Here is a 58,571-nt window from a genome sequence, read left to right on the forward strand (position 1 = left end):
TCTTGTCTAAGTAGAGAACATTGTGGGTAGGAGAGGAAGGGGAGAAGGCAAATATTGATATATTTCAGGAAGCTTCTGTTCAAATGAAGGAGACAGAGGCTCTGGTTGTAACTGACCCAGACATAAATGAAACAAATACTGCTTCAGATTTTCTTTCATGTGATAGTTAAGTGCCTGCACAAAGCATTTCACATAGATGTAAGAACTTCCTGCCGGTAAGGGCAGGTCAATTAAACATTACAATGAATTACTAGAAATGGTTTGCGGAACCACCTTTCCTCTAGGCTTATCTGTCCAAATTACTTGTGAAATGTGCCTGAGGGTAAGGAGATGAAGCACCTAAACCCTAGAGACCCTTTACAACTCTGAGCATTAGCGTCCCTTTTTTTTTTTTTTAACTTTAATTAGCCTTCTGAAAAGCAACCTAGAAAGGCCAATGTAACAGTTCTCATATTCTTCCTGGTTATTATAAAGAATATAAAATATGAGGGGAAAATTAAACGGAGATAACATACAAGCCCTTCCTTCAATTTCCTTACCTATAAATAGTTACAGTTAAAATCTACTACAATTTCCCCCATTCTTTCCTTGCCATTATTTGTTTGCCTCAACTTAAATAATTGGTTTAATTCAGTGAGTTCTCTTGTATGCTAATGTATGCAAATATAAATGGATTAAATCAGCCAGAGAATAAATTAGGTGAAAATTTGTGTTATCTGCCCCCCTTTCTCCGCTAAACATAACAATTTTTAAAACTGAAAAATCCCAAATGTAGCTTTTTTTACTTTGTTTAAACTAGTAAACTATCTACTCTCCTTTCCTTTGACACCCTAACAAAAGGGAGAGACCCTTCTGTGAGAGCCCCTGGAGTCTCCTACTTTGGTAAATCCATTTTACTAATAAACAAAAATAAAAACTGAAAATCTGGCCATTTGGGACAAACTACATGGACCTTAAGGCCGTTATGCTAAGTGAAATAAGTCAGAAGAAGAAGAATACTGTATGATTTCACTTATATGTGGAATCTAAAAAAGTTGAACTCATAAAATCAAAGTAGGATGGTGGTTACCAAAGGCTAGGGGGTGGGAGAATTAAGCAGATGCTGTTTAAAGGTACAAACGTGAAACTGGTGGATAGATAAGTAAGCCCGGAGAGCTAATGCACAGTGCTGCATTACAGTCAACAATACTGCAGTATCTCCTTCAAAGTTGATAAGAGATTAGATCTTAACGGTCCCCACCACAAAGAAGAAATAATTATGGGACGTAATAGAGATGTTACCTTAAAGATTTGATGGTAATCATACCACAATCTATAAATGTACTAAATTAACACTTTGTACATTTTAAGCTTATACAGTGTTATATGTCAATTACATTTCAATTAAAAAACACATGCAATAAAGATGATCATATGAGAAAAAATCTATTTCAAATTAATTTTCCCTCGCTCTTTCAAGATGTCTTGGTGGCAGGGTCACTTAAGGCTATCTGTGTAACTGAATAGGCAGAATTCACACCTTCACGTGCCTGGGCAAAATTACAGATCCCTTCTAGACTTAGCATTGCCATCAAAATGCAGAACTCATACAATAAGTAGACAGATTATCCTTGCTTATTAATTCAACAAATTCCTAAAAGCTGTTCTCTTGATAAATGTACGACAGCAACCAAAAAGAGAGCCCCAAAAGAAGAGACAAATGCCAGGTTTTAAGAAAGAACGTGAAAAGAATCATTACACTAGGAGGTCACATTCTATTCTGGGTTTCTCACTTTCACTTTCTGAAAGAACTGCTTGTATCTGATCACGTTTGTTTAATGAAGTGTGTGGCTTAAAATGAGTTAATGAACCTTTGTGGAGCAAAGGAAGCAACACTGCTTTTTATGTGAATAGCAAGCTGATTATTGCTTCATTTCTACTTAACTGTAATATAGTCTGAAAGGTTTATGCCACTAACATATTAGAGGTGATTTTGTGTGAATATTAAGAAACTGATCATACAATTTTTAGAATTTCCAGGTCAGTTTTTCTTTTTTTTTTTTTTAAAGAAAATTTTGAAAGCAGATCACATCAAATTTCTCTGAAAGAAAAGAAAGAATCTGAAGTCTCCCCACCAGGCCTCACTCGGGCCCCCAAATCCTTCCCTGCCCCTCACACCTCAGAAATCCCAGAGACCTGTTCTTGGAACATGAGGATTTCCCAAGACACATTTTGAAATGCACTGATCTAGTTAGCTTACTACCTTCTCACATTCCTCTCCTCTCCAGGCTTCAGGGATGTTATGCATCATAATCGCCTTCAACTGAACAGCAATTATAGAATAACATTGGATCCAAATTTTGTAAAAAACACACACAGCAGTTTTAAAATAAAGGAAAAATTATTTGCCTTATCAATTTGCTGTGATTAACTAAATTAAGTTAAATATATATATTTGATTCTATCCCACAGCATCTAATGCAAAAGATGTTAAAGGCATGTGAATTTCCTTCCTTCCCTATTTCTTCCTTCAAGTATTCCCTTTTACAAGTGGAACAAGACCCTAGTGATGCTCCCAATTGCTTTTTTCCTAAAGAAGAAATCTTTATGGTCATTGTTTCTACGGTAAGAATCATTTGGTTGTTTCCCCAACCAGGGGTATAAATTTTCTGTAGAAAATGGTCTTTGAAAGACTTTTCAGGAGCTTGAAGACCTACAACATGTTCATGAGACAGCTCCACTTTCTGGATTGATCTATGTGACCCTGGTGATGCCATGAAATATGAATTCATAATAGCTCCTTTTTATTGATTATTGTCACACTGTAAGTAAAAGACACCATGCATGGAGTCCAGTCAGGTTCCTCATCCAAAATTTTACTCAGTTATAAGGCAGGAACCCCTCACTTTGCTGATGGCACAGTACACAACGTCGCCATGTCTAAGAAGAGACCATTCACATTGTAGACATGGCAGATTTGTATATTGATTACAATTTTTCTGACAGATGAGAATAAAATCCCAGTTCTAACAAAATCACAAAAGGTCTGAAAATGGGAGTTACATGACAGGTATCTTCCTTTTGCCCCTAAAAATCCATTCTCTGCCCATCTCCACTTATCCTTATTCTGTTTTCTGCCCAGAGAAACTGACTTATTTTTTTCTACAAAACAGAACTTTCATGTCTTCTGGCTGCTTGTTAAAGTTTAGCCAGGGAAGAGCCAGGAGATGAGAAGGTCAAGGGTTGGTGAGGTCAGAATTGCTGTCTCCCCATCTCATCCCTTTTCTGGCAACCAATCCCACGTGACTGTCTCCTCCTACGTTCCTACTGTAAGTCACACACTTGACCTTGGGGGCTGACTAGTAAACGGAGGGGTATTCACCTTGGGTCCCCACACCACAAATTTAAAAATAATGTCTTCATAAATAAGATTCTTGATCTAGTTCTATTTTGAAGGTGTCATCTCTTTTCTATTGGTACCCAGACACCCAGGGGTCCCACCTTCAATCACATAGAGGCAGTTCACGTGCTAGCCCTTCCACACGTTCATGTTCTGAAGCCGGGGCCTTAGTCCCACTGATTACACAAGTACATTCTTTTTCCCTCATAGAAGAAAAGGAAACAAAGGGACAATCTGGAATGAAGTATTTATGAGGAACAGGACTCTCCTAGAAAATCTAGCACATATGCTTATGTTTGTATTGAATTTAGAAAGAAATAAAAATTCTGAGACATTCTTTTTTACTGTGAAAAATACCACTCTAAACTATAAGAACAATAAAAATCTTGATTTGATGTTTATTTATAATGGTTAGTGTATAAAACAAACATCAAACCATATAAAAGTTTAAAATAATGAGTTTTACATCCTAACCTCCAATCCTGGTCCCCTTGTCTTTTTAACAATTTAATTTTCCCTCCTTTGGATGCATATCAGAAAATATTCTTAAAATATTTTAAAATATTCAAATATTTAAATATTATAAACATCTGCAAATATTTATAAAATTATTCTGAAATATGTTTATGCTACAATTTCTTGAATTGCCAATTTAAACAGTAGCAATTGATGCCTAACAATACCAAATTAGCTCTTTAATCAAATCACACTTTCTTTCACTGCACATTGTATACATAAAGATAAAATCGTTTTTATGTTCCCAAGGTATCTATAATTTACCTTCTGTTTTTTATCCATAACCATATCCACTGTGTTTTGTCCGTAGGTTGATTATACAAATTGAAGACCAAAAATACCACTTATAATATCAAGGCATATAATAAATACTGCAGAGCCAAGTTGTATGGGGGGAAAATGCACGTTAAGCTACTAAATATGTGTCACTAAAGAAAAATATTCTCAGCATCAAGGTCAAATTAATTCTCTTCAGACACTCAATCAATTGCTTAAAATATTGCCACTTGAGTGTGCTTGTTCTTCCATCATGAACCATACATTCAGTTATATATAATTTAAAATGACAGAGAATTAAAAATAAGCCCTAAATTATACACAAATACAGCATTATTTATGTTAAACTTCCAATGAATTCACTAATCTTAGGAAAAACTGATAATGAGAGAAATCATGGCTTCAGGAAGGTTACCATGGTAACAGTTTGGCTTGGTTTCCATGGTTACAAAGAGTACAGCTGAGAGGCTCAAAGAATCACAATTTCCTTTGATTGGTAGATTCTCAAAAATGATGATTTGGAAAGTGACAGGGGATTAAAAAAGAAAAAGATTTCCCTCATGAGGAACAAGACATTAAGTGTAATAATAGCACATTGATGGTCAGGCACAAGACAGGTCTTTGAAATTTAATGAAACATCCCTTTGCTCCTTCATAAAAAAAATTGGACAGAATATCTCAATTTATAACAGCATGAAACTGTAAATCAAAATCACTGCTCCTAATTAACTGGCCAAAATATGTTAAATTGTTTGTAAAGAACTTCTAAAAATTAGCATAAAAATTACTAGTTGACTTAAATTGTGAATGACCCAAAAGACTGAAATAAATATTTTTGACATCTCTGCATTGCATTGTGGGTTTTAGCAGGAAAAAAAAATATAATAGAAATACAGTTATAAGGGCAGTAAGAAATTTAAAGTCAGAGAATATCTCTGTAACTACTTGTATGTACTCAGTCATAACATTTTATTTTCAACTTGCTTTTCTTCTTGCCAAGTAACTATCAGTTCTTACTATCAAAAATAACACAGAAATTGAAAACTACCTAAGTTACTGGTTGGGAAACCATGATTTTAAGATCGCTTTCTGTGCCTTGAATCCCACGATTTTAAAATATTTTCTCCCAATTTGAAGGGCAAATTGAAGAGCTGCTTAGGCAGGGTAGGAAAAAATGTAAACCAAAGGTCGAGATACATAGCCCCTCCCTACTACATCAGAGTCTCATAAGAAACAAGAAAAATATCTAAGACTCTTCATTTAGATTTCCCCAGCACGAAGGATGTTTAAAGGAAAAATAAAATGAATTCTATTTCCCAGAACTGTGTTCAGCCGGGAGGCAAAGCAGTCAAACACAAAGAATTAAAAAGCAAGGCAGATTGTCTGGGAGAGGGGAATGAAGCCTAGTGACATGGGTGCACCAAAGGCTATGGGTCTAGACACCTTAATTGCAGTCTCTTAATCACCTTTACCATGCAGTGCCCCAATCCCTCAAACTCTAATGCCCACAGGCAGTACACTAGTCATTCTGGAAATCTTGTGAGCAAAAGCAAGTTTCCAACTGTGTTTCTGTCCCAGTGCTTGGGGAGCAAGCATATGGCAATGGCTGCTGGAGGAAGTGCCAAGAGAACTAACCTGCCTAATCGTCTCAGAAGCAAAGGAAGGCTCTAGGATCCCACTTTACTTGAGATAGGTTATCCACCACAGAACAGAAACAGGAAACACAGCAACTTAGAGCATTGAGACTTAATAAAAAATATTCCACAAAAATGGAAAAAGGAACCCAGAGACCAAATCCTCTGAGTAAGATATCACAAAGTCTAGGTTGAATTCTTCTCTTGACTTTCATGGTCATGTGCTACATTAAAGTAATAGATAATAAAATACTGAGATGTTGAACTGAAGCTCTGTGAATTTTATATCAGGTTGGAAAGGAAACTCATGGAGGATTTATCCACACTGCATCAAAGGAAACAGAAGGCCTTGACAGAGGTGGATGAAAGAAAGAAACATGTTAGCGCTGCAAAAGGCTATTGAAAGAGGGGGAAAAAAAGAGTAAAGCGGGGAGAGAAAGAGAGAGAGATGAAAGAAAGGGAGAAAGGAAAGACTACACTAGTGGAAAGAGAGAGAGGGAGAAATGATGGTGTAAGAGAAATGAAATTTCAAAAAATCAACTTTTAAAGAAAAAAAAATTACTAAGAAAAGAAAGAAAAATCTCTAACTGCGTTTGCTAAAGAACTTAAAGAAAACAGAGATCTAAGATATCAATATACTAAGTTTACAATGGTAAAATAGCTTAATGAAATGAAAACACAGAACTAAGGACCAAATTGAGGGAGCAAAAACAGCATTACAGAACCAAGAAATAATTTGAAACTAACAGGTAACTCAGGTAACTAGATTAAAAGAAGTTACATAGCAAAATGAATAATAGGAAAGATAACGGAGGCTTGAGATAATAATGTGAATTCAAAGAAAACAAAGTGTTTAAAACAATTAGAAAGAAGGTAATAGATACAGAGCAGGTGATAATGAAGAAACCTAGGAAAATTCTTGTATCTGAAGTGGAGACCATGACTAATGGAACAGAAAAAAAATATATTTTTAAAAGAAATTTTCCTTACATAAAAGAATATTTGAATGTAAGGATCAAAAGATTACGTACTTCCCAAAGCAGTGTTACAAAACAAACAACCATCTAACATGTGATAGTCAACTTCTTGAACTGTGAAGCTAAAGAAAGAATTCTGCAGTCACTTAGGCAAGGAAAGCAAGGTATATACGAAGCAGGGAATGCCTATTGTCTTCAGACAACCACATAAATATTAAAAAAAACAATAGAAGCAGAGTCTATAAGGTTCTTAGGGGAAATGAAGCATAACTCATGAATGTTATACCCAGCCAATCTGTCAAGCAAGTGTAAAGACAACAGAAAGAAATTTTCAAATATGCATGAATTTATAAAACACAATCCGATGAACCCTTTTTAAAAACACAACATGAGGACACATATAGCCACCCATCATGATATGGTGAAGCTACGGTAAAGGGCTAAGCATTGAAAATTTTATATATAGAACTAAGACCAAATGTTATTAAGAATAACAGCTATAGAAAATATCTTGACACTTTATTATAAACATATGCTCAGTATGTAAAGTTAGCCTTTAAAGAATAGAAAGAGAATCTATAATTTTCAAGCCAAGAAAGGAAAAGAAACTGCTAGGCTTCTGGAGGGTGGTGGTTGTGTAGGAATATTAAATACGGTGATTAGTAGAGACTTTGTTTAAAAAGTGATATTTAGGCACAAATGTAAATGAGATGAGGGTGTTAACTGCAAATATCTTGCAGAAGAATATTCTAGTTAGAGGGAATGCTCTGAGCAAAACTAAAGTAAAAGAAACCCAGGTATGGTCTAGGAATAGCAAGGAAGCCAGTGTGACTAAAATAGAGTGAATAAGGGGAAGAGGATCAGATGTGACAATAGAGATCAGATGGCACAGGGTCTTTCTAGCTCATTCCAAGGTTTGGTATGGTCTAGGAATAGCAAGGAAGCCAGTGTGACTAAAATAGAGTGAATAAGGGGAAGAGGATCAGATGTGACAATAGAGATCAGATGGCACAGGGTCTTTCTAGCTCATTCCAAGGTTTGAGGAGAGGAGTGATCTGATCCTGTATTTTCAAAGGGTCATTCTTGCTGTTGCATTGAGAATTAACTATGAGACTACTGCAATAATCCAATCATAAGATTATCATGGCTGGACTAAGATGGAAGCAGTGTTGGTAAGAATTGGTTGCATTCTTGACATATTTTGAAGAAAGAGTCAAAGGATTTCCTATATGAAACAGAAGGTATGAGATTTAAAGAGAGGAATCAAGAATGACCCACAAGATTTGGCCTAACTAGAGAGGTAAGATTATCATGGACTAGATGAGTAAAGCAGATTAAGAGTTCAGTTTGAACCTGAGTTTGAGATGTTGTTTTACAAGTAGGCAGTTCAGAAGCATAGCCTGAGCTAGAAATATATTTTGGAATAATCAACATATATAAAAGATTTAAAGCCTTGAGATTAGACAAGATCACCAAGGAAGTGAACATATGGGGGGGAAAATGATTAAGGATTCAGATTTGGAGTGCTTCAAAATAGACATTTGAAACAGGAGGTATCACCAGCAAAACAGAACTGAGGAGTGATCGGTTAAAAAAAAAAAAAAAAAAGATAATGCTAAAAGCCTCTTGAGGCAAGTGTGTAAAAGAGGAGAGTATGATCAACTGTGTCAAGCATTGCCAGTAGGTCAAGCAAAAGAAGAAAAGGAAAACCAAAAATTAATGACTGGGTTTAAGAATATAGAAATTATCTTTAACATTAACAAAGGTAGTTATTTGTGGAATGGTTAAGGCAAAAGCCTGAGTGGAGCAGGTTGGGAGAACATAGAAGGTAAGACATCAGAGGCTGCAAATCCAGAAATTTTGGGGGGGAGTTTTGCTATGAAAAGGAGCAAAGAAATGAGCTATGGCTGGTGGAGGAGTGGGTCAAGAAAAGAAAAATTTAATGTGGAAGTCATCGTGGCAGTTTGTACACTAATGTGAAGAATGAAAACTTGATATAAGAGAAAGAAAGGAGGAAATTACTAGTTAAGTGCCCTTGAGCTTGCAAGAGAGGCTGGGATGCATTGCATGCTTGCTTGCAGGAAGCAGCGTGGGTAAATCATGTATGGCTACACGGAGGAAGACACATTATGTGCACGTGTGTGTTGTTAACAGGTAGTAGGAATTTTTGAAAGTCATCTTCTGATCGCTCCCATTTTCTCAGCGAAGTTGGATGCACAATCATAAGCTGAGAATAGGGTAGGATAGAAGGTATTGATGATTGTTTGAGAGAAGGTGTGAAATAGTCATTCAAGAGAGTCAATGAAATGATAATCCGGCAGCATTGAGAGCCACCTGATTTTGAGATCATAAAGATAAAAGTGAAACTTATAAGCACTGTTTTGTGCGCTTTATGTGTTTAGGCACAGGCCTAGAGTAGAAGAGTTGGACTTAATCAGGATTTTTTTTTTTTGAGTAAGTGAGTACTATGAAATAAATGTATATATTCAGGGATGTAATTATAACAATTCTCCATGGAATTTAGGCTGGGTGAACAAGAGAATGAGGACATCAAAGGGAGCCAATGACGGGTAGGAATGAAGGCATTGGTGCATCAAAAGTTTGTTCAGCAGAAGTACCAGAGAGAATGAGCCAGAAATAGAGGATAGGATACATGAATTGATATTATGGAAGAACTGCATTTACTAGTTACAAAAATATCTAAGATATACCTATAGAAATATATCTTTTTTAAAGGTAGATTGAGGTTCGAATAGGAAACAAGATCACTGGAGGAAGGTAAAAGAGCATGGCATTGTTGGTATCATTTATGTGTATATTTTATTTTTCAAGATATAAGATAGAAGTAGTATTGGAAAATGTGACAGAGAGCCAAGGTCTAAAATCAATGAGAAGAGAAAAGCAGTATCAGTAGATCCCAACAACTGAATGAACTTTGTTCTGTTCTTTTTTTTTTTTTTTTTAATAAACACTTTTGCCACTGTCTATGCAGGTTAATGTTGTGTACCTCTAATAAATTCTTTCTAACAGTTGTATGCTATTCCACAGCAGGTATCTATAATATTTTGCTTATCCATTGCCCCAGTTATGGGCACCTGAGTTGCTTTCAACTCTTCACTGTCATGAGTGTCCCTTTACGGACCTGTGGAAGAATTTCACTGAAGTATGTACTTTAGTATATAATCAAATACCACCAGCTTCCTCTCTAGAGTGGCAGCACCAGTCTAAACAGCACACCAGTTAAAAATGAGCATATTGCCAGGACCTAAGGATCCTCTTGTAGGTCTCTGCCTATTCACATATTTTTCTTTTCTCCCTAAAAGTAATTACAAATCTGATATTTGCTGTATTTTTTTAAAGTACAGTTTTAGTATCTATGTATGCCTTTAGTTTAGTCTATTTTAAACTTTATAGAAATGGAATCACCCTATATAAGCATTTTTTTGTGGCTTGTTTCTTTCATTCAATATCACGATTGAAAGAAATATACATATTGCATCCATATAGCTGTAGTTTATTCACTTTATATGTAATATTTAATTATGTAAGTATGCAACTATTTACCAAATATTTTGGTGAATGAACGTTTTCGTTGTGTTAAAGGAGGTCATCGAAAGGATGTAATCTCTGGGTGACCCTCAAGCTAGTCCCTGACAGAAGCTCTTTATCCCTCCCCCATCCTTGGAATGTGCATCCTGCTTGCCTTCCCCACAAGATGCTGCCCCAAGAACACAGCCTTGAGAGAGTAAGGTATTGAGACCATCTGGACGGTATACGTGACTAAACCCAGTTAAGGCCTCTATATACACTTAAGAATCTGGCAGGAAGGTGCAAAGATTTACTTGTCTTGCAGTAGCCCAAGACAAGCCTTGGAAGTAAATTCCATTGCTTATTCAAACTACCACCTACCAATCAGGAGTGGTCTGCCTCTTCCTTTGGTCTCTCCTTGCCTTCTGTGGTAGGGGCCCAGTTTGCCAACCAACTGTTGTTTCCAATTTGGAGTTACAACGATGGATGCTTCTATGAGTATTCTTACATATATCTCATGCTGTAGATAAGCAAGTGTTTCTTTGGGGTATATACCTAAAATGGAATTGCTAGGGCATTGAATCTGTGTTTCTTCAAACTTGCTAAATAATGCCAAACTGTTTTCAACATATTGTAGCAAAACACACTCACTAGCAGCATATAAGAGCTTATATTGCTCCATGTCTGGCAACACTTGGTATTGTCAGTCCTTTTAATTTTTGCCACTCTAAGAAGTGTGTAATAATATCACATTTAATGTTTCTCTGTTTACTATTGAAGCTGAGCACAGTACAGGTCTCTTTGTATAAGATTTCATATGGGTGGAAATTCTAAATACATTGCCATATTCTAAATATAAAAGTATTCCCATATTATAAGCATATTTTTTGAACTGAAAATACATACACAAGAGTTCACACTAATTATTTTGGGGGAACACTCTGGTGTGGGAGAAAAGATAAACTTCTACTTTATAATTTTCAGTATAATTTGAATTTGTTTTTTCCATATCAATGTGCTACTTTTATTTAAAAATATATAAATTAAAAATTGAAGTTCAAAATTATTTTAAAGCACATACATATTTAAACAAACACATAAGATTGATAAACAGCCTTTCATCTATCACCAGCCAAGTCTTTCACTGGATAAAGCCACTAAGAGTCTCATTCATGTCCAATACAGTAGTCACTAGCCACATGTGGATACTGAGCCCTTGGAAATCGGAGAAAGCCACACGTTGAAATTATATGTTTGAAAAAACTGGTTAAATAAAATATATTGTTGAAATTAACTTCCCCTGTTTCTTTGTCTATTTTAATGTAGCTTATAGAAAAGTTTGAATTACATATGTGGCTCAAAATATATTTCTATTGACAAAATATATTTCTATTGCCCTAGAATCTACTTAGTGACCTGAGAAAAACATGACTAAGGAGATTTCAGAAGAAAAAAACAAAACTATGCAAAACATAAATATACTTCACTTTAGGCAAACATGGAGTTATTTCTAGATATGCCCCAAACACAATAGCATACTTGTGTAAATCGTATTCAAATCACAACTGACTATAATTTGACGTTAGGGGCATGATCATAATTCTCATTCATTCTTCACAGTTCGTACATTTGCTTGTCGACAAAATAATGAAAGGAAGATGGTCCAAACAAGTAACAATTCTGTTGGTGACCTCTATCCTACCATTCTTGCAGTTAACATTTCACGGATGCCCACAACGGGTCAGGACCTGCATTAGGCACCACCCACAAAAAGAATGTACACAAATAACAAAAACAGGCCTTCCTTTTCCATTCCCATTCAGTGAAGCAACATTCTCCGTGTCATACAGGACACATCCCACTCTTTTAGCCACCACTTAGCAAAGCATGCATTTAAAGGTGGTAACATTTTCTGGATGATCTAGCCTGTACACAGCCCAGAAGAACACATTACACATGTGCTCTAATCCACACTTTCAATGCTATCCCGATCAAAATACTGAGGACATTTTTCAAAGAACTGGAACAAATAGTCCTTAAATTTGTATGGAACCAGAAAAGGCCCCGAATTGCCAAGGAACTGTTGAAAAGGATAAACAAAGCTGGGGGCATCACAATGCCAGATTTCGAGCTGTACTACAAAGCTGTGATCACAAAGACAGCAGTACTGGCACATAGACCAATGGAACAGAATAGAGAACCCAGAAATGGACCCTCAGCACTTTGGGCAACTAATCTTTGATAAAGCAGAAAAAAACATCCGGTGGGAAAAAGTCTCTTCAATAAATGGTGCTGGGAAAATTGGACAGCCACATGCAAAAGAATGAAACTTGACCACTCTCTCACACCATACACAAAAATAAACTCCAAATGGATGAAAGACCTAGATGTGAGACAGGAATCCATCAAAATCCTAGAGGAGAACATAGGCAGCAACCTCTACGACATCGGCCAAAGCAACCTTTTTCATGACACATCTCCAAAGGCAAGAGAAACAAAAGAAAAAATGAACTTGTGGGACTTCATCAAGATCAAAAGCTTCTGCACAGCCAAGGAAACAGTCAAAAAAACTAAGAGGCAGCCCACGGAATGGGAGAATATATTTGCAAATGATGCTACAGATAAAAGACTGGTATCCAAGATCTACAAAGAACTTCTCAAACTCAATACGCGAGAAACAAATAAACAAATCATAAAATGGGCAGAAGATATGAACAGACACTTTTCCAATGAGGACATACAAATGGCTAACAGACACATGAAAAAATGTTCAAAATCATTAGCCATCAGGGTAATTCAAATCAAAACCACGCTAAGATACCACCTTACGCCAGTTAGAATGGCAAAAATTGACAAGGCAAGAAACAACAATTGCTGGAGAGGATGTGGAGAAAGGGGATCCCTCCTACATTGTTGGTGGGAATGCAAGTTGGCATAGCCACTCTGGAAAACAGTGTGGAGGTCCCTTAAAAAGTTAAAAATTGAGCTACCCTATGACCCAGCCATTGCACTACTGGGTATTTACCCCAAAGATACAGACGTAGTGAAGAGAAGGGCCATATGCACCCCAATGTTCATAGCAGCATTGTCCACAATAGCTAAATCATGGAAGGAACTGAGATGCCCTTCAACAAATAACTAGATTAAGAAGTTGTGGTCCATATATACAATGGAATATTACTCAGCTATCAGAAAGAACGAGTTCTCAACATTTGCTGCAACATGGACGGCACTGGAGGAGATAATGCTAAGTGAAATAAGTCAAGCAGAGAAAGACAATTATCATATGATTTCTCTCATCTATGGAACATAAGAACTAGGAAGATTGGTAGGGGAAGAAAGGGATAAAGAAAGGGGGGTAATCAGAAGGGGGAATGAAGCATGAGAGACTATGGACTCTGAGAAACAAACTGAGGACTTCAGAGGGGAGGGGGGTGGGGGAATGGGATAGACTGGTGATGGGTAATAAGGAGGGCACATATTGCATGGTGCACCGGGTGTTATACGCAACTAATGAATCATCGAACTTTACATCAGAAACCAGGGATGTACTGTATGGTGACTAACATAATATAATAAAAAAACATTTTAAAAAATGTGCTCTGCAGCATACGTTAACTCTAACGTATTTGCCTCTATGTTTCATGTATATTTGTTATAATAATTATCACAGTGTCTTGGGAGCAGTGCTGTTGGGGGATCCAGGCTTGCAGAAGCTTATTTTCACTGCTGGGAATGCAAAGATGTGCGGCAGAGAACAGTTGGTGTGCTCTGGCCGGCACTGAGTTGCAGCCACGCTGGCTGTGCGTGATATGGCTGCTCTCAGTGAAGGCCGTTGTATGCAGAGCACTGCTGCGCTGTCAGCTGCAGCGACCAAAGGGTTTGGTGCAGGATTCTGGTGATGTCTGAGATGCAGGCAGATGTTGGGAGGACAAAGTGACCACAAGGAGCAAGGCACAAGGTAAGCATACGTAATGAAATGGTAACAATCAAGAGATTTTCAAAACGGTAAAGTAGCTCTTGGTGGGGAGCACTGAGGGTTTTAACATTTAAATTCTCATCAATCTACTTAGTAGCTTCAGTTTCTCTCTCTCTCTCTGCCTCTGTCTCTATATCTTCCTCTCTCTCTCTCAGAAACATTCATAAACATACCTCCTGAAGGACATCTAAATAAATAGTTGCTGGTATGCCATATGTTTGTACAAGTTTTATGCTTGTAATTTCCATCTCTTTGTCTAGTAATACACCCTGGGATGAACAAGAACCTCTCAGAATTCCCCCTACTTTTAGAATCTTTAAAGGAAAATACCATTATGAACTATTGAAAGTTTGCATTATGCATAACAGATCAGGCAAATGCCTGAAGACAAAGCACAATAAACACAGAATACTTTGAATAACTCCATTCCACTTAACTTAGTCCCACCTAAAGAAAAATGTATACGGCTGAAAATTTAAGAACTTTTATACACAAACTAAACTTTTGCTTCTGCCTTGGGCTTTACAATCTACTGATTACGGGATGCCATTTGTCCCATGGAGTGTGCACAGGACTCTAAATTAGGAGTCTTTTCCATGTCATCTTGGTGAATGGGGACCCCTCTAGATTTGCTCCAGAACGAGCTTTATCTTAGTTTCACAGATTCTTCTCTGTATCCAGGATTCTTTTCCTTCTTTCCTAATCCTTTGGATCAATATCTTTTTAAGTATGCAGAATGAGAGGGGGTAAGAAATCTATTTTTTATTAACCGCTAAGAGGATGATCCAGTTTACTATCTTTTCATTATTTAAGAAAAAATATCTTAATAGTTATTATTTTCCTTTTTTAAAGGAACAGAGGAAAGGAAAATTAGACATGTGTATGAAACAAGGAATTGCCCTTTTGAATGATGCATTACTGATTCCAATTAGTTTCACTTTTCAGAGAGAGCATGAGTTACACCATTTTATTTTCAGGAGGTTGTAGCTTGCCTTAGTTTTAAAAAGAATATTGCAATCCTATATTGTGACACTCCACTGGAGCACACATTCCGCTAGAGTGGGGGCCATATCATTACATCTGAGTATACTCTATAATGCTACGCACATAGTGAAAAGTTAATACATGTTTATTGAATGAATGAATAAGGCATTGTATCAAAAGGACAGATTCGAATAAGTTAGTAAAGAAGTGCACTTTGATAGAAGGTTCGCAAAGTGTGGATAAATGGCTACTGAAGTAGGAGGCACACATTCCTAGGAAAGGAACATTCCCCAAGTTTACATTAAGGGATTGGATATTTCATACTGAACAGCATAGTTATAAGTCAAATAACTCTGGAAAAACCATTTATAATAATGATATTTCTCCCTATATTTGTTTTATTTCCTTTCTTAATCTATTCGTATACACCTTGCCTTGTTCCACAACAAATTTTAGTGTGGGAACTTATAAACCCAGGGATAAGGTTTATGCGTAGAAACGCGTGCCTTATGTACTGCATGGTTATTAAAAGTGGATTCACATTTTAGCTGATTATGCCATAAAACTCACTGAATGAAAGGAGCTGTTTTATCAATAAATTTTCGACCACTTACAAACAATTATTAACCTATAGCAATTATTTTATAACCAGTTATTCATAAAATTTGCTATTAATTATCTTACATGATACAGTATGAAAGGAACAGCTGAAAACAGATATGAAAGTGGTTACGTTACTTAGTTACAATGTAGTTAAGACTTCTGGACGCTGTTTTCTTATAAATCAATATTTGGCAGTCCCTAGTTAATTCCACACTCGACTGACCATACCAGTGTTGGAAAGGGTATGTGGAAATGGGAATACTTACCCATTACTGTTGGGAATGTAAACTGGTACAAGCACACTGGAGGTCAATTCTCAAATGATCTCCAGTGATTCTTAAGTAATTTCTTAGTATTTGCGAAGCACTTGGTAAATGCTGCAATGATACTTATAAAAATGAGGATCTTCATACTCCATAAGCCGGCATTTTCATTGCTGGATATATACCTTTTTTATGCATAAAAACCATTGCCTTATATCATGGAAACAATCTAAATTCCCATTAAAAGGACAATGGCCAAAAGTATAATAATATAAAATATTAAAAATGTATATCCATTATATCCATAAAATGTAACAACAGGGAGTAACTAAAAGCCAATGTAACTTTATGCATTATAATGAATTTTAGAAAACATAATTTCAAGTGAATAAAATGTGTTTTGGAATTATACTTCAATAATATTTATATAAATTAATAAAAACAATTCCCTCTCATTCCATATATATGTGTATATATATTTGATTATATATTACATATGTATATGTTTATATACGTATATGTTTAATTTTTAGGAACACATACTTTATAGTAAAACCAAAATAACCATGAAATATTCCTAAAGCTAATTATTCTCAGTGCTTGGTCCTTGGTCTTGTCCCAGACCTGCAGGCTTATATCTTACTCCATTCCCCATCCTTCCCCCAGGAGATGCTGTCTGAAGCATAATGCTATTTTTGTCATAACAGGGAGCTTATCTGCAACTAGATAGATTTAAATAATTTGCAGTCTCTCCCTTTGTACTGAGAGACACTATTTTGGTGAGCCTTTTTAGACATGGAAATTTGAGCCAAGAATCTAACCATTAAATAATTAAATAATGCAGAAACTTCTAAACAATGATGTAATATTGAATAAACAGAGCTGTGGGAAGAGCTGTGATATGTCCTGCAGAAAGGCCATGGGTAGTGAAATTATGATGCAGTTCCTTTCCATTTTCTTTTGGCTGGAGCTGAAGTTGGGGTGGATATAGAGGCCCTTCTTTTCGAAGGGACAAGGAAGGCAAGGCAGAACATCCTGAGAAAATTAGCGTGCCCAAGCAGCAGAGCGGCAGAGAGGAGGCTCAGGGGAGGGTTGTGTACTGCGAAAAAGCAGGCCCATTGACTTATGTTTTCTGATATTCATTTTTTTTTAAGATTTTATTTATTTATTTGACAGAGATAGAGACAGCCAGCGAGAGAGGGAACACAAGCAGGGGGAGTGGGAGAGGAAGAAGCAGGCTCATAGGGGAAGAGCCTGATGTGGGGCTCCATCCTATAATGCTGGGATCACGCCCTGAGCCGAAGGCAGACGCTTAACCGCTGTGCCACCCAGGTGCCCCCTGATATTCATTTTTAAGTCTCCTTTTTTGTACGGATCCCACTGTGTTGTCTTCAAGGCCCGGGTTATATCTGTCGGACATGCCCATCTTGTATTGGCTATATTTCGTGGCATCAAGCTTGCAGACCAGAAAGCTGCAGCCTGATGGCAAAGGGAACTGGTATTGATGCTGCTTGAAACAGTCCAGGGCTTCACAGCACACAGAGCAGAGAGGTGGGCATGAAGGAGGTCTGGGTGCTTCCGGGGAGGCAGCAGGTGCCAGGAGAGGGGGAGGGAGATTGAGGGCACCATGCAGCTGGAGTTGAAATAACAGCAGCCACTGCAGCAGGAGAGGAGGCAAAGCCAGCTCTTGGCAAAACACCACCTGGCTGCAGGAGCACTCGGCAATAGGACACTCGAATGTCCCAGAGTACCATCAGGATGGTTTGTGAGCCTCACTTTGAGAAAGCCTGGGAAACAGAAAGGAATGAAGGGAAAGGGAAACCTCAGGTTGGTATCTGCTGGGCCTTTGAAAAGAAAAAGCAATATTGGTGCTGTCTTTGGGAGGACAGAGAGAGAGAAAGTGTGAAGAAAGAAATGGGCAGTTCCTACACTACATCAGGTTAGGTGGCCTGGAAATTCTCCCTTGCAGGTTAAATATTGAAAGATTTCATGAGTCAGCCATATGGCCATATCCACATACATGGATGGCTGGCCTGTGCAGGTCAAAATACATGTTTAATTCACTCAGATTTTCATTTCAAAATTGGTGCTCTGTGGAAAACCAAATCAATTGGTCTATTATGGCCATCACTTAAAATACCAGGTTTGATAGTGTTAAAACAACTTAAGTTTCTTTGGAATAAAGTTTCTTCAAATGCCCATGATAAATGGTAAGAAATCTAGGAAACATATAATTTGATTAAAATACTAATCATATTGGGGCACCTGAGTGGCTCATTCGATTAAGCCTCCAACTCTTGATTTTTGGCTCAGGTCATGATCTCAGGGTCTTGAGACCTAGCCCCTTCTTGGCTACTCAGTGGAGAGACTGCTTGAGAGCACATGCTCTCACTCTCCCTTTCAAACAAATAAATAAATAAATCATGAAAAAATACTAATCATACTTATTCATCTTTTCCGCAAAATGACAAGTCAGGTAATGGCAGTTCTTCAACCCCAAATACTTCAAAACAACAACAACAATAATAAAAAAATCTCTTTGTTAAATAAGAACATAAACTTTTTGCTATCAACAAACTGTGAAGCTGATTTTATAATTTTTCATCATGCTCTATGGCTTATCAGGCTGCTTAAGTATTTTTAGAAGTAGACAGTGTTGCTTATAATGCAGTATATCTTGCAAGTGCAACCTTTGCAAATCATGCCATCCAGCGCAATTGACTTGGGGAGCAAAATCTCCATGGTCACCTGGTCACCTGCATTTAGAAAGATGGGCTGTCCAGTCAAGGTGACAGTGCTTTCTCTTCCCCCTCAGTATGCAATGCAGTTAAATACTACCTGGATGTTTCCACTAACTTTGCAAGGTTACTGAAGGTTTGTATTTTCAAAAGCCTCTGATTCATCAAATTCAATTAAAAATGAAAATACAGATTTTTTAATTGCATAAATAGTAAGGAATAATTCTCTTCTTGTTTCTTTGCTTTTGGGGGAGAGAACATGAAGAAATCCCGAGAGAAAAATAATATTAAATTGCACACCTTTTCAAAATATAAAATATTGTATTTAGAACTGTCAGAAACTTACAGAAGCTAGAATAATGTATCATAGACTCTGGCACAGAAGATTTCTAGAAACTAGAAAAATAGAGTATTTCTGATATAATAGTGAATGCAAGGGTGTATATTCCAAGAAATTAAAAAAAACAATAACTATGTGAAAACAATGCAATACTTAAAATGAGTATTGCATATTTTCCTTTCTTGTTTTCATTATTTTCAAATTGTTCCTTCAGCCACCAAGAGATATGATGGTTTGAGTAGCGTTTACCTTTGGTGATAGCTTCGTCTCCCCCTGTTGTCTGAAGTGATAAAATACATCACTCTGGAAACAGTAAGGTGCTGCCTTCCTCTGTTATTTGTAAGCTGACATGAAGTAGACAGACACCTTCTGAAGTTTTATGCATGCTGTGTTTTCTCTCCTTGCTGCAACAAGAAAAGCCTTTTCTTTTAACCTGGCTGCCTTTGAAGAAGTGACTCAGACATCTTCATGGCCTCTAAAGGTAAGAGTAAACATAGCTAGCTAATAAATTTTTCCTTATTTATGACTAAAAATACTTAGTTGTAGGGATTTTACTATCAGTGAGATTGATACTTTAAAACCTGTCATTCATCACTTTTGAACACTGGAATTTTTAACTTCAAGGAACATGTTCCATTAAATTTAAAAAAACGCTATCTGATTGAATGTAAAAGTTAACATATAAACAATGTTTTAGTTATCATGAAAATAAATATAGTGAATTAATAAGAAAAGCTTCATAGCGGAATCTAGAAGGGCAATATTTAATGCCAAACACAAGGACAGGTTGATATTCTAAGTTTAAAGGGATTTGAAGAAAACTTTTCACGCATAAGTTAAAAAGTGTTAAAGTACAGTTCAGTATTTTTAAATTTCCCATTTGTTGTTTAAAATGTGTGCTACAGCCATTTATTATAAAGAATTCAATATTTGTTATTGGTAAATTCTAATACATTTAGTGGACTAGAAATAAATATTGCTGAATTATGAAGCAAAAATCTTCCAAAATTCTTTGATAGTAAATTATATATAAAAAAGCAGACAGAAAATAACTATTTAAGTAAGCAGATTAATTAGGGACTTTGTTAGGGGGGAGCTAGGAATTTTTCCCTCAAATTCCTAAAACTGCATAAATATCATTAGTACTGTCTTACTTTAAATAACGTCTCAAAAGACAAGAGATATGGTTGTCTTTGAAAGTAATAAGTTTCAATCTCACTAAAAATACTTGTGAAATTATATTAAAAATGAGATTATACTGTGTTTCATTCCATTATCAAACAAACCATTAACCTCTAGCCTATAATAAAAAGTTTTAGCATGAAGAATTATGATTAGTATAATTGGCAGAAACTTTTTTAACCTAATTACAAATAGGATAATAGAGTCCACCAATTTAAAATATCCTAAATTAAATTAATGAAGCATTCAAAGAAGCATGTATGTTTATTTGCTTTCTTTATCAAAACACACTTTGGAATGCTATTTAATATGGAACGCAGGAGGTAATCTTTTCATTTTTCTTCAACATTTAACATAACACCAGTCCCTGAGAATCACAGCGAAATCTCACACAAATTGTAAAATACAGACATGAAACAACAAAATCATGAATGTTAATATATGTGTGCCTCATTTTTATATTTGAAAGCGAACAAAAAAAAGTCTTGACAAGTTTTTTCTTCCATTTAAGACTGACACCAACACTTAATCCAAAACACTTCATCACTTTATAAGAGTTACAGCAACAACCGTAGCCTGTAAGGTAAAGAGTTGCAGAGTATGTGAAATATTTATAAGCTAGTTATACATTTTTAAAAGAGTAGATAGAAATTCAAAGCCAGATAGAAATTCAAAGGAGTTCCTTCTTTATCTGGTGGTCTGAGTCTTTGAAGGAACTTGTGACTGGAAAGCAATAGGAAGATCAAAATATGATTAATCTACCAAAAAAGCAGCGATGTTCAGTAATGATAAAGACTCACCACTTAAACTTGGAGTCAAAACTTCAGGTGGAAAACTAATACTCCTGCAACCTACTCAAATTATTTAGCACATGAAGTGGGTAAAACATCTGTTAGAGACTCTATTCTATTGAAAGGAAATGAAAACGAAACTTCCCTTTGAATCAGAAATCTGACTTGAGAGGGCCAGTCAGATTATCATCATTATTTACCTAAAACATTTTTGTAGACAGTTTTCTTCAAATATGTTGCAGAACATTATTTATAACATCGTGAAAGTCCTCTGGCCCATGAACTGTGTTGGCAGTTACTATTCTTCCAGGGAATACAGGGTAATTGGATATTTCACACATTTTGTGGGCAGTTTAATCAGCACCACTAAACCAAAGGACAGTCTGAATACTGGATGCTATTAGAAATGAAGAAATATTTGTGTGGTCTGAAGTCCCCTGATTTAGCATAAATAAACACAATTTAAGAACAAGTTGGTCCCAAATTTTAAGTTTGAGGCAGACAGAAGTTTCCAGGATGATCTAAACTGAACAGAAGCTATCTTTAAAAGCTGCTCCAATATGAACTGACATCTCAGAAAAGGAAGCAAGTGATGTCACAATGGTGATCCCAAAAGTTTCCACGTGAGACCCTACTCAGACTTTTAACATGATCTGCCCTGGGCCCCGAGTACATTTCTGCTTCTGGACCTGCTTTGAGGTCTAAGGACCCAAAGACCCTGGGTCCTGAACATAGAGCCACTTCCAAGACACTCAATAACCTGCATTTTGTCACAACAAACATAGCTTACAAGATAGAATTGGAATAATTTGCTAATCTAACAATAAAATTGATGACGAGAGAGAATCTAATAATCTTCTGCCAGCTATTTTTAGAAATTTATCCCAATATGTTTTTTTAATTGAAGGATAGCATGTATACAGTAAAGTGCATAAAGAGCACCAAACTTAAGTTCATGATTTTTTTTTAAAGATTTTATTTATTTATTCAACAGAGATAGAGACAGCCAGCAAGAGAGGGAACACAAGCAGGGAGAGTGGGGGAGGAAGAAGCAGGCTTATAGCAGAAGAGCCTGATGTGGGGCTTGATCCCATAACGCCGGGATCACACCCTGAGCTGAAGGCAGACGCTTAACCGCTGTGCCACCCAGGCGCCCCATGATTTTTTTTTTTAAATAAGGATGCACTTGTGTAACCACCAACAAAATTACAATATTGAACATTTCTGGCACCTCATAAAGTTCCCTTTTGGGTCAACAGTCATATACCTTCACACCCAGGATGAACTTCTATCCTAAATTTTATCATTATGAACTGGTTTTCCCTAGATCATAATTTTGCCTCTATTTTTCTCTGAAAGTCAATGACAAGGCTTTTGGCATTAAGCTAAAGAAAGGATTGTTTGTCCCATGTTACTATTTTCAGTTGACCTTGCTGTATTGGTCAACTGCTCCTCTCCCAAATCAGACATGGTGTTACACAGTCTTCCTCCCCAGTTTACTGATGGAGGTTCCATTCAGGCCACCTCCTCCAGAGCAAGAGGAGTACTTGAGCCTCTATGCTTTTTGTCTGTCCACATCCGAGAAGTTCCGGATGGGTCCTGTGGGAAGCAAACTGCTATAATATTCTTGGTATGGAACTCAATCTTATTTATTTATTTAAAAGATTTATGTATTTATTTTAGACAGAGAGCAGGGGGAGGAGCAGAAGAAGAGAGAGACTCCTGAAGCAGACTCCCCGCTGAGCACAGAGTCCCAATGTGGGGCTCGATCCCAAGACACTGAGATCATGATCCAAGCTAGAGCGAAGAGTCAGCAGCTTAACCAACTGAGCCACCCAGGTGCCCCTATATGGAGCTCTATTTTAATGAGGCCAAATGACAAGTTTGTTTCCATATGGTCTTAACACTAAAGCATGTCCAAGTTGTAAATGTCACAGACCAGTACAAACTTAAACACCTATCTTCATCTATTTCTACAACCTGAATGTTAAATAAATAAATGAATCACCTGGCAATTGTTTCTCATTAACACCACATGTATACACAAACTTAATGAATCTATTATTACTGCGAATAGCTTATGTCAGCGTCCAAAGGACCATTCCTTGGATGCCCATGTTCCTTCACCAGTTTGTTTGTGTGTTTAATCCCTCTCATTCAGGCTATGCTTGAATTCTCTTAATAGTGAGGAATTTACTATTTCCAAAGGAAACTCAGTCCTTTCTTCAAATTAACTTTTTAGAGATTTAAAAGATTCTGAAAAATACACCCCCACATAGACAAAATTTCCATGAATTTGGGAGAGGCCAAGAGACCATTCTAATCTACTGTGAATTATATAGATACAATGAGAGTACTTACTCAAATCTGTGTGCCGCTGTTATAAACTTTTCCTTATTGTAAACGATTTTCCTGTCCTTCCCATTCATATGTCTTTAGAATAGTGTTAATTACTTGTTTTCATAAGGGCCCCTCTAATATTTGAAAATACCTACCAAATCTTGATCCATACCTATGCTCAATCTAAAACAGCATAGTGTTGTCAAACTCCAATAATTTATGGATTAATAAAGATGAGGAATAAAAACTCTGATAGTCTGAAAAAAATGGTATCTAATGAAGGAGAAATCTAAATGGCAATCGTGTGAAAAGAAAAAAGAGAAAAATGATAGTAGAAAGGCAATAATTTATATTTTTAAAAGAGAAGATTTTTTCCACACATTATTATGTCTTATGCATGATACTACACAGGTTCCAGACTAATGCAAGATAAATAGCAACTCTCTAAATTTTAATCTAACAGATAATGGGAATAGTAACATTTTTACCTCACAACAATATAGAAAACAGGTGATTCTCAAAAAAAAAAAAAAAAAAAAGCCAAACATTATAGAATTCTGTAATTATTTTATCTTTTGTAATATTGGGATCCCTACAAAGGGATTCACACTGTTAAAAATGTTTGGATGCTTTTATACAAAATACTGAGAAATCAAAGCTTCATTAGATATTATACTGCCCTTAAGCTGATAAATTAGTTTGAATATTCTCACAGTAGGTAGAATTAAACCATTAGTTCTCAGAGCGTATGGTCAGGCAGCAGCATTAGCTCATCTGGGAACTTAATAGAAATGCAAATTCTCAAGCCTCACTCCCAAATCAGAAACTCTGGAGTGGGGCCCAGGAATTTGTGTTTTAACAAGCCCTCCAGGTGAGGTGTAGTCTGGTATAGCCTAAAGAGTTAAGGACCACTGAATTAAACCTAGCCATAGCAGTAGTATTGACAAAAAGAGACAAAACATTCTCAGCAATTACAAGGTACCTTCATAATATTTGAGGAAAGGAGTTTATGCCTCGAAACTCATAATTATGATTCAAAACCGATGTCTAAGTTTATCCTTTTATGAGTAGAGAATATGTAGTTCCTTTTACCATTTCTTTTCCTTTTGGGGTTTATAATTTTTCAGCTCTTTGAACAGTTTAACTTGCTTTCAAAACAATACATTTTTGGAATCATTTATGTTGTCCAAATTATCCAACATTTTCTCACAACACTATTAGCCATCTTCTGCATTTCTTTTTCTCTGGTTTAGGGGTTAAGTGATAGCAACAATGAATAGGGAAAATGCAGGAGATCATTGACCCTCTAAATTCAGAAGTAACAAATACTATGAGAAAAACTCAGTGAAATGGCCTAAATTTAAATATAGGCTGAGCTTTTCATTCTCTTGCAGATGCACAGAACCAAAGAAGGAGAGGTTTGCCTGGCTTTCTTCCTGGAGCTCCAGACCCTGACCACAGCTTTCACGTCTCTCTTCCCAACACAGGGAACCAAGTGTGGCAGCCAGTTCTCCCTCCGCCAGGCAGTCTCCCTCCTGGTCTAGAATATTTAAGCCAGGTGTTTTTATCTCTCTATTTCTACAAACCTTCACCCCTTAAAATGAATACAGACTTGGTTTCTTGCTTTCCAACCATGCTTGAAGAACTTCAACAAATCACTTAGTGAAGTGAGAAAAGCAGTATAAACCATGAAATTATGAAAAAAATTATCTCTGTTATTTGGAAAGAAATTTGTTCTCTTTTATTCCCACTTCTTTTTTCCTTATTTATTTGGCAGAGTGATGACACTAAACATTTTTGATGGAGCTGTTAAGCACATTTATCCTCCTTCTGCTCATTGCTCAAAGTATAAGCAAATGCATCCTCAAGGAATTGTCTGACATGTCTAGTCACCTACAGCTATTTAATTAAAGGATATTTATTGAGTACTTGCTATCATCAAGACATATAAAAAGCATAAAACCTAGTCCCTCTCACCCAAACATTCTGCAACCTAATTGGCATTCAAAAAAGGTTGACAAAAAGTGCAAGGCTATGTACTAAAGCCAGATAAACACACAGTTGTAATGTGTGCAGGTGCGTAGAGGAGAGAAAGGTTGTTAAGGATCTAAGTACTCAGGAGAGACTTCTGTAATGATCTGAGAATTCAGTGTCTTCAGCTGAATCTCGAAAGGTGTCTATAAATCCAAGGCAAAGCAAGTTACCAAGTTACCGTCATTGTCTTTGATACTGTTGCATCTCCAGGCTGATTTGCTTAAAAGATCACATTATTATTAAATATAGTCATTGGAGGGTGAGCAGTGATTCAAGCCTTACAACAAATCAATCAAGAAATACCATCATCTGAATTATGTGACTCATAAGGAGCGATTATATTTATATATATTATTGTTGCTTTTGTATTTTATCCTGCAAAAGATTAGAAATACTCTAATATTGAGATGTCAACACATCTGCTGCTATTTTCAGCTTGTTTGGCATTCTTTCAAACTATAAAGTCTATCTCCTTTATCAAAATCAAATCTCTGTGTTAATTCCCTTAAGGTACAAGAGATTTCTGTTACGCCTGATAGGGTTTAAGCTGCATGCAGCATATGTTCCTGGGAAAATGTTTATAATTGCAGATGCCTTCTCCAGAAACCCACTGGCAGACAAATGCACTTCAGAGACTGGAGAGCTCAGGGAGATATGTAAAAGAGCTGGAAAAGCTAACCTACCATCTTCCATCTGCAGAAAGGATCAGCTGTAATAGCTGACTAGAGTTGATTAACTGCTGCAAGCTGTTTGGGAATGTTGTCAGACAAGGTTTTGCCAAGTATAAAAGTGATATACCAGTGCCAGAGGGCTGAGGTTTGATGATCACATATGGTCATCACATATTCTTCTTCCATCCATGAATGATGACACACCCGGAGCCAGATGCTTGACATGAATACATTTTTTTTTTTTTACATTCCATAAATAGAGATATGAACCCATTGGCTTCAGTTCTAAAATGAAGTCAATTTTCCAGACATATACCTTTGGTATTCTTTTTCAGAAAATAAAAATATGCCACAAATTGGTGAATAGTTTACTTCAAAGGGAAACCTTATACTAAAAGAACACTTGCTTGCTTTAAAGCAGTGTACTTATAACAGGATAAATGAGCATTTTAAATGTTTTATACCACAAGTCTGTAAGATATATATATATATATATATATATATTGAATTTTAGGTGTTAAATTTTATCTAAAAACCATAAGAATTAAATAAAATCATGAACATTTGAAAATAGTACATTCTTCAATAAACAGGAAAATATACAAAATATACAAAATCCTTCTAAATTAAAACAAAGTAAAAATGTAAAAACTCATCTATTCTCCTTTAATCAAGTCCATCCAATGACTAATGAAAATCTTGTTTTCATTAACAATTTGAAATAAATTTTCAGGTATGTATATAAACATATATAAATACATATATACACATGTACCTATATATTTGTGTACATGTGCATATATGTATATGTGTATGCAATATACATATATACGGATGTATATGCGTGTATGTGTGGGTGTGTGTATATTTACGTCATTCACCTAGAGCTAAACCTAAGAATAAACTAGAGATTCTCTCTCTGAATTAACATGTTCATAATAGTCAATATCATTTTATCCTACTAGTGTCAAAGGATAATTCTTATAATTTAGTCACCTAGAGGTGGGAGTAGTGAGTTAAAGTCTACAAAGACACATGTATAGATCCAATTTATTTTGAAGTACAGATATTAAATGGAATCACTGATACCTGTAAACCTGATAAATTATACATGAGAATTTATTCTTAAGCTATATATCCAAGCCTGTCATTTGATTTCCACTCTATAGCTTTCATACTTGAGTGCTTTACTTGCCCTGATACCTGAATATATGATTCAATCTGTCTAAAGTTTCCAACAATTCCTAGCCCTTCAATTAATAGCAAAGGGTGGAAAGGGATCATTTGGACCATGGTTTATAAGTGGCCCAGGACTACTTAAAGGAAACTGCAAGAACAAAACAAGACCCTCAAATCCAAGGGTTTGCCCACAGAGATACATCAAATCAAATATCACAGAGGTTGGGATGTGTATAAGAGTAGAGAAAATAGGAAGGAAAAATACTCAGAAGTTCCACATTATCACTTAAGAATTGTTTATCCTAATTCCTAAGATTAGTTTAGTGATGCCAATACAGCAGAGTAGAAACCACGTCAAAATTGGTGGCAGGCAGTAAGATCTGGGTTTAAATCCCAGCCCAACCATTTACAAGCTCTGCAATCCTGGCCAAACTACTTAATCCCTCTGGGATTGTTTCTTCACAGGTAAAATGTAATGATGTCTACTTCTCTGAGTTTTCATGAGAATTAAATCAAATCCTATGTCGAAATATCTACCACAGTGACTACCTCATGGAAGCCACTAAGTAAACAACTACTAGTATTAGAGAGCAGACGGTACGACTTCCCTTTCCAATGTGGAGTGGATCTCAAATGATAGTCTCTAAATTTCAAGACTACAACTTGATCCATGGCACTAACATTAAAGTTCCTAGACTCAAACTTTAGTCTTGCCCTCATAGTTCTTCCCCATCCCTAAGTTACCTCTAATGGACCCACCGCTAAGGAATTGTGAGTATCCTTCGTGACTTTTCTCTCAACCCTCCATTTTTCTCAAAAGAGGAGAACAGAAGTAACAATGGTACACTACAAAAGACTGATTCTAATATTTAAAAATTGCCATTATTGTTTTTAAAATAGTTTTTAGAATCTCTTAAATCATAAATTGTTTATGGAAAATATTTTTTGTGAACCTTAAAAAAAGAGGCTACATGCACTCTTTTACCAATAATAAAATTTAAATAGAGGATATGGCATTAGTTTTATCTACAGCTCAGGATATACAAGAAGAATGTAGGAAATAATGTAACTTAAAATTTTCTGGGTTTGTGATGCCCAATCAACACCAAATATTACTAATGACTATTTCAGCTTAATGGTGACCAGTGAGTTTATTAATGTGAAGGGAGAATAAAGTGAAGAAATTTAGAGGCAAAATAGAAAATAAAGTGTTGGAGAAGACAATGGTCTTCAGGGTTCATGAATTTACCTTCGTGAAAAATAAAATTCATTCTAAGAACATGTTTTAATATTTACTTTAAATATCTGAATGGTATACTTTCAAAAATGGTCATTTCTTAACGATCTATGCGTACTTTATCTCTGTAAACTAACTTCATTTTTAACTACATAAAGCAAATTTTATTATGTCAGCTGTTACTGGCAAAACTTACTCTGCTTAAATGGGTATTTTGTTGGCATCAGTAGGATTTCTCGTCGTTGATTTTTTTTTCTAGTCCAGAGGAAGGTATGAGTGAGAACAATTTATAGAATGACCTCTCTCAGCTTTAACAAAGACATTTTATTTCTGTGAGGAATGAGTGGAGAGTGAAAGAGAAGTTAGGCAGGGTGGAGAGGGGAGCCCAGGCATTCGGGTCATTGCTTAAAAAAAAAATGAGTTTAAAAAAAATAAGTTTAAAAATTTTTTAGGCATTATTATTCAGAGACTGTTTAAAATCTTCAAGTATTGTTTCCAAGAGTTATTCTTTTATCCCCTTATCACAGAAAGAACACAGAGTTAAACACAGTAACTATTCTTATTCGGGGCAATTCTGCCTTGGAATTCTCAGGATTCTTAAAATTTTTTTAAATTTTTACTTGAATACCAAAGATATTATCTTTTTCATTATAAAATGTGAACTGTTTTCAACCATTTTCTTGGTAGAGAACATGAAAATTACCCAACTTCATGTGGTAAACAGGTTAACAGTAATATCTCCAAAGGTTTTCAAAGTGTGATGTAACTCTTTTTATTTCCTTTATGTCATTCTTCAACAGTTAGACCTGATAATTATACACCAGCAGGTGGAGCTTCTTGGAAGTAAGTATATTATATTCTATAGTTATTAAAACTGTTAAAAATATTTTAGGTTTCAGAAATTTTGTTATATTTAAATATCTCATAAACAATAAAGTCAAATGTTGAAGATAAAATTAAATCAAAAAGATCAGTAGGTCTACTTTTTAAAATAAACATTGAAAGTAAATTGTTAGTCTGATATAGATAAACCTAAAAGCATAAAACTCTCCAAGTCTTTGGTAATATTAATATTAATATCTAACATTATTTTTATCTTAAAATCATAAAAGATATTTGATCTTTTCCACGCTTGTTAATAATTTCTTAAAAATTTCAGAAATGGAAATCAGGGTTTAGACTAAATAACAAAAATCCATTCTACTCCTGAAACAAATATTACACCGCATGTTAACTAACTGGAATTTAAATAAAAACTTGAAACAAAACCAAAAATAAATAAAAAAATAACAGAAACCCATCAAACAAAATTCAATTTTTATCATTGTGTCAGTGATTCATCAAATGGTATGTTATTTAACAATACACAGACTTACAACGATGACTGAATTCAAATTACTTGAGTATTTTTTGTCCTTAATATTCTATAGTATATCTAAAATATGTCAATACTGTAATAAACAGCAGAATAGCAGGCAGCTGTAGATATACTGCCAAATAGATCTTAAACAAAATCATTACTATGCTGTGAGTTGTCCCAGTAAATTCCACAGCAATGATAGATGGATTATTTGAGGATTTGATTCTTTACAGACTTGCTTCTTGAGTTGAAAAGTGGAACTACACGTTCCAAGTAGGTCATATATCTGGAATCAAAATTTAGTCATTGCATAGCTTTGTTCTCAGTTTACTTTGATTTCCATAGCTAAGTCCTCAAATTTTAGAGCACAGAAGTAGATTTGGGTGAGGCAGATACCATATACTTAATAATTAGTCAGTGACTTTGTTTTCTTTTAATAATACTAACCTTTTACTTATTTAAGATTTGATACTAGGCAATAGCATTGGTTCGCTGAATTTTTTTTTTCCTCCCTTAGTGATACTTGGCACTGAGACCTCCAACAAATATGAGATTAAAAACAGCTTGGGACAAAGAATTTACTTTGCAGTGGAGCAAAGCATTTGCTTCAATCGTACTTTCTGTTCCACGCTGAGATCTTGCACTCTGAAGATCACGGATAACTCCGGTAGGGAGGTGATTACAGTAAACAGGCCGTTGAGGTGTAACAGCTGCTGGTGCCCTTGCTACCTGCAAGAGGTTAGTCGTTGGCTGTGCGTGTACTTTTATTTTTCTAGGTTTGAAAATACTAGCAATTATTTAATAAATGGGATTCACCTGGAGCCATAAGGCAATTCACCTTCCAATTGTTCGAATTAGTGGGTTGCTCCTTTAGGATCAGAATAGCTTAAGGATTGGGTGATCCACTAGCTTTTTTTTTTTTTTTTTCTTTCCAACCAAAAACTATAGTGGCTTCTGAGGACGGGTAAAAACAGCTAATGCGTCATGTAAATAGGACACATCCTCTTGAATCTCTGAATTAGGCACATAATTGTAATAGTTATGAGATCTGCCATTAAGCAAATCTACCCTTTGCATTCTCTTAACTGTAGCATATTTCAGAAAGTGGTGAGTAATACTAAAACTTCCAAGATGTTCTCTCGGTTAAGTATTATTTTTAGTACAGAATCTCACATCCCATTCATCCACGTATGACAAACTTCAAACTGTGACAAAGACTGTTATTGTTCTGAAGGGAGTCATTTAATTATTTTAATATATAATAGATTTTCATCGTTATCTAATAGATCTACAATAATGACTTTCAGTGACATAACACAGTTAAGTCGATATGGAACGTTTGCTTACTTTAACGTCTTGGATATCGTAACATCTGTATGAGCTAGAAAGAAAAGGTTTTACTCTCCACATTTAGCAGTTGAGAAAACTGGGGCTTAGGGATTGGAGGTAATTTACACATCCATGAAATATCATGAACGGGGCTTGATCCACTGTCCTTAGTCAAACCCCAGTTTCTCAAAAAAAGAGAAAAAAAAGTTTCTCTGTTGAGGACCTATGTTTAAGTACTCTACTTGGCATGATGAGAAATAAATATTAATATGGATGGGGGTTAATTGAGGAAGTTTCTAGCAATATGTATTGAAGCTAATTCTCCAACTATTGATAGGCAGTTTCCTGGCTAAGTAATAGAACGGCAAAGGTACTCATACATGGCGTCCAAGAATATGCATCCTCCTCCTGAGGATATTTAAGATGTAATATGCTCTAAGATGGTATAGTCAGTATAATACATCTATTTGAAAGTTTCTGATAATTCATGTTTTATTTCATAGTAGCCCAGTGTCACATAAATGAAAAATAAGATGTATCTTGATACCCATTAATAATTTTTAAAAATTTGGTCAAAATCAAACCAGTTATTTTAAAAGTGATCTCGGAACAAATCTATATAATTCCTTCTTTTTAGTGTTTTTTTTTTTAATTTAAGTATAGTAGACACATAATGTTACATTACTTTCAGCTGTACAACTTAGTGATTTGACCAGTCAGATCTACATAGTTCTAAGCACTCTCATTGAAACCACCTCTGTTGATCCAAGAACACTACAGACATACACATAAGACTATGAACTTAATAAATGAAAAAAAAAAGGCAAAAGGTAGACAGATTATAAGGAGTTGGTTTGATTCAAAAGCAAACAATTTTCATTATTTTTACCCACCTCTAGTTTATTTCACAATGGATTTGACTTGACTACATAAATATGTTGAAATACAATATGATGAAAAATAAAGAAATTAAGGGAATGAAGGGAATGGGGTAAAATACTAAAGGAAAGCCTGAAAATGCAATTGCTAGTCTGTAACGCTTTAGAAGAAGTGAAACAGAAATCAAATTGGTATGTAAAACGGTACCTTCACAAGAAGCATTTGTTTTTAATTGAAGACAGAGAAGCTAGAAGTTGACAGCCTGAAGGGAAAACAATCATGAATAGCTAATAATTGGTGTGTGAAGGATAAAAATAGATGTGTGTTGTGGCAACACAGGAGAGGGAGTAGATTGGAAATACCTCATGGGAAACAGCTTCAGTGTTTGACCAACTGCCATACTCAGAACAAAAACAGCAAAGAAGCCAGCGTCCCAGGGTTAGAAGACAATTCTGGGATAAGTTCTCTCAGGGAAGTAAAATTAAAGACATGGACCTTTAGTGAATAATGCCAAACATATATCTACACAGTGAATTTCTTTGTTTCTATAAAATAATGGGGAAAAAATCCACTGCTATGTTTCCTTGAAGCAGATATTTAGAATATTTTCTAGAATACAAAAATAATTTCCTAAAAGTTGCTATTTAGAAGTAAATTGATATTGTTGTAAAATTAAAATACAATAACCTTAGAAAAATCTTATTTTATTATTGTCTCTTCTTACAGTTAGAAATCCAAGCTCCTCCTGGTACTATAGTTGGTTATGTTGCACAGAAGTGGGACCCCTTTCTGCCTAAATTCACAATCCAAAATGCAAACAAAGAAGATATTTTGAAAATTGTTGGTCCTTGTGCAACATGTGGCTGTTTTGGCGATGTGGATTTTGAGGTATGGATGACAGAATGAAGAAAGTTGTCACTTAGGTCCTGATATTTTGCAACATAATTCAATTTTAAGATATTCAAATCCTGAAATATCTCTGAAATAAATTTAGAAGATAATATACTTGTGAAATGATGTAATAACCCCATATAGTACATGCCAATAATAACTCATAATTTCAGAGATAGTAAGTTCAAGAATTTTTTTAAAAAACATGCTAAAACTTTTTTGATTTATGTGGAATTACAGCACCCATGGTATAAAGCAAATACATATAGTTTAGAATCACCCTAAATTATATCTTCTTTCCTGTAGCTCTGGTGGTTACATATCCCAGTTCAGATCCCATCTAAAAAGCACATTGCATTAAAATATCACTAATTTGGAAGCTATGACCAGAAGACCAGCTAACTTCATTTTGTAAGATAATCTACACTTGCATAAACATATTTGTGTAAATTCAATGTTAAAAAACAATAGGTAGTTGCAAATTCAATTTTAAGAGTATGAACTGTCTTAACTACCTTTCCCAGAAATACATTTTAGGCAAAGCAGATCTAATTTATTTATTTTTCATTCCTTCATTCTTTGTACATTTATGTATATCCCTCCTAGGACATTGAGTTTGAGGGACTTTAGGGAACACTATTCACCTAGAATACGATGTAAGTTTTGCAAAGTGAACTGTTCTAACTCCACTCCACTCTAAAAGGACTTGGCATGGCTTTCCTAAGACTAAAGGATAGGCTCCTGGTTCAGTGCAGAGTAGGCTTGTTCCTCTGCCTTTCCCTCTGCCCCTCCCCCTGCTCATGCGCCCTCGTGCGAATATGTGGGCAGACGCTCGCTCTTTCTAATTAAAAAAAAAGACTAAAGAATAAAAATATGCCCTTTGATTGAGACTTAAAATTTTTAGTATTGGGACACCTGGTTGGCTCAGTCGGTTAAGCATCTACCTTCAGCTCAGGCCCTGATTCCAGGGTCCTGGGACTGAGCGCTGCATTAAGCCCAAGCCCACGTAAGGCTCCGTGCTCAATGGGGAGTCTGCTTCTCTCTCTCCCTTTGCCCCTCCCTCGATCCCGCCCTCCCTCGATCCCACCCTCCCTCTCATGAATAAATAAAGTCTTACAAAAGAAGAAGAAAAAATTTTAGTATTTGTAGTAATGGATGTCCTAAGTAACTTTATTTTCATCTTCTCCAGCCATACAGAACGTCAAAGTTCATAGTGACTCAACTTTCAGCTTTTGAATGAGAAACAGGGCAAGCGAGATAGTTGATAAAGTTTAATTGTAGACTCCTAGCCGAGAAGGACTAGAGATTTTTGTTGTCAAATTAGTCTGCATTTCCTGTGTGATATATTTGCCCAGAGAATTTTTTTTTAGGGAAAAATAGGACTTCAGGTTATTTATGAAAGAATGACCTAGTAAATATTTAGTATAATATAAAAATGAGATTAAGCAACGGCTGATAATAATTAAATACGTTAGTGATTATAAAATCTTAGCAGTAAAAATTTAAAAGTTTACAAATTACACCTAGACATTAATTTCTTCTAAATCTTTTCTAAAATCTTTATCAAAAATATTTTCTTTTTCTTTTCCTTTTTTTTTTTTTTTTTAATTGAAGAATTCAGGTTTGAAATCTGGACCTCAGGTGATGGGGTAACCTTCAGGGTTAGACCATGTAATTGAGACTATGTACCTGCTGCCATCTTGTGGTAGCCAGGCCTTAATTATTTATTGCTATTATATTCCCAATCTGCATACAAAAAGCAAAAAAAAAAAAAAAAAAAAAAAGGAATTAGGATGGATTAGATAACTGTAAGAAAAGCAAAATTCCTGAAGAGTGAACTGTAAAGTTAAATCTACAAACTTATGTTTATATAAAGGAATGAATGACATGGAATTGTCACAGATGATGAGTAAAACAATTCATCTCTCTCTTGAAGCAAACATACTAAGATACTTAAAACCATTTGTTTTACCTTTAGATTTAACATCTTTTATTTTCTTTTCAAAGGTGAAGACCATTAATGAAAAGCTTACAATTGGGAAGATTTCGAAGTACTGGTCAGGATTTGTAAATGATGTCTTTACCAATGCGGACAACTTCGGAATTCACGTTCCCGCAGATCTAGATGTGACAGTCAAAGCAGCGATGATTGGTGCTTGTTTTCTCTTTGTAAGTATGGTCTTAAAGAGTATGAGTGATTTATTTCCCCTTGCTTGTTCATTACTATGGAGCCAATCTCATTTTACACAGCACCACGTTTACTCCAAGGAGGTTTATGCATAGAGGGCTAGTTTGGGACCAGCTCTTCCGAAGTCAGAATTTAGGAGCCAGCCTTCCGAAGTCAGAATTTAGGAGCCAGCCCTTCTCCACTGGCCCTCATATACCCTCTTCCTCAAGAATTTCTGCCCTGTCACATCCTACTCATCATTTCTTCAAAGCCTTAGTTACCCTTCTCTTTCAATTTCAATTTAGATTTTTGGCTTATTTTCGCTTTCACTGAAAAATATGTAAATATCACATTATTTATCCTGGGTAAAGTTCAGGACTGTCTCATTGTTTAACAAGGAATTAAGTGTCATTCAGAATGTGAAAAGTACAGTTGTCTTGCCCTTCCAGTATGAACATGGATACATGGATTCACAAGGATGAGTTAATGGGTATCAGTTTCCATTATTACAAAGATATTATGTCTTTGTTCTTTTTTTCTAACTTATAATTCCATTAAAAATATTTTCTTCTTGGTGTGGAGATTGGTGATAGAACAGAATTCAAGTGACACCTATGTGAAATGCTTGGCCATCTCCTGTTCCTGGTTTTTCCTCTAGTATCTCCCCCATTGCTTACCATTGCCAATGCTCTGACAAAAAGTCATGGAATTTTAAAATAAATGTACATTCTTCCTCTCATATTTTGTTGTTCTTCAGGGTTTTAGGATCCTAAATCTTATGGTTATATTAATGTGTGCTGCTGTGGGGGGAAAATGACTCTATCTACTCAGTTTTTTCTAAAGACACTTGGGAAGTAGATTAACTAAAATTAATTCCCTAGTGACTTACTAATAGATACTTAGGGTTTAATACAGAATATAGATTTTTCCAGGAATTTAACTTATTGTTTCCCTATCACTGGTAGGAGGTAGAATTCGTATATTCAGATTGCTAGGTTTTCGTACTTACCAAGTAGTCACTGACCCTCAATTCCCATTTGCATCTATAAATCCAACCAATCCCAATCAATCTTGCCTATGACCTAATATTTCTTCCATTCCTTATTCTCCATATTCTCCTCTAGCCACTTGACAGGGCTTATAATTTGCCACTTCCTGCTCATCCTTCCATTTTTGATCATTCAGCACTCAACACCAATCCCTCCAAACATGTACACACACACACACACACACACACAGACACACACACACATGACTTTTCCCAAAACCTTAATTTGGCCTTTCTGATTAAGCTCCACACTTAATGTTTATATAAAAAACAGTACCCTACCCACTTATATTATATAACAGGCTGACAGTAAAAATGTACTGTCAGCAATTCACTATGCACTATAAATTGGAGAAACACTGATCCAGATAACATCCCAATCATCGAAAAGATAACTTTTTAATTCCATTGTCACAGGGAGAAGTATATTCACTGAGAATATCTAATACTCCCATCCATTTCTTTTTTTTTTTTTTCATTTTTTTGGGGGAAAATATAGCTTTTAAAACAATTTCTCACATGTATTGCCAAGATAAATTACTTATTTTTACATATAATTTGATAGGAAGAATTATGTTTTTAATTTTTAAATGCTGTCTCCATTTTGTTACCTTGCGCTGAAAGAGAGAGTCCATCAGAAAGCTGCTGGTATGAGAATACTCACTGATCCAAACAGCAAAAGTCACAAGTACTACCTAATGTTTGGTCTCCTCTGGTTTGACGCTACCACTCCACAACCCACAGCTCGAACTACGCCTTCTCAAGTTCCCTCTGGTATAGTTTTTGGTACTTCCTGAGACTACTTAGTTACTAACCACAGAGTCCATGATGATGTATGTAATTCTTGTTCAAAAGTCCGTGTCTGTTGCAACTTCCTGCGCTGACACAATGCCCTGCAAAGTCTGCACGGTCTTAATCACCCAAGATTTTGACTGATGATACCCTGCTGACTCAGATAAGATTTCCAAGTAACTTGTATTCTGAAAACTAGACATGTAAGGGTCATCAAGCTTAAAACTTTTTGATTTTCCTCCTACTGATAAATCACATGTTGCAGGAACACCACTGGGAGACATAATTGCTTTATATAATCAAAGCTTACATGTGAGACTTCTGATCTTAATTGTTGCCTTTTTGTAAATTCACTCATATTCACTTTATTTATTTGTAGGATTTTATGTTCTTTGAACATTCACTGGCTGGATTATAACAAGCAAGATGACAAAAACAATAAAATATGCAAGAACATATTTCAGTAAGTAAAGGAAACTTTAAATGATCTCTTTCCCTTTGAAGATGTCTATATTTGATGCTGTCTAACTCTTTTTCATTTTCTTCTAGAAATCCCTTGGGCTCTGGATTTCATTTCTAAATGGTTTGCATATTTGCTTTTTTGGTAACAAATGTTAATTATTATATTTATTAAAGCATAATGTAATGAAGCAATTATCTGGTTATAAATGCATGATAGCTAAAGACAAGATTACTGGCCTGAGCACAAGGTTGCTTTGAGAGATTGTCATTCTTTCTTTTTAATCCTTTTGAAGTTATTGCATGGGTAAGCATGAAAGATGAGAACTAAGGCTTGCAGCATCACTGATGAAAATTCAATGTTTAGAGAGCACTTTGAAGTTTTTCTGGTACTAAGGCTGGTTACTAATCAAAAGGACTGGATTTCTAAAATATTTTTTCATAAGCAGCCTTTTGACTTTGTTTATTAATCTTATTGTAGTGAGACATTTTTACTTTATATCAGAAAAGCTGAAAGTTGGATAAATAATGTGCTTAAAGATGAGGAGGAAGATAGATGAAATCAATTTGTTCTAGTGGTAAGGAGCTAATATTTCCATAAGGAAGCTAATATTTACAAACCAAAGTATGCTGTAAACACATATGCACACCACAGATTTAAATAAGCATATAAATAGACTTCTCAGTTAGGAAAAGCAGTGATATAGAGCAGGAACTTTCTCTATTTACAGTGAGTTCAGTCAAGAAAGGGATGTAGGGCTCTGAAAAATGCACTCTTCTAGGACTTAAAAATAAGCAAACAAAAACAAACAAATAAAACCTTAGCACATGCGTCAAATGCAGAAGTCAGGGCATACAGTCATCTCAATTAGCTAACGCCTTCTACTTCAACATTTTCGGAGTCCTCTAGATAACCACATCTAGTTATCCACTCACTTCCAAAGCCCACACAAGAAGAAATTTTTAGAATTTCTTTCTTAGGAATGATGATAGTTCTTCCCTTTCCAAAATGAGGAAACACTTGTTTTAAGCAAAGCACCATGCAGCCATTTGGACTCTAATTTAGAATTATACAAATACTACCCAAATTTCTATCCACTTATAAATGTGTTCAGAGAAACTACAGGCAATCCCCCACTTAGTAACAGAAATGTGTTCCAAGTATCGGTTACTAAATTAATTGTTTGGAATTAGGAATCTCTCATCTAGAAATAGCACTGTATGTGTCAGTTACATTCCCAAGATATCCCACAAATAGCAATTTAGTCCTGGGCTCTGGGGTCAGGGCTCTAGGTTGTATACGATGGAAAGGAAAACAATCACCTTTTCTGAGAGCGCCCTCCGTTGGCACGCTGCAGCAAACCCTAGAAGATTGACTCGTGAACCAGAATAGTTTAAGTAGACACCAAAAAATAATCATGCTTCAAACCCAATCTTTCTCCTGGTGGTCCCATCCAGTTTTTCAGTGTCACTGGTATGACCTGAGTGTTGGAACAGTACGGTCACAGAAGCAAATGGCAGTCCCGTGTGCGATAGACATTTTTTTAGCCTAGCTCTGCTGTGTGCTAGCCATGCATCTGTAAGTTGGTCCTACGGTCTTTCCCAACCTTCTCAGGTTTCCCATGTGTTACTTTGGAGAGCTGTGGTGACAGATGAGGGGACTGCAGTGTTTCCTCTCCTTCCCCTTGATCTATTTTGACTAATGTGTGTGTGACTTATTCATAACCAGCTAAGGAAGTGGCATTTTTAAAGCTGATGCTTATTAACTAATAAAATGGGGGAAAATAGCTAACGTTTTCTGAGGGCTTGTTACACATCAGGCACCATGCTTCATATGAATTCCTGGTGGGGTAACAAAATGCAGTAAAAACAAAGGAAAATCAGGCGGTATGTGGAAGACCGCCTGGCACCCTATCTTTCCCCCTCCCCAAATTTTCTCCTTAAAGATGAACCTATTTTCATGTCTTCTTCTTGTATTTTTGATTTCTAAACTGAAAGGTTTTTGTAATTAATGTCACAACAGCAGCATTTGACACTCTCATGGTGGGGCAAAATGGGAGAAAAACACTACCTATAAATACTACATTTAACATGACAAATGTTTGGATTTAAAAAAATATTTAAATGAATCCTAAAACTAGTAAAAAGTTTAAAACACCTACTTCTAACAGAGACTCCCTAAAGATAAAAATCCTTCTTAGAATACAGCGCTTATTTCAAAGTTGGCTATATTATATATTATATAACAAATCCTGCTATAGTACTTTGCTCCTGAATTGCACACTACAACAAATCAAAATCCATCCTGTCTCCTCTTCCTCATTAAAGGTGAAATTGATCTTTACATATCTTCCGTGCTCTACTTTTTCCTTTTCCTTTCCCACCAAACAGGAGTCCGTGAGAGACTAGCGAGACTTTCACTCTTCAGTAACATTTTCAGTAAAAAGCTTGCAGCTCTAGAATGAGGAAGGTTCTCTGTACACCACAGTTTTCTGGTTTACTACCTCTCCTTGGCCCCACTAACCTCTCAGAACACAGGCTCCAACTCTGTTTATTCTGAGATGTACTGGGAAAGACTTGACCAGTTTCATATGTCTTTTCTTTCTTTCTTTCTTTCTTTCTTTCTTTCTTTCTTTCTTTCTTTCTTTCTTTCTTTCAATTAATATTTACTGACTCCTTCCCGTATGCCAAAAATATAGTAACCCTGCCTTTGGTGGGGCATATAGTTCAAAGAGATCATTATTAATCCAATAATGGTACACACAAAGGTTAGACTTCAAACATAAGTATTTACAGGAGATAGACAAGATGCTAAGAATGGCAGAGGTATTTGACTTGGTCAGGTTGTGAGGGAATGATGGTAGATTTAATATATGAAGAATAAGTGGAGCAGAAGGAAGAATGTGTTTGGCTTAGGTGTTAACATATGCAAAAGTTCTGTGATGGGGGAGGAGGAGGACATAGCAATCTCATGTGACTTGAAGAAGGCCAGTGACATGACGAGGATGAATAGGGCCTGTCGCCATGTTAATGATTCTAGCCTCTGTCTCATCAGCAAAGCATCTGATGAAAGTTCGTAAGAAAAGAGTGAACTGATTAAAGATTGGATTGGGGACAGTGCAGGAAAGGATGCTCACAGACCAATTAGTAGGTTACTAAAGTAGTTTAGGTGATGGCTATTGGTAGCCCAGACATGTGGCACTCACGTAAAGGGAGAGAAGTGAACAGGTTCAAGATATATTTAAGGCGTAAAATCATCATTACTTGATGCTGGGTTGAAATTGAAGATTTGAGGAAGAAAGGGGATTTCTACACCATTTACTGACAGTGAGAAAATTAGAAGAGGATCTGGTTTGGGGATAAAGAGCATGGATTCAGTTTTAAACATACTGATTTTGTAATTCCTTTAAGTTTTCTAAAAGGAGATGTCAAATAGGCAGGTGGGCATCTTTTCAGCTAATGTATTTCTGAAGAGAGAGATGAGTATATATGACATATAAATGGACCCACAGAGATCTGAATAATCATTGGTTTACTTCAAGGACATCCCTAAAAAATATTTTAAAACATGCATGGTCAGGGGCGCCTGGGTGTCTCAGTCGTTGGGCCTCTGCCTTCGGCTCAGGGCGTGATCCCGGCATTACGGAATCGAGCCCCACATCAGGCCCCTCTTCTGGGAGCCTGCTTCTTCCTCTCCCACTCCCCCTGCTTGTGCTCCCTCTCTCCCTGGCTGTCTCTCTCTCTGTCAAATAAATAAATAAAATCTTTAAAAAAAAAACATGCATGGTCAATGAATATATTTGTTCACTTATTTAACTAATATTTTACAAAATTCTTTCTATATACTGGGCACTATATTAGGCAGTGGAGATATTATGCTAAGTGGCAATTATTCCTACTCTAAAGATGCATTCAACAAATATTTATGATGTTATTATTATGTACTAGGCATCCATGCCGGCATGAAGTTCCAGCAGTGAACAAGGCAACAAGGTGCCTGCCTTCTTGGAGCCTATGTTCTAATACAGATGGACAATAAACCAACAGATAACAAAACATATGATGTAATCATAGATGATCATAAATACTGATAGAGTCCATCACTCAATATTGAAAACAGTAAGTTGAATTTATTGCTTGCTTAGGCAAGGAAGAGCTGAGTTTGTAAGACATAGTTTACAAGCAAAGGAGAAAGCTTACACGGGGTTTTGGAAAAGGAGGAAGTATAGAAGCTGGAGTGTTAACTTTAGCTATAGAAAAGTGTTTCCCAGACTAAGACTGTTTCTGACTGGCTGACTCTCAGAAATGTTCACTGGACTAAAGCTGTGGCTGATTACGTGATTTTTCAAAAGTAGATTGCAGGGAATGTTACTGAATTTTTTTCATACATGTGTGCACTTTTGTAATCAATCACTGATTAAACAAGTTTAATACTGGTTTTGATTATTACTCATTGCTATGATGAACAATCACTTTTTTCACAAAGAAAAATAATTCAGAGTAAAGAAATAGAGAAAAATGGAACTGCTGTTGCATTTGAGCAAAGAAAGGGAAAAAGGGCAGTAATTCATTAGAATATGTGGAAAAACAGAATTCTGGACAGATGGAAAAGTGAGTTCAAGGGCTTGGAGTTAAGAGCCTACAGGGTAGTTTTGAGAAACACAGGTAGCCTGTGCAACTGGGATGTAAGTGGCTCAGGCTAGATCATATAGTCTTGCAAGGCAAGGTACGGAAAAGGAATTAACAAAACCTGGCACTAGATATGAGATGTAAGGAGTATTAAGAACTCAAGGATAAGCCCCAGTTTCTGTCCAGCCCCAGTTTCTGTCCAGCCCCAGTCTCTGTTGTGGGAATCTGAAGGAATGACTATACCATTCACCGTAACTGGTACAATACAGTATTGCAGGTGCTATGATAAAAGAACGTATGTGAAGGCACAAAAAGAGGAAGCATTCAATACATTTAGGATGAGAGATTAGAGCCCTAGAGAGTGGATAATAACACATGAGATGAGTGTGTGTCCCCCTTAGCCAGGTGGGGTCAAAGACAGGAAGTGAACACCTAGGAGAACATCCCAAGCCAAGAGCACAGTGCCTGGCTGGCTCAGTCAGAGGAGCATGGGACTCTTGATCTGGGGGTTGTGAGTTTGAGCTCCATGTTGAGTATAGACTTTACTTAAGAAAGAAAAAAAATGCTATACCAAGAGCACAGCACAAAGACAAAGGAGTTAGAAACACTGTAATTTTCATCAAGAATGAAGAGACTCTGGGGCACCTGGGTGGCTCAGCTGGTTGGTTAAGCCTCCGACTCTAGATTTTCGCTCACGTCATGATCTCAGGGTCATTGAGTCCCACATCGGGCTCCAATCTCAGCACAGAGTCTGCTTGTCCCTGTCCCTGTGCCCCCACCCTCTGCTCTCTCTTTGGCTCTAAAATAAATAAAATCTTAAAAAAAAAAAAAATGAAGAGGCCCCATGAGTTGAGGATACACCTGATAAGTCTAGGCCCTTCCTGAGAAATGAGGCCACTCCTTTCCACTCAGCTGTACTGTAGCTGTCCCCCAATAGTAGGGCTACATCATGATTCAAAACATTGTTTCTCCTCAATGTGTTTTGTCTATACTGGACCAAAGCATCCTCTGATGGCTTTGAAATTATTTAGAAATTAGATTGAACTCAGAAACTTAGTCCAAGTGAACCAACAAGAACTGGAAAAAAACAAAACAATAACCTTGAATATCCCTCCCTATCCATTACATCCTGGAGGAAAGGAATTAAAACTCATTAAATAAGTCACCCACATTTCTCTACAAAAGAGAGGTTTTGATAGATGACCTGAAGAATCAGAGTATAGCCCGCAGTGTCTATAGCAGTTCACTACAATTCTAATTCATTGAGGGTATATATTTAGATTTGTTGTTTATTATCAAAATGAGGATAAAACATAGCAAATAATATAAAATATTAATACTTCACAACTTACTCTTATTTTAACATTCTGTCATAGTTTCTTTAATTGTCAAAATGAGAGGGAAAAGAACCTATTGTTTATAATATTTTGAGTTCTCAAGTTCAGCAATTTTTCTTTATATAAACTTTTATTTTTTTCTTCTAACTTTGTTTTGGAATTTGTGGATTATCTTAAAAGAATAGGCCTTTTTAATAAAAATTCTCTGAATGCAAATGGATTTTGTTTCTTATGCTATGACTTTTTTTTTTGTCATAAAAACAATTGATCATTGTACTTAGTGACATGTACTGTAGTTTATCCATCTGTCCAGGTGTTCAATTGAGGCATCGCAGATTTAAGTAATTTAAGTTATGTAGTTTAAGGAATCTATGATATATTTTAAAGAGAAAAAAATAAAGTAAAAATCTTGTCAAAGAAAAGGAGATAATCATACTAGGTTTTGTTGACTGAGCCAGTATTTTATGACTATCTGCCAAATACCATTATCGAAATAAATGAAAATGAATTTTCTGGGCATTTTCCACTTAATATCAACTTTTTAATGATCAATCACAATAGAAATATAAGAGATTTAAAGTATGAATATTTGGTATTTTGCTCGAACAAAACTAAGCACGATGAAATGATTTGTTTCATGAATGTATACAAGCTAACATTAGTGAGCATGTTGTAGATATAATGCTAGACTTCTCACGTGCAGTTCTCAGTGAACTGCAGTGCAACAACACAACAAAATGATTACTATAAGCACAAAAGCACAGGTGGGGTAATCAATACTCAGCAACGTTAAGTGACTTACAAGTTTCACAGGGCTGTTAAGTTTTTGTCTACCTTCTACAATGAGAAATATGAGTGGAAAAGAAATGGCAAAAGGATAATTTTTTAAATACATAGAGAATTTAGAAACCTAAGAGAAATGTTCTCATCCCCCTAAGGCCTCAATAAGTAATATTTTCATCAACACTATGTGTTATCTCTGTTTAGGAAAGCAACATCTACACAACAACTTAAAATCTTTCATCCACTGACAATACATCTCTGGTATCCTCTTTGTGGATACCTGCATTACTAATCTATATAATAATTAAGAAAGTAATGGGTAAACCTGAAAAAAAAAAGCTATTTGAAAAAGTTTAAATTTTATTGGACTGATTTCTATAAAACTTGACTAAACATAAACGATTTAGAAAATATTTCCTGGCATCAATGAATCATAAAGGCTATTTTAGTCTATCTTTTAAGTGTTTGCTCAAAATTAATTTCAGCATAATCAAATAATGAAATATAATGTCAGTATTCATTTTGGTACCTATATCATGTTCACACATACTTGGAATGCTTTAAAATATATTATTACATTTTTAAGTACGTTTAAAGCTAGCAGTAGACAATAGAGAAATTAAACAGTTCTTACCTTTTAAATAAGCAGTTGTTCAAAACCCAGCTATATATATATATATATATATATATATATATATATATATATATATATGCAGAACATGCTTTTAATAAGTCTTTCATGCTGCAGATGGCAGCAACACTTCACGTGATCAATTCTGCTTAGCTATACCAGCAGACACATGGACAAATTTCTATTGAGTATTCACTTTCTTCTTTCTATAACCTGTAAAAAACAAAACAAAACAAAACCAAAAAAACACTGATTTTGTATATAGGAGGGTGAAATTTGATGTTATTTTTCTTATTAAACAAGAAATGGGTTTTTTTGCTTATTTTTTTTAATGATTTTATTTATTTATTTAAAGAGAGAGAGAGAGCACAAGCAGGGGGAGAGGCAGAGGGAGAAGCTGACTTCCCGCTGAGCAAGGAGCCCAATGTGGGGCTTGATCCCAGGGCCCTGAGATCATGACCTGAGCTGAAGGCAGACGCTTAACTGACTGAGGCTCCCAGGTACCCTAAACTGTTTTTATATATGCATCATGTGCAACACAAAAGTTTAGTAGTTACTGTTTTTGATGAACAGACTATATATGTTTTCAGTCAATTCAGTGAATGCATATATTCCTCTATTTCCGAGGAAACTGAGTAACATTCTCTTATCAAATAAATAAAGGCAACCATGAAGATTAAGCATATAATTGAAAGTAGATTCCCAAATCTGATTTGCTATTCCTCATTTAAAAGCTAAACAATCATGACATAAAATCTAAAATTATTTAGATTCATTTAGGAAATCTCTTCACTTTGATCACTTGTATGTTGCATCTTGATCATATTCACCGGAAATGTATAGGCACTGCTGTGGCACATACATGGAGCCAAATCTCTCCAAGCTTTGGTGATTCCTGGTCATCAAGCAAGGGTGAGTAGGTCTGATCAAGGATGCCCCGCCATTTTTAAATAGATAAAAAAGTGATAGGAACACTAAAGCCATAATGAATATTCTATCCAGAATGGTGCAAGGAGGGGGAACAAAAGTGGGGACAATGCAATGTAAAATATAAAGAAACCAACTTTATCTTATAAGGGTGATTTTCAATCCAGTCTGAATGTACAAATCACATTTTTAAAGATACCAGTGTGGAGAGGTTTTTAAGTACCAATGCCTAGGCCACATTCCAGACCAATTAGAACACAATCCCTAGGTGTGTCTTCTGGGTGATGTATTCTTTATTAAAAATCTTCCCTGTTAGTACAAATATGCAACCAGTGTTGCAAACAACTTCCTACTCGAAGCTAACAAAATTGTATAAACTTTATTTTTATGTCCAAATCCCAAATGTGGCATTCAAAACCTTCAGTAATCTGTGCTTTACTTATTATATAAACCTACCACTAGTCTGAGTCCTTTAGAGTACAGCTGAGTTTCTCTGGGATGCTTGTGCAGATCCCTAGTCTATTGTCTTTAACTCAAGTTTTCAATTCACTGAGTGATTGCAAAATCACAATAACAGTAGTAATATCAGCTATATATTGGTAGAATTCTTTAGAGTATTTCAAAGCAATTCCACACATATGAATGACCTGAGCTGGGCCTCACAAGAAAACAGAGGACTTTAGTTGTGCATAACTTTGGAGATGACAACTCCCCTATATTAAAATTATAGAAAATGAGAAGTAAAAAAATTAAATGACTTTCTTTAGTTTGTGTCCACAGGTCTTTTTATCATACCAGATTTTACCTTAAAAGACTATTAATAAATATGTAAAATGCTCAACAGTGATGAATTAATAGATTATGGTGTGCAAATAGAATGGAATTCTCTTTTCTTAAAATTAAATTGCAAGCCTGATGGATGATAGAATACATAGATATATGGACAGTTAGGATAGAAAATATCTATATTATAGGTGGTGAAGGAAAAGCAAGTTACTTTGCAAAAGTATACAGAATTATGATCACTTTTTTGTAAAAATCAAAAATAATTACATCTGGGGTGTGTGTGAAAAGACAAAAGAGAGAGAAGTGCAAAAGTTTAAAGTTTATTTGCTATAGCAGAAGCACAGGTATGCAATCATAAAAGTCATACAAAATGTTTTTAGCTATATGTTTAAAAAGCATGACAGCCAGAATGGAGGTCTATCTTATAGACCTACATCTATATGAAAACTAATTTTTAATAGTTATTATTTCAGAGTTGGGACCAGCATAATATATTTCTGAAATATATTTTGAACAAAACCCATTACAAGCATACATACATACACTTACCTCCCCGCCCACACACACACAATGGTTCAAGTGCTACTCTCTTTAAAAGAAATTATTCAGATTTGCCTCATAAGAGAAAATTAGTGACTTTTGTGAATTTATACAACAATTAATAAAAGGATGTAAAATATGATAATCAAATACTTGAAACATGGAAGGGAGAGGAATAAAGAATGAGTTAAATTAAATTAAATTAAATTAAGTGACCATCAACTTAATATAGACTGCTATATGCATAAGATGTTATATATAAACTGAATGGTAACCACAAATCAAAAAACAGTAATAAATATGCAAAAAATAAAGAGTAAGGATCCAAGTATACCACTAAAGAAAACCAGCAAACCATGAAAGAGAGAAAGAAAAGATCAAAGAAAAACTACAAAAACCAAAGCAACCACAAAACAAGTAACAAAAATGGTAATAAATACATATCTATCACCAATTACCTTGAATATAAATGGACTAAATGCTCCAATCAAAAGACATAGGGTGACAGAGTGGATAAAATAATAAGACCTAGGATATGTGGGTGGCTCAGTTGGTAAGTGTCTGACTTCGGCTGAGGTCATGATCTAAGGGTCCTGGGATTGAGCCCCATGTCAGGCTCTGCACTCAGTGGGAAATCTGCTTCTCCCTCTTCCTTCTGCCCCCCTCCCATTCATGCTCACTCTCTCCCTTTCTCTCTCTCTGTCAAATAAATAAACAAAATCTTAAAAAAAAAAAAGACCCATCTATATGCTGCCTATAAGAGACTCATCTCACACCTAAAGATACATGCAGCTTGAAAGTGAAAGGATGGAGAAACATTTATCATGCAAATGGATGTCAAAAGAAAGCCAGAGTAGCAATTGTTACATTGGACAAAATAGACTTTAACACAAAGTCTGTAAAAAGAGACAAAGAAGGACACTATATGATAATAAAGGGAACAATCCAACAAGAAGATATACTATTGTAAATATATATGCACCCAACATGGGAGCATGAAAATACATAAAACAGTTAATAACAAACATAAAGGAACTAATTGATAGTAATACAATAATAGTAGGGGACTTTACATTGATGGACAGATCATCCAAACAGAAATTCATCAAGAAAACAGTGGCTTTGCATGACACACTGGGCCAGATGTATTTAAGATATATTCAGAACATTCCATCCTAAAACAGCAGAATACACATTAATTTCAAGTGCAAATGGAACATTTTCCAGAATAGATCACATATTAGACCACAAAACAAACCAAAACAAATTTAAAAAAAGCAAAGTCATGCCATGCATCTTTTCTGACCACAACGCTATGAAACTAGAAATCAACCACAAGAAAAAAATCTGGAAAGACCATAAAAATGGAGGTTAAACAACATGCTACTCAGCAATGAATGGGTCAACCAAGAAATCACAGAAAAAATTAAAAAGTACATGGAAACAAACAAAAATGAAAACACAACAGTTTAAAACCTTTGGGATGCAGCAAAAGTGGTTCAAAGAGGGTAGTTAATAGCAATTCAGGCCTACCTCAAGAAGCAAGAAAAATCTCAAATAAACAGCCTAATCATACACCTAAAGAAGCTAGAGAAAGAACAACAAACAAAGCCCAAGCCAGGAGAAGAAAGGAAATAATCAAGATTAGAGCAGAAATAAATGACATAGAAACTTTTCAAAACTGAGGCAGGAAGAAATAGAAGATCTGAACAGACCAATGACCAGCAAGGATATTGTATCAATAATCAAAGAACTCCCAACAAACACAAGTCTAGGACCAGATGGCCTCACATGCAAATACTATCAAACATTCAAAGAAAAGTTAATACCTATTCTTCTTAAACTATTCCAAAAATAGAAGAAAGAAAACTTCCAATTTCATTCTATGAAATCAGTATCACCCTAGTACCAAACCAAATAAAGATATTACAAAAAAAGAGAACTACAGGCCAATATCTCTGAGGAATAAAGATGCAAAATTTTTCAATAAAATACTAGCAAACAGAACTCAACAATACATTTAAGAAATCATTCATCATGATTGGGTGGGATTTATTCCTGGGATGCAAGAGTGGTTTGCTATATGCAAATCAATCAACATGATATATCACATCAATAGGAGAAAGGATAAAAACTATAAAATCATTTCAATAGATGCAGAAAAAGCATTTGTCTGGGGCGCCTGGGTAGCGCAGTCGTTAAAGCGTCTGCCTTCGGCTCAGGGCGTGATCCTGGCGTTCCAGGATCGAGTCCCACATCGGGCTCCTCCGCTGGGAGCCTGCTTCTTCCTCTCCCACTCCCCCTGCTGTGTTCCCTCTCTCGCTGGCTGTCTCTGTCAAATAAATAAATAAAATCCTTAAAAAAAAAAAAAAAGAAAAAGCATTTGTCAAATTACAGCATTCATGATAAAAGCCCTCATCAAAATAGACTTAGGGTGTACTTCAACATAATGAAGACCATATATGAAAAACCCACAGTGAACATCATACTCAATGGGAAAAAACTGAGAGCTTTCCCCCTAAGATCAGGAATAAGAAAAGGATATTCACTCTCACATTTATTCAACATCATCCTGGAAGTCCCAACCACAGCAATTAGACAAGAAAAAAAAAGTATCCAAATTGGTAAAGAAGAAGTAATACTGGCACTATTTGCAGATGACATGACACAGTATATAGAAAACTCAAAAGACTCCACCAAAAAACTGCTAGAACTGATGAATCAATTCAATAAAATCATAATATACAAAATCAACATACAGAAATCTGTTGCATTTCTATACACCAATAGTGAAGTAGTGGAAAGAGAAATTAAGGAATCAATTCCATTTACAATTGTACCAAAAACCTTGAGATACCTAGGAATAAACTTAACCAAAGAAATGAAAGACCTGTACTCTGAAAACTATTAAACGCCCTTGAAAGAAATTGAAGACAACACAAAGAAATGGAAACACATTCCATGCTCATGAATTAGAAGAACAAATATTGTTAAAATTTACCCCAAGCAATCTACATATTTAATGAAATCCCTATCAAAATACCAACAGCATTTTTCGCAGAGCTAGAACAAAAAAATCCTAAAATTTATGTGGAACTATAAAAGACCCCAAATAGCCAAAGCAATATTGAAAAAGAAAAGCAAAGCCAGAGGTATCACAATTCCAGACTTCAAGTTATATTACAAAGCTGTAGTCATGAAGACAGTATGGTACTGGCACAAAAATAGACACATAGATCAATGGAACAGAATAGAAAACCCACAAATAAACCCAAGTATATGGTCGATTATTTTTGACAAAGTAGGAAAGAATATTAAATGGGAAAAGATAGTCTCTTCAACAAATGGTGTTGGGAAAACTGGTCAGCTACATGCAAAGGAATGAAACTAGATCACTTTCTTACACCATGTAAAAAAATAAACCAAAATGGATTAAAAAACCTAAATGTGAGACCTGAAACCATAAAACTCCTAGAACAGAGAACAGACAGTAATCTCTTTGACATCAGCTGCAGCAACATTATCTAGATATGTCCCCTGAGGTAAGGGAAATAAAAGCAAAAATAAACTATTGGGATGACATCAAAATAAAAAGCTTCTGCACAGTGATGGAAATAATCAACAAAACTAAAAGAGAACCTATGGAATGGGAAAAGATATTTGCAAATGACGTATCTAATAAAGGGCTAGTATCCAAAATATATAAAGAACTTATACAACTCAACATCCTCCCAAAAAAATCCAATTAAAAAATGGGCAGAAGATATGAAAAGACATTTCTACAAAGAAGACACACAAATGGCCAACAGACACATGAATAGATGCTCAACACCACTCATCATCAGGGAAATGCATATCAAAACTACATTGAGATAATACCTCACAGCTGTCAAAATGGCAAAATCAAAAACACAAGAAACAGTGTTGGTGAGGATGTGGAGAAAAAAGGAACTGTCTTGCACAGTTGGTGGGAATGCAAACTAGTGCAACTACTCTGGAAAACAGTAAGAAGTTTCCTTAAAAAGTTAAAAATAGAACTATTTTTAATACCTACCAATTGCACAACTGGGTATCCAACCAAAAAATACAAAAACATTAATTTAAAGGAATACATGCACCCCTATGTTAATAACAGCATTATTTACAAATAGCGAACTGTATGTCTTCTTTGGAAAAATGTCTATTCATGTCTTCTCCACATTGCAAACTGGTGCAGTCACTCTGGAAAACAGTATGGAGTTTCCTCAAAAAGTTAAAAATAGAACTACCCTGCAATCCAGCAATTGTACTACTAGGTATTTACCCAAAGGATACAAAAAATATTGATTCAAATGGATACATGCACCCTGATGTTTATAGCAGCATTATCTACAATAGCCAAATTATGGAAACAGCCCAACGGTCTATTGACTGATGAATGGATAGAAGATGTGATATATATATATAATGGAATATTACTCAGCCATCAAAAAGAATAAAGTCTTGCCATTTGCAACAACATGGATGAGCTAGAGAGTATTACGTTAAGCAAAATCAGTCAGCCAGAGAAAGACAAACACCATATGATTTCACTCATGTAAGGAATTTAAAAACAAAAAAATGAATGGGGGGGAAGAGGCAAAAAAAGAAACAGACTCATAGCTATTGAGAACAAACTGATGGCTGCTGGAGGGGAGGTGGGCAGAGGGGATGGGTTAAATAGGTGATGGGTATTAAGAAGGGCACTTGTGATGAGCACTGGGTATTGTATGTAAGTGATGAATCATGAATTTCTATACCTGAAACTAATATTATACTGTATGTTAACTAACTGGAATTTAAATAAACACTTGAGAAAAAATGCAATACCCAAATTATGGAAGCAGCCCAAGTGTCCATTGATAGATGAATGGATAAAAAGGATGTGGTATGTATACATAATGGAATATTATTCAGCCAGAAAAAGGAATGAAATCTTGCCATTTGCAATGGCATGGATGAAGCTAGAGTTCAATGCTAAGTGAAATCAGTCAGTTAGAGAAAGACAAATGCCGTATGATTTCACTCATCTGTGGAATTTAAGAAACAAAACAAACAAGCAAAGGGGAAAAAAGAGACAAACCAACAAGCCGACTCTTAAAAACAGAGAACAAACTGATGGTTACCAGAGTGGAGGTGGGTGGGAGGATGAGTGAAATAGGTGATGGGGATTAAGGAGTACACTTGTGATGAGCACTGGATGCTGTACGGAATTGCTGAATCATTATATTGTACACCTGGAAATAATATAACACCTGAAACTAATATAACACTGCATGTTAACTATACTGGAATTAAAATAAAACAGAACAAAATTAAATAGAAACATTATATAATATGCATAGTCTAAGATTAACCCTCCAATGTTTAACTCTTAAAAAAGTAAATAAATAAATTTGGGAACTGAAGACATGAGTGCATGACATAACCCATGGAAACTATATTGCATAAAGAGTAGAGTGTTAAAAGTGGAAGAAAGCCTTGGGAACCGTACTTCAAAACTGCAAAGAGAAAGAAGAGTCCACAATGGACAGAGTAGAACTGCCTAGAGACCAGAAGGAAAAAGGAGTATGATGCTATAGAAATTAAGAAAAGAAAGATTCCTATGAGTTGAGCAGTAATTGAGTATGCTCAATGGTACAATGAGTTACCAAAAAAAAAAAAAAAAAAAAAGACATGTTTAGGTTTTTGTGTTTTTTTTTCTGATCTAGTTCTTCAAATATTATCAGGTCTTAAAGAAAGTAGTATTAAATGAATTCTGTTAAGCTTCCTAAATTAGTGCATTTGGGCATGATGAAAATAAAGGAAGCAGAGAAAATGAATGAAGAATTTTGTAATGTAACAGAAGTAACTTGGAAGTAATATAGAGAGCAAATATCAGCAACCATGAGGATCTGGAAGAGGGGGACAATATCAGGTCTGTTAGGCAGGTCTTATTATCCTGCAGAAGCATTATGGAAAGTAACAATGCAAGCAAAGCCCATAGAATACATCAAAAATAATACACCAAAAACAGGAGAATAAGCTTCTTATTCTGATAAGAGTGAGGTAGTTCTACCAGAATCAAAACCATAAATGTTTGATTAATATGAGTTAAAAGGTTGAGCCCCAGATATTATTTTATGAAATTATAGAAAGAAGATGAGGAACAGCGAACAGTTAGAAGATGACTTCCTGCTTTTCAGTGAATTGCTCCATACCCTTTACATGTAAATCCAAACATCTTGGCTCCATATTAGATTACAGAAAATATAATGTATCAATTAAAGTCAGAAGATCAAATTTTAATTACTTATAATCTAATTTTGTATACAGTTAGAAAATAATTCTGGAGAGACATGTAGCCTGGAGTTCTACATTTTGTTTTTATGTGAAAATTATGTCTATTGGTCATGCAAAAGGAAGAAATTATTTCTTCCTGTGTATTCACAACAGTCAGTGACAAGCTGAAATGCAATGCTACAAATTCTGTCTTCTTTTTACCTCTTACTTCATCTCCATTTCTACTGTCACCATCTTTTCTTGGAACCCACTTACTTATGTCCCTCATATCAGCCTTCCCTTCCTACAGTCCATTCTCCATACAATGGATACATTGATTATTTTAAAACAATGTCTCTTCCAGTTCAAAACAACTAAAAATAAGAACTTATCTCCTCTTTCTCCTACGTGTCTAATAAAATTACAGCAAATGAAGATACTGGTGGAAAAACAGATTAAGCAAAAGGCAGCCCAGTGTACACATTAACAATCTACAATGGAGAAAAGACCATATCCCATGAAGGTACCCAGCTGAAAGAGCAGCATCATGCAAGGTGGGAGTAGAAACCCCTTAAAAATAGAGTTAATTGAAAGTCTGTCTACTGAAATATTATACTAATCAGGTGCCCCATGCTCACTTAACTTCTAAGCCATCCGTTTCCCCTGTGCTTATTGAGCATTGCAGCCCAGTATTATATATTTCCAGGTGTCCAAAAATAGCACTTGAATAATTTTAATTAACTGCATAAGCATATGATTTCTAATATTGCTGGAATGGCTTCCAGTGCCACAAAGCAAACCTTTCCTCACTTTAGCATTCAGAGTAGTTTCCCCATCTGCTCACCCTAAGGGTGACAGGCATTATTTCAGTTCTGAGCTTCTAATCCTAGTGCTACAGTGGGAGAGAGCTAGAGAGAAACAAGCATACAAAAGCAGAGAAAAATGAAAACAGTTAGCCATGTTCCTTTCTTAAATATGAATAAACTAAGACTACCAGATATATAACAAAATGAAAGATTAAGACATATAAAAATTACTGAGCAAAGAGGAAACAAATCTATGCCAGAAAACAAAAGAGAATTCTAAAACAAAACACCAGTGTATATCGAGGAATTGGAAAAATTAATATATCCACTAAAGAATAGCAGGGTATGAAAACAAATGAATGTTTAGAATTCTTGAAAAGTAACATTACTATATTCCGGGGACCCCTGTGATTAAGTATCATAATCTAAAGAAAATCTGAATTTTTCTATTTCAATTAAGAGTTTTAGCTCCTTTTTCAAAAAATATTCACAAAAAATTTTAATTAGGAGCATAATTAGCAAATTTTAAATATTAACTCTTTTAACTCTCAGATGAAGGTAAACAACAGCAATAAATATATCAATAGCCAAAAGGAGAAAAGGTAAGCAGAGCCATATAATAACTTGCTGAATTTTTAGTTTACATATGCTTAATAAATGTACCATTCACTGTGCACTTTGGCACAAGACTTGGGAGCCATATTTGTGTATTTACAAAAAAAAAAAAGGCTCAATTCTTTTTCTGTATTATTTCATAATATTAGAAAAGAAGAAAATTATAAATATATAATTATATGAATTATCCATATAAATAATTAACAAACCACTAGATATTTTCTTAGACTTTAATATTTCTATTTCTGAAAAAATGAAAAATTCTAACTAATAAATATATTATAAATTTTTTAATAAAATTAAATAAATTTTAATGGATAAAAATTGTTCATTAAATCATTATAAAAAAGGGATATGGTGATTGACTCTCAAAGTAATACTACAAAGTGTTAGGACTCCATTGTGGGAAGTAAAAGATATTTTTATTCTTGATATATATGTTATAGTTCTATCCCCTTATTCTAATAAAATAGGTTTACTATGTGCATTTATGAATGCAGAAAACATCTGCATGCATGCATCACTCACTGGTTTATGCCTGGTGGTAGCTTCCAGGGGATGCCAAAATATTAATCCTTCTGCAGAATGGAATATTTCGATTTTTCAAACAGCAAATGGGACACTAGTGAAGGCAGGGAAGGCATCAAGAATCACCACATTGGTGGCAGACTTTGATTCCTGCACTTCATACAGTCATGGACAATTATAAAAACAAAAACAAAAAAACCTACACATCTATTAACTTCACAAAGGAGGAAGGCAGTGAAATCTCACTATTAAGAAGTTAAAACATCATCATGAAATTTTTCAAATTTAATTTTAAAGCAAAAAGAATGAAAATATCTAGATTTTACATAATCTTAGGTTGATGTCCTTTATTCAAATTTAGCTATGCTTGAGGCACTTCTATTTCCCTACATTTATTTATACTTTTCCCGTACCATGGCACATTTTCATATTTCTCTATCCTTTGCTCTTCATTTTTGAATGCCAAAATCATTTCTTTCTCAAAATAGCTCTCTAATTTTTGTTCAGTCTGATTTACTTTCTCCATTTTCTTCATGTCAAGATATAATGGTAATATTATTAAGCAAATTAGCACATTGTACTGTACATATTAGGTATTTGTCTTCTGTTTATGATTCATATTATTTACTAGACTATAAGCTCCTTCATGGCAGGCTCTGCCTTTGAACCATTTTTTGTATCTATCCTCAATGACACAAAAAACACTGTTCCTTGTATATAATTAATTTCAATAAATATTTTCTTATTGTGGGATAAATGAAAATTTTTTGAACAGATACATGTAACATGTCAGACTTGACTAAAAATTATCTTTAAGAATTCAAAGTGGAGGTTGTATTAACATTTCATATAATAGAATATTAAGGCTCTTATTTATAAGCTCGAGTAACTATTAAAAACCCAAAGTTTTATTAAGATGAATTGATAGATATAATGTCCATAACAAAAGTGGTAGCTATGGCATTATGTGGGTCATAATCCTCTATCCTGGGTGCTATAAACACTATACCAATAGATTCCAAACTTTAAGAACACTGGCAATTTGGAGGATATCTGGAGAAGAATGACTAAAAAGATTAAGACTGAGGGGTTATGGTTCAAGGTGACCACACAGGAGGCTCCTAAATTCACTTCCACCTACAAACACACCAAATCTACAACTATATATAGAACAATTCCCTCTGAAAAAAATCCAGAAGATCACTGACTCCTACACATGAGGTGAATGAGAAACACACATACATACATACATATATACACATATATACACACATATACACACACACACTGAAAAAAGTAAGAGAGGCTGAGACACAATCTTACCGTAAATCCCATTCCTAGTGCAGGGATAAAAAAAAACAAGAGAGAACTCACAACTCCCAGCTTATCCCTGAGGAGTGAAGAGTTTGGACCCTACATCTAGGACCAAAACTTTTAATACTCCTACCTGAGAGATGGATTCCCAAAACATCTAGCTTTAAAAACCAGTAAGAACCAGGTGGCGTAGTGAGTTAAGTGTCCAACTCTTGGTTTTAGCTCAGGTCATGATCTCCGGGTTGTGAGATTGAGCCCTGTGTCCAGCTCTGTGCTCATCACAGAGTCTGCTTAAGACTCTCTCTCCCTCTCCCTCTACTTCTCTCTCTGAAATAATCTTAAAAATAAATAAATAAATAAATAAATAAATAAATAAATAAAAGTCAGTAGGGCTTACAGCCATGTGACCCACAAGGCTATAGTGAACTCAGAGACAGTTGCTAAATGGCTCATGTGCCTCACCATGGCTAACTCTCCAGGGTACAATGTAGAGAAAACAGACTGAAACTTGTCCAGTCTTTCCATGAAAGAGGACTATTAGTTTATCTAATAGCTGGGGCCTGGGGAGCAGGCTTCTATTTTAACACACATCAAGAGGCAAACTGCAATACTCTCCAGAAACAGAGAAGCAGCAGGCACCATCTGTAGGCTCTCCCTCTGCCTCACTCCAAGTCACCAGCATCCCAGAAAGGAGTTTGTACACATGTCTGGCATTCCAGGTTTTGTCTATGCCCACATCAGACAAAATAGACTTTAAGACAAAGACTGAAATAAGAGACAAAGTCATTACATAATGACAAAGGAGTCAATCCAACAAGAAGATAAAACATCTGTAAATATTTATGTATCCAACATAAAAGCAACTAAATATATAAAGCAAATGTTAATAGACATAAAGGGAAAAATGCAACACAATAATAGTAGGGGATTCAATACCCTACTTTCATCAATGGAGAGACCATCAAGACAGAAAATCAATAAGGAAATGTTGGACTGAAATTTTACATTAAACAAGATTAATAGACCTTTACAGATTATTCCATCCAAAACCATCAGAATAAACATTCTTCTCAGGTGCAAAAGGAATATTCTCCAGGACAGAGCATATGTCAGACCACAAAAAACTATTAATGAATTTTAAAAAGTGGAAATCATACCAAGCATCTTTTTAGACCACAATGGTATGAAATAGAAATCAATTACAAGAAGAAAATTGGAAAATTCACAAATATGCAAACATTAAACAATATGCTACTGAACAACCAATGGACCAAAGAAGAAATCAAAAGAGAATTTTTTTAAAAAACCTTGAAACAAATGAAAATAGAAATATAACATACCTCATACATCACAAAACAAACAAACAAACAAACAAACAAATACAACATACCAAAACTTATTAGATGCAGCAAAACAGTTCAAAGAGAGAATTTCATAGCAATAAATGCCTACATTCAGAAATAAGAGAGAACTCAAATAAACAACCTAAGTTTACATCCCAAGGAACTGGAAAAAGAAGAATAAATTCATCCCAATGTTAGTGTAAGGAAAGAAATGACAAAGATCAGTATGGAAATAAATGAAACAGAAACTACAAAAACAATAGAAGAGATCAATGAAATTAAGAGCTGGTTCTTTAAAAATATAAATAAAATCGACAAGTCTTTAGCTAGACTCACCAAGAAAAAAAGAAAGAGGACTTAAATAAAATTGGAAATGAAAGATGAAACATTACAACTGATAGCACAGAAATACAAATGGTCATAAAAGACTACTGTGAACAATTATATGCCAACAAGTTAAACAACCTAGAAGAAATT

The 58,571-nt window shown here is 35.3% G+C and overlaps 1 protein-coding gene across 1 annotated transcript; it reads left to right on the forward strand.

Moving 5' to 3' along the window:
* Window positions 1–19,550: 19,550 nt before the first annotated feature.
* On the forward strand, window positions 19,551–39,920 carry PLSCR5 (phospholipid scramblase family member 5). Its single transcript, XM_026496568.3, has 8 exons — window positions 19,551–19,698; window positions 24,925–25,088; window positions 29,452–29,494; window positions 30,529–30,749; window positions 32,946–33,107; window positions 35,118–35,279; window positions 37,497–37,580; window positions 37,667–39,920. Exons 1-7 carry the CDS (start codon window positions 19,686–19,688, stop codon window positions 37,533–37,535), a joined length of 804 nt encoding a protein of 267 aa, XP_026352353.2. The 5' UTR covers window positions 19,551–19,685; the 3' UTR covers window positions 37,536–37,580; window positions 37,667–39,920.
* Window positions 39,921–58,571: the final 18,651 nt, after the last annotated feature.

The sequence above is a fragment of the Ursus arctos genome, unplaced genomic scaffold (genome assembly GCF_023065955.2).
Source record: "Ursus arctos isolate Adak ecotype North America unplaced genomic scaffold, UrsArc2.0 scaffold_20, whole genome shotgun sequence".
Classification (NCBI taxonomy): Eukaryota; Metazoa; Chordata; class Mammalia; order Carnivora; family Ursidae; genus Ursus; species Ursus arctos.

Bases quoted from the DNA above. Each gene is read 5' to 3' on its own strand.
- PLSCR5 (XM_026496568.3), top strand. The intron at 29,495-30,528 runs GTAAGTATATTA...TTCCTCCCTTAG, and splicing joins GCAGGTGGAGCTTCTTGGAA to TGATACTTGGCACTGAGACC. The intron at 35,280-37,496 runs GTAAGTATGGTC...ATTTATTTGTAG, and splicing joins TTGGTGCTTGTTTTCTCTTT to GATTTTATGTTCTTTGAACA.